At 42.2% G+C, this 57,079-nt stretch overlaps 3 protein-coding genes across 6 annotated transcripts in view; 1 reads left to right on the top strand and 2 right to left on the bottom strand.

Moving 5' to 3' along the window:
* Positions 1-1,579: 1,579 nt before the first annotated feature.
* On the bottom strand, positions 1,580-14,634 carry sltm (SAFB-like, transcription modulator). Of its 3 annotated transcripts, none has more exons than XM_030792170.1 (20): positions 14,500-14,634; positions 13,408-13,495; positions 13,246-13,301; positions 11,876-11,903; positions 10,169-10,640; positions 9,447-9,490; positions 8,603-8,712; positions 8,262-8,411; positions 7,916-8,031; positions 7,631-7,794; positions 7,421-7,515; positions 5,619-5,675; positions 5,284-5,426; positions 4,806-4,986; positions 4,254-4,378; positions 3,884-4,054; positions 3,451-3,777; positions 2,928-3,066; positions 1,974-2,131; positions 1,580-1,754 (listed from the first exon to the last, which is right to left on the bottom strand). In XM_030792170.1, exons 1-20 carry the CDS (start codon positions 14,632-14,634, stop codon positions 1,646-1,648), a joined length of 2,868 nt encoding a protein of 955 aa, XP_030648030.1. In that variant the 3' UTR covers positions 1,580-1,645. The 3 variants fall into 3 exon arrangements, with proteins under 3 accessions (XP_030648030.1, XP_030648023.1, XP_030648038.1); XM_030792163.1 differs by having other exon boundaries at positions 1,580-1,757; XM_030792178.1 differs by having other exon boundaries at positions 8,603-8,702; positions 9,440-9,490.
* Positions 14,635-16,265: 1,631 nt separating this feature from the next.
* On the bottom strand, positions 16,266-42,177 carry rnf111 (ring finger protein 111). 2 transcript variants are annotated; one of them, XM_030792187.1, is made up of 14 exons: positions 41,192-42,177; positions 36,592-36,718; positions 26,989-27,146; positions 25,044-25,259; positions 23,839-24,203; positions 21,691-21,931; positions 20,592-20,955; positions 20,168-20,293; positions 19,622-19,739; positions 19,051-19,131; positions 18,796-18,891; positions 18,399-18,485; positions 17,727-17,830; positions 16,266-16,964 (listed from the first exon to the last, which is right to left on the bottom strand). In XM_030792187.1, the coding sequence occupies exons 1-14, from the start codon at positions 42,096-42,098 to the stop codon at positions 16,847-16,849; spliced, it is 3,108 nt and encodes a 1,035-aa protein (XP_030648047.1). In that variant the 5' UTR covers positions 42,099-42,177; the 3' UTR covers positions 16,266-16,846. The 2 variants fall into 2 exon arrangements, with proteins under 2 accessions (XP_030648047.1, XP_030648052.1); XM_030792192.1 differs by lacking the exon at positions 18,399-18,485.
* Positions 42,178-52,111: 9,934 nt separating this feature from the next.
* dnaja2a (DnaJ heat shock protein family (Hsp40) member A2a) overlaps positions 52,112-57,079 on the top strand; it is a 7,895-nt gene continuing 2,927 nt past the window's right edge. The window contains exons 1-6 of the mRNA XM_030794495.1: positions 52,112-52,226; positions 53,566-53,625; positions 54,043-54,269; positions 54,828-54,908; positions 55,752-55,885; positions 56,277-56,473. Of these exons, the coding sequence (XP_030650355.1) occupies positions 52,149-52,226; positions 53,566-53,625; positions 54,043-54,269; positions 54,828-54,908; positions 55,752-55,885; positions 56,277-56,473 (777 nt within the window). The 5' untranslated portion in view covers positions 52,112-52,148. The remainder of the gene's footprint in view (positions 52,227-53,565; positions 53,626-54,042; positions 54,270-54,827; positions 54,909-55,751; positions 55,886-56,276; positions 56,474-57,079) is intronic.

The raw sequence follows: 57,079 nt of genomic DNA on the forward strand, positions 1-57,079 counted from the left end.
AAGGGTTCTGCAGTTGTCATCACTGAATCCTATAGGGCTACAATGGAAAACAAACAGATGGAGAGTTTTGGGTATCCCAAATATGGAAAACATCCCCCCTCTCCCCCTCCCTTCACGGGAATAGGTTATTAATTAAGGCGACCTTCCACCCCACCCCAGAGAGAAAACAGAGGGGGGCCACACTCCTTCCTCGTAGAATCCCACAGCTCTGGGTGTCATATGCCACTCCCTATTTTAAGACATCTGCTTCAGTTAATCAAGGGCTTGATAATTAGCCTGATATGTAGAGGCAGGTGTGTTAGAGCAGGGAGTTGTCTAAATCACAGAGCTGTGGGCATCCAGGAGAAGGACTGGGAACCACTGATTTATACAGTATCAAATGATGCAGAAGCCATGCTGTAGTGTACACAGAGACTACACGGAGGATATAGAACAGGTTCTGTGGTTTTTTTGCAGTGGTACTTGTATGGACAAAAGTAAACGCAGCGACATCACGCCCATCCAGTGGAAACGACCCTGTCTGTATCGTAGAGATTTGTCGAAATGGAATCCCCCCCTGAAGCACACTGACAGCATAGGCGACGGCGTGCCGCGTTTTGACGAAGTAGAAACAGGAAGGTTTTTCTCTTCATGCATTTTTCTTGGGAGCTGCAATGTAGTATAACAAACCCCGAAAACCCAAATGCTATTTTGTGATGCATGTGTAAGGCTGAATGCAACATCTGAGGCAGTGATCAAATTTAGCAATCGCATTGATACAATTTCTATTTGTACATCCTTTATATATGTCTATATTTACACTAAATATTTTAACTGAGCAAAACAACAACAAAAAAAAATTGTTACAAAACTTTGAATATTAAAAAGGGTCAATCCTCCATTGCATCAAAAGGTTCAACTGTTAATCTATGTTCGTATGACCAAAATATGTATGTAGCCCATCACGGTATGTTGCAAAAAGTAGATGGTCATTTTTTTCTGTATCAAAATGCCTTAGACGAAGGATGTTAAGCCTGATTAAAATGAAAACCTGTTCAGTGAAATGTGTGGTTTTGTTTTTCCTTCACAGCAGAATCAAAAATTGTTCATTCGCATTTATGAAAAAAGGCCTCAGAGATATTTTAGAGTTATGACTCCACCGTAAACAAATGCTTTTATGTTTGGAGCAGCACACTGAAATAACCAGGCAGTGAGACATAAATAACAACCTGTATGATTTAATAACTCTGAAGCACCATAAATGAAAAACCAATGTCATGAGAGAAGGGCAGAAACTACACATATTACAGAAGTGTGTCTGTACAGACTTGGCTAATGAGAGGCAATACTTCAACGAACATGAAAACTTGTTACAAATAACTACAGCTGTACAGCAAAATAACTACAGCAAAAGGTCTTCTACTGTATGAGTAAGATCAAGACATATCTTCACTGAGGATCTGTGTGTGTGTGTGTGTGTGTGTGTGTGAGTCAAAGTTACTTCAGAGCTGTTGAGGTTAACAAGAGACTATACAAAAACAAAACACATTTTTACATCAATTGTTTGGCCGTTATCCAGCCATTTAAAAACAGCAAAATTAAAAAAAAAAAAAAAAAAAATTAAGTTATAAAAAGGTCTTTTCTGCTGGAAAAGCTGATGAAGTTGCTAGAACCTTCGCGGGCCGCCTTTAAAGGGTTTGAATCCCCCTACGCTGCCTCCAGACATGGGTGTGTTGGTTATCTGCACGATTCTGTTCATCCCAGATGATGAATGGCTGCTGAAAGATGGCAATGGGGCAATATTAGTCCAAGTCTCAGAAGAGCAACTCCATGCTTTCCAAACAATGCCAAGCATTCGGTCACTCTGATCCATTTCAATGCACAGTGGACATAGTTCAAACTAGGAGGGGGTAAAAGGGCGGAATATAAAAAGACACTGTCTGGTTGATCAGAGATTAACAGTAAAAATTGATATGGATGAAGAATGCACGTACCTGGAGTGAGGAGCCATCATGCTCCCTCGGCTCTCTCCCATTCGCCGGTTGTCAGGAAAGGCTCCGCCCTGAGACCCCGCCCCTCCATGCCAGTCTTTCCTGGGCCCCTGGTCACGGCCGTGGCGCTCCACCACGACCTGCCGACCCGTACCAAAATGCTGTCGCGACACACAAAGCAAAAGGAGAGGTCACAAAAGGCAACGTATATTTACATCTATTTTCCGCAGGGGTCATAAAGAAACAGGGATAAAATGCATTCATGTGTTGTTCATATCCCACACACAGGGTCCAAAATTAGCACCCGCCACTCACAAAAGGCGAGTAAAAATCTACCCTGACGAATAAAATGAATGAGTTCAGTTGCCATTGGCGACTGAACATCAGTTGATTGACTTTCGCTGACCCTTGCTGTACGCCGTCGCTATAGCTTGACGCAAGAGACGTGATGACGTCATTTTTGGCGCTGGGGTTGAGCTAAACCTAGCTGTAAGTGCTAACCGTTAAGAGAATCTGCAAGTATGTGGCCGCACACTGCTGGACTAGAGCAACCACAAAAAAGAAAAAAAAAAGAGGAGCACAGTGGAAGTATGGCTAAAAGAAAATTTAACGAGAGGTGGCGTTTCACAGATAAAGGGGGTGAGGAGAGATTGGCTTTATGACAGCAACGCTTTTCATTATTATAGCTCCCTTTAAAAAGGTCAATCGATGGGTAATTAGTAATTACATTATTTTTAATGACATCGCAACTTATGTAGTTCTATAGCCAGTTGAAAAAAATTATCCGGCCAAAATATTTTGGTTTGGCAGGCAGACCAAAAACATAATTCTGGACCCTGCCCACACAGCAATCAAATAAATTGCCAAGAAAATGCAGAAAATCCTCAAAAGCACTGGCAGTGATAGATTTATGGGCCTGCCATAGGTAGATACAATAAGACTGTCATCAACCCTTACTTGTTCTCCCATAACCATGGGTCTGCCTCCATCTGTGCCACTGAAACTGGACCTGCCACGGCTGGTCGTGGGAGCTCCTCTCATGGCCGGTCCAGGACCATCTCTGCCCCTCTGCTCTGGACGCATCCGCACAGCTCCCCTTTAACGCCATCACAGACAATTCAGTTACCCGCTCACAGCAGAGCAGCCAAAAATCAGCAATCATCAGACTCATTACATCAAATCACATGGACACAATAATTGGCAGAAACAAATTTCAGGCAAAATCTTCACACACACACACAAAAAAAGCAATGTGCATTAGACTAGGACAAGCAGTTTTTGCCATATTACAAACAGATATGTGCCCTGCTTTGATCTAATCAGTACAGAGAAATGCCAAAATAAAGTCTCATTACAAATATTATTACGTTGCTTCTTTGTAAGATTTGAGTTTTGTGTAAGACTGGGTGTACAGCTGAAAATGCCTGAGGGGAAAACTGTCAGTTCTGCAAACACTACGTCAGTTGTGCTCTGTTCTTACCTGACGTCTCCCTTGCTGGTGTTCATGCCGCTGTCATTCTTCCAGCCGGCGTGGCCAGTTTCTCTGGGCGATCGGCTGTGTGACAGGGCAGGAGGGGGCGCTCTGCCCCCCGTGGGCCGGTCAGGCATGGGCACAGGTCTTCGCTCCTCTCGCTCTCTGATGTCTCGCCGGTCTGTGTCACGTAGCTCGGCGCGAGGAGGCGGCGGGGGCTCCGCTCTCCGGACAGCGTCGAAGCCTTTGGGGTATCGGTCGAACCCGGAACCTTCCCTCCGCGGGCCTTCGTGACGCCCCTTCTTAGCATCTGCGTCGTTCTCGAATCGGTTCCGCCTACAGATGACAACATTCGAATTAAACCGACTTAAATATAACACACTCTGGAACCATTTGTTCTTGTCTTGCGGCAGGAGCGCGAAGAGACCTCCGGGGTAAATACCTGTCAAAGTTGTTGCCGTCCACTGCCGACGACTCAGGAAAGCGAGGTCTGTCTCTGGGGCTGAACTCATTGAAGCGATTCTGCTGGCGGCTGTAGTCAGAGCTCTGAGTAATCCGGCCTTCAGACTCTGTCTGCATCTTTTTGCTGCCGTTCCAATAGGGACCGTCCCTCCTGTGGGTACGCAGAGAGATCAAATCAGATTCGTGTATAATCACCTCGCGTTTCGCAGCCGTCACTTATCTGCCACTTATGCCAGGCTGTCGGTGTGTGTTTGTTACTATGTTTGAAAAAGCAGAAAAAGTAGGAGCATGTGGTGTTCATTATTTCATTTCCACATGGACCTGCCCTCTGAAGGCAGCCAACTGTCTACCTGTGATCTACGTCACGGCCTCTCTTCAGGTTGTTTCGCTTCTGCTGTTCGTAGCGAAGCTGCTCCTGTTGTCTGCGGAGCTCTTCTCTTTCTCGTGCCAGCCGCTCTGCCTCTTTACGCCTTTCCTGTGAGACACACACACACACAGACACACACATGAGACACACACAAACACACAGACACACACATTCACCATTTGTGAAAATGTTTGTTTAACAAACACCGAAACACTGTGTTCACAAGTTTTCACGAATGAGAATGGTCCAAACAAAAACAACTATGTAATTCTACATACAACGTAAAAATCTAGCAAATACGCATGCTTAAGATGTGTGTGTGTTTAATTAGTTCAGTTAAACTCCCAATCATTCCAGTGACAATGACAGGTTTTCTTAATCATTTCAGTGACGTTTCTTACGCCATTCCAGTGAAACCTAACTGGTTACGGTCCACAAACCACTATGTCACCCTGTGTTTTCATACAGTTTGTAACAGCAGAAAACTCAGGTAAACAAGAAATCTCTGCAGCGGACATGCAGAGGTTATTATTACCTGCTCTATGCGGATCCTCTCTCTCTCCAGTCTCTCTCTCTCCATACGCTCCCGTTCCAGCTTCTGTCGTTCCACCTCTAGTCTCTGTCTCTCTCGGAGCAGATTCTCCCTTTCCTCACGCTCACGAAGCAACCGGATCCGCTCCCGTTCCCGCCGCTCACGCTCCGCTATCTCGCGTCGTCTAACGACAAACACACACACAAACGCACATTTGACGACCGCCCTCAGGGATTTCTGATAGATACCGTGGAGTTTCAATGAGCGTGGCTTTATTCCTTCTCACATTAATCACAAGATACTTCATTTATGAGTAACATTCAAATACTGGCGATGATTAGGGGTATTAATGACTTAGAAATATTTCTTGACTTGACTTTGACTTGACTTATCAAACAGCCATTTTTGACTGAGTTTGACAGTTTTAATCGGAGTTGTCTTGGTGCATGCGCTTGTTTTGTTTATTTATTTATTTATTTACCTCCGCAGCTCCATGGCTCTGCGAATGCGTTCCAGCCTGACGAGGCGTTCCCGCATCCTCTGTTCTTTCATTTTTTCAAAGGGCAGGATGTCTTTACTGCCTCCTTTATTTGGGAAAACCCTCCCTTTCTTTGTCATGTCCATCTGGAAAGGTAAACAAGTGAGAAAAAACATTAAATAAGGTTAGTATTTCAAAGGAGCTGTAGTTTGACAATCATTTACTGTTTAAATTCTCTTTAATTATTGATTGTTTTTTATTTTAAATACTCGTTTTAATTTGCCCAGGGCACATTTCACACCACAAAGTAGAAAAAAAAATGTTTTTGTAAGACACACCTCCTCTGTTGGAGGAAAATATCTTTGTCGCCGCTGCATCATATTAGGGACACCAGGCTGCAAAGAGCGAAAGGGAGAGAAGTAAAGTTTTAGTTGTTACTCTGGAACAGGTGCATTTTTGATTGCCCAGGAACCACGAGGGTGGAGCTTGCAGTATTGAACGTCACTGATTGGTCAAACAAGTTTCACAGGATGACTAAACAGACCAATCGCTATTTTTAAATACTGATACTTAGCAAGCGAGCAAGCATAGTAAATACCAGCATTTACTAGAGCAAGCAAACTGTAACAAGGTACCTAGACTTGAAATCTACAACACACAAAGCAATGGAAAAATGGAAAACAAGGGGGCATAAGCCTTAATTAATGCTTATTCTTAGTGTATCAAAAAACCTTCTTTCTTTCAGCCTAACTGGGTACACACCAAACTGTAAAGCAGTGATGGGAACAAGTATTAAAAACTAAATTTAAACCTACGTCCTTATTTATCTAATCTTCACAGCTCTTACAGAGTAGCAGAAAAGCAAAACAAATGCATCCAGGAACTGTGTAGTTCCCGTCCTGGGTAGTTCTCGAACTCTTTAGGCGCTTTCGCACCGAACAGTTCTAGGGTCTAATTCGATAGGAACTACCCCCTGTGGAGCTTCCCCTAGAACTACATTCGTTCTAGGGCCTTTTTTCTGTTTGCTTTCGCACCGCCAGTAGGAACGCTGAAGTGACGTAAGCCGGCCGACGGTATAGCAGCTAAGAGCTGTTGTTTATGACTAACCAGGATAGCTGCACATTTTGAAGTACAAATTTAATGACTTTTAAGACCTTTTAAATACCTCCAAAAGGAAAAAAGAACCATTACTGCGGCAAAAGAAATCGACAAACTAGACTACAGTATACGCAATGAGTTTTATTGAATTTGAATGACAGAAATACTGATTGCACATTAGATAACCTATAACTGCCTTCTCATTAACGAAAATAAAACTGTATGGCGATAGACCCAGTCCAATGGAGAAAATAATTTTCCAATGCATTTATGCATTTACCACCGCAGTAGCAGTGAATGACTTAATGGGCATAGTACTTTTCGGGTGCTAGCATAGCACTTGTGTCTGACCCTTGCTCGCGGCATCGTGTTTTTTTTTTCCCCCGCCGCAGCCCTAAAATCGTAAGCTGGATAAACACATTCTTATTTTAGGTTAAAATGCGGATCACAGCCACACAAGCGGACACACAAGCACCTACCGAAGCGGAGTGTACGCTACCTCTTCAATGTACAAATATACATTGGACGTTGCAAAATGGTCATTGTTGGGGGATATAACATACCGGTAAAATAAAACATAAAAACTATGTGCCCCCTCCTACAATTCCAGACATTTTGAGACATGAATATCAAAAGCTAAATGAAATACGTTCTAAGACTTTATATTTTGCACGGATCTTTAAAAATGGCGGTTGCAATCATCGTATACCTGCGTCTGGACCAATGGCTGTACACCTACGTCACAAGGTTCCTATTGTGCTGCAAAAGTACCTACCCTGGAGTAGGGGCTAAAAAAGCCCCTCAAAACGGCGTTCTTAGAACTAAAATCGTTCTAAGTTCCTGCGGTGCGAACACGCCAAAAAGGGGGTACTTTGTCCAACAGTTCTAAGAACTATGAAAAGTTCCTCCGGTGCGAAAGCGCCTTTTAATTCCTCAAAAAGTTCCTGAACCTCAGTGGAAAAGGGACTAACGAGTAGGTATCCCCACCACCAAGACCAAACAAATACTTCAAAAAATATAATATTATAGCAGTCTTAAGTACCTTGTCAAATCTCCCTCTACGGAAAGGAGGCCTTGCTTTGAATCCAGAGTCTCCTTTAGCATGGTCAATCACTACCATCTTACCCGGACTCTTACCTGGGGAAAAACCATAAACAAACCACCTTAACCCTACTGAGATACCAGTTTAGCAGAGTGTAGAAGACATTAAAAACCGTTAAATAAAAGACATTGAGGAAAGCTCTCAACATACGCCCATGTTTCTTCTCATCTTTCTTGGAGGCGTCAGGACCTGTGCTAGAAGTCGGGGCTTCAGATTTCACGCTTTTGGACTCCTGTTTTTTGGAAGACTCTTTGCCGTCTTTCTCAGATGGCTTGTCTGATTTCTTCTCCTCCTTTTTAGATGAGGCTTGTGTTCTTTACAGATATGTGAGGAAGGAACAAAAACAGACCTTACGTGAATACAAACCTCGGTCTAAATCCACATAAAGCGCCAATTCTTATCTGTAAGCATAGCAAAAAGACAATTAACTCTTACTTGCTGGTTGTCTTTGTCCCAGTAGGGGTGCGTTTATCTCCTGACGTCTTGCTGGAGCTTGTTTTCTCTTCACCTTCTTTCTTTGAAAACTCTTTCTTGAAAGGGTCGCTTTTAACCTTCATTCACCAATAAAAAAAAACAAACAAAAAAAACCTACTGACTACACATTTTCTTGTAAAACTGTATTCACTGCAGGTTACTCAGTGACTGTGCTTTCAACAGCGCAAAAAAGCCCCAAAACAAAACAAGCACTCCAAGAAGCGTATGCTTGGAAAACATATATTCTGTAAGTAACAAAGAATTTCAGTTTTATAAACAAAGAACTAAACCGTGCAGTCAGCCTTACCCTGTCCACTGAGATCTGCTGCCCATGAAGTTCTGTCCGGTCCAGGTGAGAGATACATCTTGCCACCTCTGCACTGGAGGACATGGTCACCAAACCATAGCATCTAGCTCCAGGACTGCGGGCATTTGTCACTACTTTGGCACTGAAAACCTTTCATGAGTTTAAAAAAAAAAAAAAAAAAAAAAAAAAACTTAGGAACATGCGCAGGAATATCAGCATTCAAATAACTGAAACTACTTTATTTGGTCCTCCCCCACAGTAACAAAGTCATTAGCAAACAACTGCTACTATCCTTCAAGCCTCCAAACTGATTGATGGATGACCCCAAAAGAAGCACATACTTTTCCATATTTGCCAAAGAGGTTCTTTAGGTCTGCAGCTTTGGTGTTGGACGACAGGCCGCTCACCCACAGGTTACGACTGGAGCTGCTGGTACTTCCACTAGTGCCTCCTGAGACAGAACAGTCAAACGTTAGGGAACCTCTCTGAATCAGCTCTGCTTTGATATTCTTTTCTAGTCATAGTTTGGAGTATCCACACTGAGATAATAACTCAGTGCAAACCATTCAAAGTTTGACTTCAGGTTTATACATATTCTGTGTGACCATGTAAAATTTCATACATTCAAAAGGCACGGAGTCTTACTCTCTTTTGTATGTATCAGTCATAAAAATGTTCCCACTCACTCTTAACTTACTCCTATTTGCCCAGTTTGAGTAATTTAAAAACCATGTCTTCCAGTCCCACTCTTGGGGCCCACAGTTCTACACATTTCAGATCTCTCTTTACTCTGATTTACTTCAGTCAGTCAAGAGCTTCAAAATTAGCTGATGAGTTCAATCAGGTGTGCTGCACAAGGGAGTGAACTAAAACACATCATAGCTTTGGGCCTCCAAAGAGCAAGACTGGGAAACACTGTTTACAGACATTAGAACTTGTGGACAAAATACGTGATGATCCATTTCTACGGAGCACTTTGGACACTAGTCTTTTAACAAACCAATCACAGCTGAATAACTACTCATCACCCATTGACAACTGACTCTTCAACCAATGAAAATGATGCTCCTTAACCACAAGCCATTGGTGATACACAGCAAACTGCATCAACTAAAACTAATGGAATGTAAGGAGAAAAACTCTAGAGAGTTGTTAAATGAGGAAGCCTGCAGTAGAACCCCTTACCTTTCTCATCTTTTGTAGCCTTTCCATCCTTGTCTTTTGAGGAGCTACAATACAAATATTGTGAGAGCAACAAGAGAAAAAAGTAAATAACTTGGCCAGAGCATAAAACCACCTTTGGACACTGACATACAAAACGAGTCACAAATCTCAATCAAAAGAAAAAAAAACATTTCTTTGGTGCTTTACAAAAAAGAAAGGAAAAAAAAAAACAATTCCCCATTGGCAAGGATTGCACATGGCCAAAACTCCAATAAGGCTTCTTTCATTGCTTTTCCACGGGTGAAAGGAGGGTCGGGTTTTCTGCCAATTTATTCCCTTGACCAATGAAATCCTCAGGAGTGTGTGTTCAACTTCACAGCGAATCACTTCATAGGACTGACAAACCCCTCTGCCATCTCTGGATCTATTGCTCTTTTTAACCCTTTATGTAGGGACTGGAAAAGGCAATAAAAGTGCTGAGAAATGTGAAAGTAACAGATGTGTTTTTCAGCTCCTCGTTAACGGCACAAATTTACCCAACTTCAGACAAAAAAAAACAAAAACAAAAAAGCAATCAAACAAAAGAAACCCAATGGCAGGATTAGGTACACCAATGAACAACTCGTTATGAGGGGGGGAAAAAAAATCTTGAGGCTACCCCACAATGCTGCGTTCTTAGTGAGCTGGAACTTGGTAGTAGTAGTAGTGGTAGTATCTTATAGAACTGACATAGAAAGACAAACCTCTTTGCTTGACCTGTTGCCCCAGTAGATGAGGGGCCTTTCTTCCCAGAATCCTTGTCTTTGTCTCCCGTTTCAGCTTTCTTCAAGGCCTCTCTGCTCTCCTTCTTGCCGGGGTCAACCTTCGCCACTTCATCTTTCTTACCGTCCTTGTGGCCCTCCTTCACTTCAGCGTTCGTGTCCATCTCCTGGGTTGTCTCGGAGGAGGCCTCCGGTTCGTCACAGCCCTTGTCAGCCTCTGAATCTGGAAGTTTCACATGTTTACCTGTGTCCAGGAGGTCATCACCATCAACATCCAACGTGATGGCATCTTCAGCCTGGATAGTGACGGATATGTTATCGTCATCGACTTCTTTAGTGCTGGGGGCTGCTTCGCTTTCCATCCCTGTGACTTCGTCGGCCTCAGCCAGACCGTCCTCACAGGTGAGGGCTTTAGAATTTTCACGATGAGTACCATCATCTGTATCAGTTACATCTGAGGGATTTAATAAGGATAAAAACATGGCAAAAAAAAAGACACAATGTTTAACATTTCACAAATTCTCTGTGCTACGTCACCTAGAAAGTAGAACAGACAGCAAGTTTAAAGCATTAGTGGTCATCGCAGGTGAGAGAAACCACAGGTATACACAAAACACACATTCCTCAGTGGAGAGCAAAATAGTGGTGTTCAACAATCTTCAGCCTCATTTTCTGCCACCATCTCTCTATACAAAGGGTGAACACAGATTCCCAAGTTCGGTCTTGCTCCAGCTTTCGTGATCCAGTGGCGTTCTACCATTAGGATGGAAATGTGCTTGAAACATCTTGCATTTAGAGAAGAAACACGCTTTATCTGAACAAAATGACAATCCTACATCCAAAAGCGAAAGTCCAGATGCAGTCTTCTTGTGAAGATATGCATGGCCAGGTCCTTTATCTTCCTTCATCTGCCTCTCCCCATGAATGTCCATCACATCTTACTGGGGAGGTGACCAAGAAAATTGTGCCCAAACTTCAGATCCTCTGGAAGTGTCCAGTCTGACTTCGGGCACCTTGTCCACGCTCGTCCCAAAAAAACCCACAAAAAAAACCCAGTCCGATCTTCACCACAATGTCGATTTTGCGGTGGAGCTCCAAGCCTGATCAGTTATGGTTCCTTGTCCAAATAGGTCACAGAGGCAACAGTGCAAAAAAGAAAGGACAAGGGTCAGGTGTCCGGCCCAGACCCGCTGGCTCCAGTCATCTTCTGTCAAGTCATCCTTTGCATAAAACCAAATGCTTGGACCGTAGCCCTGATGTTCGTGCCCTCCAGTGCCTGTGAGGAAGAGGAAGCCCGTTGGCCTGTGTGCTCTTCACCTCTTGTTCAGTGGTTAGTGTCATAGCAGGAGCAGTCCTTCAGGGTAAACGCATCCTTTGTCACCCGTTCAAGAGCAGAAACTCGATATGAGTCTTCAGTAATAATGCAAGGGTGACATTGTGTCGAAGATTAATGTAGTTATCCAATCTGACCTCTAGTAGAAGATGTGCTGTATGTGATAAGAACTGTCCGCGAGATAAAAGACCTGTTCTTAGCGAATTGTGATTTTGCTAGTGAGCAGAGGTAGAAATGGAAAAGAATTAAGAACGATGAGGGAGACCGGGGGGTCACGTAAAATCCAAACATCAGATCAGAGTTCCTGTGAAACCTTAAAGAGTTACCTATCCGCCACGAAACGGCAACAAACATACCTTTCTCAGATTCCTCCTCTTCCGTTTCCTGTAAATAGAACAAACAATTAGCCTTGTCAATAAGACAATTTAAACAAAATCACAGGACATCTGACTCAGAACCTCTCTGGCAACATCAAGGACAGATTTTTTTTTGTAAATTTTGTAAATATGTAAATACTAATGTCATGTCATGTGACTGCCTCTGTCTGCCTCTGATGTTTTCTGACAACTGAAGTCTCACAGATGGATATGTCTGAGGTATGGTGTACTAAAGGAAGGAAGAAAGAAGGCGAGAGAGAGAGAGACAGACAGACAGAAAGACAGACCTCACTAAGTTACGGCTCAAACTGAGCAGCTCACAGAACCAACTGGGATAATCTTGGCAACATATCTGCCAGCAACATAAACAACACCACAGTTGCTCTCAAAGGCTTTTTAATAACATGTTGGCACACCAATTTGTCACTACTCAGCAAATGACTCTCTTTGCCCTTGCTGCATTTGACTACATGGAGCTCACTGATAATCACAGCTTGACAACTATTCAGATAAACATTAATTTTTGTCCACTTGCTTCAATGGATGACAAGCGATTTATTTCACGGTGCACACATCACCACCTACTCTGGGGAAAAAAAATGAATAACCATGGAAATAAGTTTTAAAATGCATATTTAAATAAAACTTGAGTAAGTAAATGAATTGCATTCAACTGTGTACTTATGTATTCAATCACACACATGAAGGTTGGAGTTTTACTTCTCAATTAACATATTTACACCTCCATATTTTCAAGCTATCTACTTGCCATCTACATTATTTAAATAACTGGTAGGAAACAGTAAGTTGTTCTATGACAGTTTCCCAAACATCTTCAAAGGCATTGTTAAACTAGGATGATAAGCTCTGAACTGTTGTAACAGCTGACCTAAATTGGTGCCTGAATCAAAGCCATTACGTAAACTGTTAGGTTATATAAAGGTTGTAATACTGGTCCTGTTAGATCAAAGATTGCAAACTGCTATTATCTGAAGACAGGCTGTAAATTATACAGAACTTAATTTGTATGAAAACAGTATGTGACCATAAGTTTACCTAAACATACACATTTTTGTGCCTGTTCACATGTTCATAGATATCTGTTAAGGCTAATCTGCAAATGTAATAATGCATTTCAACCGAAAACCAAAAGTGCCAACGCTTTCTTGTGTTTCACACTTTGTGACTTCCTCTATACACATTTGGCTGTCTCCAGCTAGAAGGGACCATTTTGTAAATTATCAAAGATTTTTTTATTTACTCATACATATCACACACTGAAGTATTTTCCAAAATCCCAAGTATTTTGTTGCAAAGTAAATTTGTCGCAGTCTCAGAGACAAACTCACCTTGGAGAAGGATTCTTCCTCAGCCATGTTTTCATTGTCTGAATCCATCTTCTTTCCTGAACAAATATACCCAAGTTACACCTTATATTTATTACAAGAGCACATTCTTACATGATTCCTCTACGAAGTTGAAATTACGTTGAATTCAGTTGACAGTGTTACCTTTGGGCTTCGCATTTTTTCTGGTAGGCGTGTCAGCAGCAAGAGGGATTTCAATATTGTCTGGATCGCCGCCTTCCTCTTCGATTGCCTTGGATGAAGAACATTAAAATATTTTGAAATGTGCTTATATTTCCTTTCAGATTCTATACACAAAAATGCTATCCACAAACCTGAATGTGACTACACTGGACACAGGAACGAGTTCGTTACAATTCTGATGAGCACGCGAACATGCTTACTTAGGTAAAATCAGCAATATAATCATAAAATGCGCAGACACAACTCAACTAAAAAACGGGGGTAACATGGAAGCAAAAATATTGGTATTGTGCTAAATTAAATTTCTGTTGTCAACAGCCTCCCACACATGACCGCAATGACAGGACCAATTCTTAATCCTTTTTAAAGCGCGGCTAGACTAATAAAAGACGCATTTAAAATGGTATGTTTAAAGACGCCGAATCATTCAGTGCTTCTTTTAAAATAACAGACAGTTTAGCACAAGCGGCTTTGCTTACGTACATTCACGTTAAATACTGCGACCTGGATCTGGCAAAATGATAAACATGGGCTAAAATTCAACTAGCATAACTGAAAATTATACACCTTTAAGTGATTCAGTATATTTAACATAGTGTGTAGTTGCACTTAAGACGTCATGTTTTTGTCAAACGGCACTGTAAATAGCCTAGATATTGAACAATTTGTTAACGTTTGCAAGGCCCGCGTGTCAGCCATATGCAATAACCAAGAGAGCTCAGCTAACTTAAAAACATAACACTTCGCTAGCTGAGTAGCATGGCTAAATTGACTGGCGAACATCGTGCATAATTTGGTTTATAGTATACATAGCATTGTGCCAGAATACTTGTTTTAACAAAATGAACTGGTTACGTCAAGCATACTCTAATTAGTCACATAAGGTAGCTACCAGCTAAACAACGCTTTTATCCAACGTACCACTTAGCTACTACGTTGGCCTAACTGAGAAGGGTTAATCAATGCTATAGAGCACAGCTTCCTCGAGTGCTAGCAACTGCAGCTACTTTCACCGACGATATCAAGGTGAATGCAAACATTCTAACAACATACCTGTTTCAGTCTTGCAATAAGAACATTTTTAACGCCAGTAATATCCAAATTTCTTCGCTTTAGCTCGGTTTTCAAATCTATAACTCGTAAATCTGCAATCTTCTTGGTATCCGCTGAAATGGCACCCGACGCCATTTTACCTCAGTCACAAATCCGCTCGGCTAGGGCGGCTCTGTGAGGGCAAACTGATAACGGCTATATCACATACTGCTGATGGACAGATTCAAGCACAAGGGGGAGGGCGAGCTTGCGAACTGATGGCTATCCAGTCAATATTTCAGGGCACAAACTTATGTATAATTAAATGTATGTGGTAGAGCCAAGCGTCTGGAAGCCGTACTAAACTCTTTTCTGTATAAGGCTTGATATTTTCCATATTACAATACATTTTAACGTGTGGCAACAGGGCTGCACAGCAAAATAATTAAACTTAAATTTTCAAACTACGTATTTGTTCGCGCAAGGCTAGCCTAGCTTGAGCCATGTTTTGTGTGTTATTAGAGGTTAAATTGAATGCAATCTCAAAAATTCAGAATTATGTCTCATCTTTTTGTACTTTACACCAAAGTCATACTTCACATTAATTTGTGGCTGTAGAATGACGTAAGTGCAGGGAAACAAATTAATTGATAAAATGAGCATTGATCTTCTTGCCACAAGATTAGGTTGTTTACTTGAACAGATGGGTGAACTTGACAGCTATGTGATCAAAAATGATCAGGATTCTGGCAGGACCAAATTATGTATACATGTGAAGAAACTGACATTTTATTGGCAAAAGGAGACACAAAAATGGACACAGGAAAGAGTAGCCTAACTTTATTAATATCATTATTTTAAAACTAATATAAATCCCACGGAATATCATCCTGGGGCCATTAAGTCTATGAATGCATGGATACCTGCCATAAGTACTGCATTCCAACACTCCATTCAAAATTATTACAGTTTTTTAGTTCAAAGTTCAGCAATCAGAGTGGAAATACATGGCCTCAGTGCACAATCACTCTCACAGCACTCCTGTCCTTTTTTCTCTCATGTGCAAGTATATGCAAGTTAGCTAGTTGAGAATAATATTAGTGTTACGTTTTCACAGCAGCAAAAAAAAAGAAGTTTGCTGCACAGCTACAGAGAAGGAGGAGAGACGGAGAAAGAGAAGAGACGAGAAAGAGAGAGAGAGAGAGAGAGAGAGAGATGTTAATGACCATATTTGTGAGGGAAGAATAATCTGATGAGAGTTTCGAGTTGAGGTGAAACAACAAACGGAAAGGAGGGAAACCCTGATGAAGTCAATACTTGGTTTCCCCATAAGAAAACAAAAAGCAGACCAACATTCCAACCCCACCAAGTTTGATATACTGAGCTTGTCTGAGGGTTTAGGCAGTTTGGGACAGTCTGTGTACTCTCATCAGTCTCCAAACACAATTATACACTAGAAAAAGACAGTCAGACATAAAGAGGAGACATTCTGGGAATTTTTTTTTCCCTCTTCTGAAAAATACATCGGATGAAGTGAGTTAGACGTGTAGGCAAATCAAGGTGCAGGAAGGAGGGATTAGGATGAATGAGAGACGAGTGTGTGCATTTCCTTGGAGGTGAGGTGAGCTTGAAGCTTGTTCCCACGTTGGGGGACACTGTGTGAAAGGGGAACACTAATACAGCAGCTGATCTCTTAAACCATGATCTTGTTTCCTAATGAAGGAATGTCTTGATTCACTTTTTTTAAAAAAAAAAAAAAACACAAAAAAAAAAAAGTTTTCCTCTAGCAGATCACATTATCTAAACATGAACTAATCAATATATTGATCAATAAAATGAATCCCGCAATGTTCTAAAATGGAGGCTATTCCAGTAAAGCAAGGCATTAGGTATATAAAAATGCTTCTTTACCAGAGCAGCTATCCTTGCCTGCAAGTTATTAGGCCTTTGGGTGGCCTGTATTCATCATATGTGCAAAGAAATGCATTGCAAGGAACCATGCAAAAATAAAATACAATGACACTTATGAGAACATTAGAAGCTACACAAAAAGCTTTATAAATACAACAAAATTAAAAAAAAAAAAAAAAAACCACACATAATGGAGATGTCATTTCTAGCAGTACTGATACTACATGATAGCTGGCACTCTAGGCTCAATGCATTTTTAGATGTTTTCTTCTTTTAAGATTTGTTTGTAGTTGTTTTTTTTTTTTCTTCCCCATATTGTATTTGCGCAGGTAATTCATGCCATCTTTGGTTGAATGCGTTACTGAAGAAAAAGAAAAACAAAAAAAAAAAAAACAAAAAAAAAACAAAACAAGAAATAAAAAGTCTGACGAAAAAACAGCTGCTGGAAAAAACAGCATCAACTCTCGGGGGACAGCTGTGCCTCGATGTCCACCCTACAGATGGGGCACTTTTTATTGGTGAGGAGCCACTGGTCCACACACAGCTGGTGGAAGAGGTGCATACAAGGCAGACGTCTGGGAAAGACAAAGAAGGAAAAGATGATGAGGCTGTTTATGGGAGTCACAAAGTTATGTCATATGCTGGGGGGGGGGGGGGGGGGGGGAGGGCAGACACCTTCTAAATGAATTATGCCTCATTTTTATTACTCTTTACATATGATGATTGGAGTTGGACTTCAGGAGGCATTATCAGAAATGTAAACTTTTTGTGCCAATAGTTGCTGACTGAATGTCATACATGCGAAATTTCATTTTTAAGTCTCATTCTGTAAAACTTCGACTCTGCTCTTCGGGTTGCTATAATGCAGAAGAAAAAGTCCCGTTCCTCCTGTATAATTATGTATGTTACTAATAAGAAATGTAAATTTGATCCCTCGGTCAATATCAGAGAGTGATTTTTGTTTCATCACTACAGAAGGTAAATGCCATTGAGAAATGAGAATGTAGTGCAATTCTCCAACAGCAGAGGGCAGAAGAGTGTACGTGTGTGACAAGACAGTGAGGCTGTGGCACTACTACGAAATCTGAGGCCGACCTCTGGGGATATTTACAAACTAAAAAAAAACCCCAAAAACAACAACAACAACAACAAAAATAAATCAATAAATAAAAGGTTCTCTCACAGAGTTCTTATATACATCGTGTACATAGACAGACAGCGGCTCTCACTCTCCAGCCTTAGTGCTAAACACAAAATGTGCACAGACATTTATACACACACACACACACACACACACACACACACACACACACACACACATTAATGTAGGGGTATACCTGACATCCTCCCCTTCCTCCAGTATAGAGAGACAGATGGTACATTTCTCCTCTGTATCTTCCTCTGCCCCCTCATCTTCATCCTGCTTGCCATGCAGCTTTCTCTGTTCATGCAAAAGACAAGACAAGCCATGACGCATTATACTGCATCAAAAATATTCACTTCAGTTGGGGGGTGGGAAACAAAACTAGTAAATCAGTTTCTGAAAGCACATGGACGGTCCTGGGACTATTTTCTGCTCTTTTTCTTCTACCTAGCTCTTCGTCTGTTAAATGTTTTATTCGTTTCAGTTGAATTTGCATAGTGTTATTCCACCAGGAACAGTAAAGGGTTTAAACAAGGCCCCTTATGTTGAGTGGTAAAATCCTGCGCAAACTCAAACAACCAAAACTTACACAGCAAACCACCAAATTAAAAACAAACAAACAACAACAACAACAAAAAAAAACACTCATTAAGAAAATAACATGTCAAGCCATAACACCCCACACTAAAAAATGTAACACATGACAAAACAGCAATTTAGGCAAAAAAAAAAAAAAAATCTTAAATGTATTCCTTCCCTGTCTCTGCTTCAGCCAATTCACACTACTGCCCCCAAAACACTATCATCTACAACAGATGTGAGCAGAAACAAGATTTGCCAATGAGTTTGTTCACTTGTTTCTCACCGAGGTTGAGGTTGCGTGCATATTTTTCCCAATAGCTGACCATGCCTCAGGGGTTAACTGTTCGTCAATGTCTTTCTCCACCACCTTCTGTATTGGGCGGCAGGGTTTAGGTCACTGTTACTCAGATACTTAACGCACGTTGTAATCTATATGGAACTTTTTGCCTCCAATATCAGTGATATTCAGTGTTGTTTGTAAACTGTGTGGAATCCTTAGTTTCTGCCGTACTACCTGACTACTTTTGGCTCAGTTAAACAAGTTTTTTCAGCTGTCTAGGCCTTGGCTGAGCATTCAGTGCTACAGAGAGCCTCAGTTCCCTCTTAAAATGCAAACATACATGATTTTGTGTTACCAGCGGACTGGATAAAACACACGTCATGTTTGCATGCACACTCACCTTTTTGTATTTGTGTGGATAAGTGCACCTCTCTATAGTTCCCTGAGAGGCTCCTCGATTCACGGTCCCCAACCTCTCCTCTAAATGCAGCAGATCCTGCAAAGCAAAGAAACAAACAAATAAACAAACTAACAACAACAACAACAACAACAGAAAAGGTTGAACTGATCAGCTGCATTGATATTACTATTTACTGATACAGCCCAATTAAGATACATCGAGTATTATTCTCGGAGTGTCCAAGGCAAGGCGCACCTCATAAGTTCGTCCAAATCCAGTAATTCTGGATGAGATATAGCGTATGTGCGGATACGTAACTTCAGACATGCCAGTGTGCTGTGTGAGAGAGAGAGAGAGAGAGAGAGAGTTCAGTCATTGAAAACTGAATTATCATTGTAAATAGTCACATTAATGTTTATTCCATTTGTTGCAACAGGCCCTGAAGTCTGATATCAGTGAATATTATCACTCATGTACAGCACCTAGTGTTTACTGAACCATTTTCAACAACGGAAAAAAACCCCCGAAAAAATGGTTACAGACTGTTCAATGCCAACATGCAGTCTCTCTGATATGTGCAATTCACACTTGAAATGGCTGATGGAAACATTATTAATCGACTACGCATAATTTATGGGGCCCAACAAGCCACCCCTGAAATAACAGCTGTTGTAAAAACAGAAAAAAAAGGTGCCTAGGGCATCTGTCGTTAATTTGTGCAATAGCTGAAATCAGTTCTTCTTAATTTATGCAAATGTATGCACACTCCTGTTCAGGATGTGCATTGGATTGTGTTGGTACAGGAAGATGAGGGGAGGGGCCTCACCATCAGCTGGATGGGGAAGTGGTGTAGTCTGGGTGGAGGGTGGTAGTGAGGCAGGTGAGGGTGGATATGGCTTGAAGGGTAGGGGGCTACAGTCACCCCTGCCTCGATCCCCAGTTCCCTACACAGAAACAACAGCAGTCAGCACAACGTCAGCACCCAAACTGAGATGAGGCTTTTACAAACACAACAACTTCACTAAAAAAACAAACAAAAACAAAAACAAAACAGTCCATACACTTACTATTTCTCTTAGGTATTTTTTTTAGCATTTACTCAACCAGGTAATATGATAGGGATACATTAACGTGTATGATTTGATGTGTGTGTGTGTGTGTGTGTGTGTGTGTTCGGCACCAGAATCGTAAACTTGAGGTCTTCTGGATACCAGTTCTTTTCTTTTTGGTTTTTTTTTCCCCCTTAATTCCATAGCTTGAACTGAGTTCATGACCTCTTTGATAAGACCTTATCTGTGACTCATGTGAGCAGTGAACACTGTTCTGCTGTGGGTCTAATGAACATCAGGTCTTCTGTCCTGCGAGTGTTTACCATGTGGTCCTCTGGTCAGGCTGGCGCGGGTGGGATGACATGGTCTGTGGGACATGGATGTGGTGCCCGTGGCCGTAGTTCGGGTGCATTCTGTGGGGGTGGGGAGGGGGGCGTTCATGTGCTCGCCTGCCACAGAAACGACAGCAAGACAGAGAGAGAGAGAGAGAGAGAGAGAGAGAGACAGAAAGAGAGACAGAGAGAGAGAGAGGGAGAGAGAGAGAGACAGAGAGAACGCGTGAGCGTGGAGAGGGCGAACGAGAGATTAAAGACGTGGAACAAAAGAGAAAGAAAGAGAGAATGAGTTAGGTCTGAAGAGTTCTGAAGAGTTCCGCGTATCCTAAATCTTCACACAGCGTGTAGTGAACAGGTCTTGCTTTTTCAGTGTTTAATAAAGCAGAGAGAGATGTAAAGAGTTCAGACTCACGTTGGGTGCTGCATCAGCCTGCGTCTCTGGACCTCCATCCTCTGGAACACGTCGTGCTGGTGGAGCCTCTGTACAGGGGCCCCCAGCACAGGAAGGTGGTGCTGCAGGGCTTGGTGCTCTGGTGGAAGGTGTTGAGGGAGAGGGGCACTGGTGCCAGTGAGGTGGTGGGTTGGAAGGGACGGTGGAGGGGCAGGGGGCACGGCGTGGGTGGGGGCATGAGAAGGCAGGGGCGTATGAAAGGGCAGAACGGGGTGAGGGATGACGTATTCACCTTGCGGAGGGGGCTGAGGGGGGGGCGGGTTGCCATGGGAATGAGGACAGGAGGATGAGGTTTGATGATGCAGAGAGCGTGCCAGAGGGCCGTCTATCGGAGTGGGAGAGACAGGAAAAGAGAGAGAGAGAGAGAGAGAGAGAGAGAGAGGGAATGAGAGAACACAAGTTAAAGAAACACAAAACCTAATCATCATCTAGGCAAATGTTGGTGATGAAATCTAATTTGGTCACATTCTAAGTGAACGTTCCATTTTGTCTGCGATTGTTGAGTAAGGCGAGCAAGCGATTTAAAAACAGCACAGTAACGACAACAGACAAAGAAGAGAAGAGTCAGTGCGCGTCACACACGTCTTTTTTTGGTGACTAGCTAATCTTATCTAAAATGAAACAGAAAACCCTCTGCCTCTGTTAGTGAAAGCTTAACCATATTGGTTAACATGCCCAAAAGCATACCACACATATACACTACTACATCAAATAGACGCAATTCTGCAAATCTGTACGCAGACAGTCCTGTGTGTTGTCTGTGCAGTTTGTACAGTCTGTTACAGTGGCTGTCATTATTCTGACTGAACTGATGAAGGCAAATGGCAGTAATTATATCAGCAAATGCAGCCTCACCAGTTAACAGTGTTTTCATTCAAACACTGAAAGAGATTATAAAAAAAAAACAGGACTAAAATTAAACCTTTGCTGGGTTTACAATCAAACCATTTCTGGCAATCTATAACAGTTTCAAACCTGATGAAAATATCTATCATATAAATGTTATTTAAGAGTAATTTAAATGGCCAGTTGTGGTGCTGAATACAGAAGAGTGTCTTACAGGAGGGGTGCATGTAGTGTCTGCAGGAGGACTGAGGTTGTGGCTGGGCCACCATGGCAGGGTTGAATGATTCCACTACATTGGGCTGACTGGGCCCTGGTGCAGGCTGGGAAACGTAGGGCGGAGGCCGAGAGGCGGAGCCAGGGCAACAAGGGTCAAAGGCTGATGTGCCATGGAAGCCTGTCCCTCCTGTCGCACTGCTACGCACAGCACTGCTACTCAAATCCACTGGCAGAGTCTGCTGAGAGTGAGAGAGGGAGAGAGAGAGACAGAGAGAGAGAGAGAGAGAGAGAGAGAGAGAGAGAAAGGGGGTTTACAGCCAGGTAAGTGCAGCAAACTACGTTGTGACAAAGCACAGATAAAAACCCATCATATCCCATTTTCAGTTTCCACTTTGATAAAATGATTTCCATACCATGCATTCATGTGCGGCACAGTGAAATGTGTCATGGCCTGTAAGTCTTAGATCTCTAATTTTAGATGCAAAACAAGTGTGTCTGTCTCCCCAACAAACTGTACACTTTAGCTAAGAGGGTATTCAGGGTTTGTGTTTCACATTTCACATTTCACATGATCACAGCGCCGTAGAGAAATCTTCTTAAGTGGATTGTGGACTGACTGAAAAACACGTTGATGAGATGCCTTGAAGCCCTTTCATTCTTGATTAAGTACAAACGACCAAAATCTTTGACTAAGCGCCCTGTTTAAAGAAAACACAGCAGTCTCATGTGCACCGTCATTTAAAAATCATACTAAAAAGCAAAACACAAACGGTAAACTATGAACCAGCCCTTTCTGCTAAATCATTAAGCCTTAAAATCAGGACTGCAGGTTCATACTTTATGCTCTGAGGTCTTTGATGTATAAAACATGCCTGATTCACAGTCTCCTATCTGCACATATTGGATAGCTGGCGGAGGGCACTTTCTCATTGCTACCTAAAGGCGCTACCAGTTCGGTAGCTGAGGGCATTCATAGCTCATGGCCTTATCATCAAAGGGCACTGGCTTTTTACGCCTGATGCATTCATCATGTAAACAACTTCCTTTCCATGCTAAAGCCCCTGAAAACCTGTTCCAGAGCGCACGGCCCCAAACGTCCCATGCATTATTGAGTAATGCGCACATTTACACAAAGTCAAAAAAGAGAGAGAGAGAGAGAGAGAGAGAGAGAGAGAGACCTAAACTGAACTGGCCTCCAGCTCCGTGAGCTCTGCCACATCCACACAGCCCTTTACCCTCACCGTCTGCCACCACAGCCTTGCTTTGATGGTAAAGAATAAAATTCAGCTGCAGCTGCAATTAGCGCCATGTGAATTATTCACGCCATGACAATACGGTGAGGACGCTTTTAAATTACACTTCTGTGACATTTTCTCTCTTCCCCCCTCTCTCTCTCTCTCTCTCTCTCTCTCTCTCTCTCTCTCTCTCTTTTTAATTTGTCTGAAAGGATGCACTATTTTTTCCTTTTTCCTTTTCATTATCCTGATGTCTGGGGGTGCTGTATTTTCTTCATATGAATGAGGCATTCTCTTTAATAATTCCAAATGATGGCATATGGTATGAGTTCCCATAAACCATCTGTCCAAGAAAAAATAAAAACCACCACAAACACCACACAGGCATACAAAATATGTCTGTCCTTTCAGTAGGAGAAAAAAAAAAAGGAAAAGAATTTCATTTTTACCCCCAAAGTGATTTGAACTGTTCTAGCCTAGCATGCTTAAGATAAAAGGAGAAACCATATTAAACTAATTTACTTATCTAAATATAGAGATATTTTCATAAATACAGCAAATATTTGATGAATAAAAAGCACTGTGGACTACATCTTCAAAGGCTTGTATCGTACTGCATACACCAAGAGCTGCAGTAACTCACATGGCAATTTACATTTTGCTCTTTGCCTCACTGAAACCAATCAAGCTATCAGAGCTAATTGTTTTAATTAATTTTGAGTAAAAAAAAAAAAAAAACATGGCAAAATAGGCTTCTTGCAAGGAAATCAAAAGAGTATTAGGTGAGGTCTACATAGCACTTAGACTAAGGCGGTGTAAGATCTGGTAATACTCTTACAAGAGTCCGCTGTCCTACACCCTTATGCTGTTTATACACCATTACAGTTGTCTGTATCCTGTGTGAGCCTTACCTGGTCATGGTACTGGCTGCTGTTGCTGCTAACCCCCCCGCATGGAGCGGGGACAGCCGTCGGTCTTTCCAGTGGGCAGCTAGGCTCTGGGAAAGCCAATGAGGAGGGGGCAGGGGGTGGATGGTGATGATGATGATGAAAATGGTGTGAGTGTGCGTGGCCATGCTGGGAGCCCGGCTGCGCAGACGAAGACTGCTGAGACGATGCTCCCTGCAGGCAGCTGGAGTGGGTGTGGCCTAAGGTCAGGTGACCTGAGGATGGCCCACTGCATGGGGAGTGCTGAGGGCAGCAGGAGGGCAGGCGGGGCATGGCCACACCCCCATTCTCGCCTGACACACCCACAGAGGAGCCTCTTCTGCTTTCATCTGATATGAGGAAAACATTTTAAAAAATAAGTAACAGTAATCCATACGCAAATAACAACCTAAAATTATGCGACAATCAGTTTTATAACATTACAATACAACTAACTTAAAACAAGCTTACAATCAGATTAAGATTGTCTAATATGCATAGAAAATAAAATCACATGAAGATAAGTGGTAAAGTCTTCAAGAGGTACAGAGCAGAATGTATAATATCCATTAAGACAAATACTTCCTAAAACCCTACCTGAGTTAGGACATGCACGAACACAGAATTTCCTGTCTAAGAGACTGCTGTTAGCCTCAGTAAAATTAGATTTACAAACGTACAACCATGTTTAGGTAAAATCTTTTATATGAGAACTCAGGGACTCACAGACTCCTTTATATGTGAGGTAAACCACAAAGGCCCCTATTCTTAACAGTCCTTTGGAAGTTTAACTAAGCGGCGAGGATTCTAAAGGTAACAATGTCCGGTTTTGTTAGGAAATTTATTTTCCGCCATAATTATTTCAGGGATTTTTTTCTGAAAGATTTTGTCAGGCCACACCCAACAAACAAACCAGTAAGGAGTGACACCATTTTTGGGAGATGCTGTTCGACAGTACATTCTGCAGACCATCCATGAAAACACATGCTTCTCAAAGCTCTAAATAACTCAGGCCAACCCGGTGACCCTGTCAGAGAGGCCCCTGCTTACACTCACACAATTTAATATGAGTGCAATCACATGTCACTGAGAGTTATACTCCTCATGGACTGTATTCTGTAGACTGTCTGTGAAGACAGGGGTATAAATGTAGATAAATCCAAAGACCCAACTTGAAAGACCCTGCTTACCTTCAGTGGGGTTGTTTGCTGTGCTGGGACCAGGGCCCCCAGTGTGGTGTTGTGATCCCAGCATGCCGTCTGGGGCAGCAACAGGGCAGCTACTGGAGGGGCCTGGGATATCGTGTGGCGTCTCTGAGGTAGAGGCATTGTGGGAAGAGGAAGAGGAGGAAGAGCTGACAGTCTGGGGAATCGCGATGTCAGAAGTGGTTGGCACGACGGACAGATCTGAGGTAAAAGAAGCACACACAGAGAAAAGAGAAACAAACAAGGTGAGAAAACGTGTGGTGTGTCCACTGAACCAGATGTCTGTCTTTGTTTCTCTGCTTTTGTGTGTGTGTGTGTGCATGTGTGTGTGTGTGTGCGCGCGCGTGTGTGTGTGTCCGCACGCGCGCGCTTTAGTGACTGAGCAGCCCAGAAGGATCGTTCCTCATTAGAATTCCAGAGTATTCCATCTGCTTTTCATAGTGGCAAATTAATTTCTCCCCTCAAAAGAAATGCAAATGTAATCATATCTCAGACTGCTGTGCCAGTTTGCTGGGAGCTCCAGACTAGCGTTTAAAAAAAGGCTAGCTATATTTTAAAAGGTTTTTCTTTATTTCTACTGTATGTCAAAATGATACAATGAGCGTCCACTATAAACACTGTTCTTAAAACACATTTCTGCGTAACAAGATAACAAATCCACTCCATCAAAAATCACCCACGCTTTTGAATCAGTTTCAATACAGCTTTACATAGCTAGTCAGAGAACACGTAGTCCACACTGCACTAAACTGCCTCCGACACGCGGCAGGTTGAAACCCTTTTTGTTCCACTCTAGCTGCTTGCATAACGGCTAGACTTCATTATGCGATAAATTAAATTAAAATTATACTCTGAAACGTGAAGCTTTGAGATCCCTTCACTATCTCTGGCACAAGCATGAGATGCCTTTGCTATTTTCACCCCTCCCTCCAATGAAAATGCGCACACACTGATCATTATTAACTATGTTTGCATGCAGTGAGAGATGGTCAAGAGAGGATGATGTTAATTGCATTTTCCGAGACCAACACCTTTGTGCCCTGGGACCGTCTACATCCATAATCCATAGCCTCTCACTGAGAGGTGAGGGAACGTTTTGTGTGGTAAATGAGTGTATTTGGCATGGCATTGGATATTACAAAAATCTACACGGTGTTCGGCTAGACGACTGCAAGAGAATTCTGTCTTCTCCATATCAAAGACCTGGAGGCTTTCACAATGCACTGCAGCACAGCTCAGTGTCTACAGCTCTGTACACTAACATTTTCACACAACACTTACTTATTTATTCGTTTATCTATTTATTTAAGCATACCTTTTAAAATCTCTTTTTCCATCTAAACTATAAATGCCATTTGGAAAGACAGCTTCAGCCTGTCCTTAAATAATGTGAGTCTGCCAGCTGAAATAAAGTTCAAATAAATAAACTGACTACATAAATAAATAGACATATAAAAAATGAAAAAAGATTCACTTTCCAATAAGCACAGTCATATAATTTCTGTGAGGTAGAGGAGGTAAGTCAATGTTGTTCTTAAATATATTTAGAATCCAAATCAACAGATTATGATACAACATATAACACACCATCCACATGCTGCCTGATAACATGGAGTAACAGCTCATTCAGCATTCAACACAGTTGAACCAGGCCAAGAGATGAGCGGGGTGTGTGTGTGTGTGTGACAGAGAGAGAGAGGAAGAGAGAGAGAGGAAGAGAGAGAGAGAAAGAGAGAGATAGAAAGGGAAAAGGAGAGAACAAACAACGGACAGTCAGACAGACAGGCAGACAGACAGACAGAATACCTGAGTCAGAGAGGTGAGTGACTAATTTAGTGAGTGCTGAACTGAGTGTGAGTGGGTGGGTGCATGAGAGAGAAAGAGAAGAAATGAGTGGGTGAACAGGCAAAGAAAGAGTGTCAAGTCTCACCGTCTTCATCCACTGTGAGGTCCACAACCTCTCCAGCGCTCTGCCGCAGCGGCTGGATCACCGTGGACAGACGATGCCGACCACGCCCATCCTGGGTCCGGTTTTGGGAGCAGCTCGGACCCCAGTGCATCCTGCCATGACCCCCCACTGAACGAGGCCTGTGGAAACAAACACACACACTCCAGACATGAGTCAAGGGCCACAAACATATCTAAGATCTTTTATACAGAAATCAAACAGGCAACTGTTTTCGGTTCTGTGCTCTCTAGCTGTAAGTCAGACATGTGAATGAGGGAAGGAGAAAATGAGAGGAGAGCATGAGGGGAGAACATGAGGGGAGAGCATGAGGGGAGAACATGAGAGGAGAACATGAGGGGAGAACATGAGCGAGCTCAGAAAATGGACAAAGGAGAGTGGGAGATTTTCATCAAAAGAGCAAAGGAGATATGAAAAAAAAAAACAGAAAGTTAAAAAAAGACAGGCCCTAAAGAGGAAATTAACTCTGCTTTTTCTCCACAGATATTAATTAATTCCGCTTTAGATCTGTGCATCTTAGTGAAGACTAAGCAGACACTATGTCAGATACATGGCTGCTACACAGATACATGGCTGCTCAACTTTCTTTGAGTTGCTGGAGTGATCTAAATGTGCCTAAAGTGATCTAAATGTGTCTAAATGAGCCTAAATGTGACAATTCACGCAAATATTCACAATCACTCTTGCACACACAATACATTTAACAATGCAATCTCTCACACCCTCACATTTAGCAATATAATGTTTCCTGCATACTCACATTCAGGCAGACAAGTCCTCTCTCAATAGAGGAAGACATACATGCTCGCCTACATACATACACACTCAGGCATCTACTCTCACACCCAACAAGCAACATGTGCTCTTCACTGATCAACATCAGAGCATACAAAAAAAACCCACACCCATCTCTCTCACTCACACACACTCACATGCTCAGTATCAGTAAATTCACAAACATAATGCTCTACAACACCAAAATTACATACTGAAGTTAAAAAAAAAGTGTGTGTGGGGGGGTAGGGTGGTTACATTAATCCATAAAAATGAATTTATACACCAGGGCAAAAGAGAACAGAAAAAGAAATCTAAATACACACAGCGACAGTACTGCATCTACAGAGAGCCAGCTGCAGTAACACGGCACACCAAAACCCTCGCGTGCCATTCTGTGTAACTGAAAGTGAAAACAGTGAACCTCTATCAGACAGAATGCCTACACATACCCTAAACCCACAAATGGTTAAGATATTTCCACTCCAGAAGGGAGCTTTTAATGTAAACACATGGAGGCGTGGGGATATGAGAGTAGGAGGGTCCATGAGCAGTCATCTAACCTCATATCTCTGGGTGTGAGTCATATGACTACAGGAGGCCTTTTTCCACTCCTAGGTGTGTACGCTGCTGTGTCAAACCTCAAACTAACACCCTGAGACCTGAGCCCATACCAAAAGCAGACAGAAGAGAAAGGAGAGGCTTTCTAAATAATATTCAGCTAATATTTTATCTAACACCATCTGCATGAGCAGTGCCATGTCCATGCTTTTTTTCATGTTGTGTGTGTGTTTGTTTTTTTGAACCCCCCCCCCCAAAAAAAAGAAACCCAAAACAAAAACAAAGGTGTGGGGGGAAAGAAAAATGTAAATGACGTGTCATCTAACTTCAGTGTTTCATTTCTTTCAAACAAAAGGCATATTCATGCTGTAAATAAGAACTGTGGTCATAAAATGCCTTCACAAGACTTTGAGACCTGTTTTACTGGCCCATATAAAACCCACCGATTAGAGCAGCTATCAGCGCACTGTCTGAAATGAGCAGTCTAAGAGCAAGGGAAGTGAGGGGGCGGTCTGCCGGCCCTGGCTGCCGTAAAGCGCGTTTCCATGGATACATTAAGCCAGGCTGAGGGAGCTGAGCTATTACATAGGCTGGGCTTTCAGGGGTCTATCGGGAGAACAGGAGAAGCCTCCTGTCTCCCAACTCTGAGCCACACAAAACCCCTTAACCACAGATTGCATCATTAATACATCAAAACAAAATGACTACCAACAAGTGTGAAGGGGCTCGAAGGGAGACAGTCTTCAGATACCCTGAGGGATACAGGGAGAGAGAGAGAGAGAGAGAGGGAGAGAGAGAGAGGGAGAGAGAACCTAAATGCATGCTATGTTATTTTTGGGAGGAGGGTAGAAAATATGTTAAAAGTTTAGCACTGAGTGCTTACACAACGAGAGTAGCAGAAGATATGCTATGTTTTTTTCCATAACAATTTTTTAAAGATGCAAGCAAAACATTTGTTAAGTGTCGTGCGATATGAAAGGTGGTACCACCTCACAATCTGATACACAGACAGGAGCCATTTGAGAATAGATCTCAATTGACAAGCAACAGGTAGCAAACAAATGTAGTGCCTGAGTGCTTTATAGAGTACAGATTAAAACACGATGAAACTCTGAGAGGCCCTTTCACCTCAGTAAACAACACACACCAAACATGAGGCCTGAGAACAAACAGAATCACATACACACGCGCACACACACACACACACACACACACACACACACACACAAACACACACACACACACAGACCACAGATTAAAGCATGCGTCACTCATATCTGAACACTGTTAATAAACATGTTGGACCAACAGCCAGAAAGAATTTGTTTAGCCATTACAGACAAAAAATCTAGCCAAATCCGTTGCTCGTTTTAAAGTTGCAGACAGTTCAAACATGATAAGATACATAAACATAACGAGGTGCAAAAGTTGAACATTCTGAACCCTTGTATCTGCAGTCTGTGCCTCAACACAAATGCCTTACAGCCCTGGCAGCACTAGGCTCTTAGGAATGTTCTGACAAATTAAATACGAGAAAATGAGGGTTCATTTTAAAACACAAGAGGTAATTATGCAATTTATTAATTTATAAATAGGTTATATTTATGAAGTCAAAAATAGCCCCAGTGGAGTAAGAACTCTAAATTATTTTAACTCACCTAATTCAAATTAATTCAAATTTAACAAGGTGCCTGAACATGAGATCAACAAATAACAGAGAGTTCAACTTCTCCCATCACATGAAAGTAATGTGAGGCATCTTTTATGCTTTCAGTCCAATATACACCCTGTCTGAGCACAGACAATTTGTAGAAACACTATATTAAACCCTTAGTAACCATGTACCAAGCCTAGAACAGAGAGGATGAGAAGAGCAGAGGTACCTGGGCCTACTGCTCTCTAATTGGCTAATGCTTATATCTCCCACGGTAACGTTACCAAGCACCGAGGGAGGGGTTCAACTCCCACACCTGGGAGGAGCTCCTAATTACCCACAAGTAGGTGTGGGATTATTTTGTAAATACCTGTTTACCACTATGCCCTTTAGAGGTTATGGTGAGGGTTAAGAATCTGTAAACACAAGCACCTTTGGGAGGAGTTACTTGGCAAAGGTTTCGGTTCAGTTATTCACATGTCAAATGCCCAAAGATGTTCTCAAAAGGCCTCGTCAGTAAGGGCATTGTGTGTGTGTGTGTGTGTGTGTGTGTTTGAGTGAGAGAGAGAGAAGGAGAGAGAGAATGAGAGAGAGTGCACAGGGACACAAGACTGCATTTATGGATCCAGAGAGGCAGGGGGAGGGGCATTACACACTCGAGGTGGCAGAGGAAGTAGTCTACTGTGCACTGACTGTAAACAGTATACGACATTCAGAATTACAAAACAACACAAGCACGAGACCAGCTACCACACTGAGAACTGCAGTTCATCCCTAACCTATGGAGAGAAATGACCACTGATGTTGACTGAACATGAAGCAGACCCAACTCTTTCCGTCTTCCTTTCTTTCTCCATCTCCCCTTCACACACGTAAACAAGCAGATATACATGCCATGCCTAGTCTTACTAACATACACATGTAGTCCTACATATCCGACGAGTATGTTATCAACGCCCTCATACACGTTATTACACACTATAACAACAGTTCAGTCAAGGTTCCAGGGATATTGTTTGGGGAAAATGACACCTTCCATGGATCGGGCCGGGTCACGCGATGCGATGTGTTTTAAAGGCAGACGCTTCAGTACAGGAGTGGTTCCTGAGTTAATTAGAAAATTAAGATTCCATCATGCTTAGGGACATGAAAATGATGAGCAGGTCCTGACATCCATTATTTTGGCTGCTATGGGTAGACAGAGAGATCTCAATGACTGTTGAGGAAAATCTGGCATGTGTTTCACGGATGAGGACTGGCAACCTTTCTGATGTTGCATTAAGATTCCTTGAACGTGATGCCTGTGCATTGGTTCACGACACATGGCAGAGCAGACAACCGCATGTGAATCAACTGACACCAATTATCTGTCTAGAGCTGGAGAGGATGGTGTTCAGGCAGTTTCATGAAGAACAGTCCATTGAAGACTTCACAAAGAAGGATCCCATGCTTGGACCGCAGGGCACACCCCTCACGACACCTTAAACTCGCATGTTTGTGAGTGACACAGGCCTGGGTGCTGGTGTCTCATGAAAACGGGTGGTCTGGTGGATCTGCTATAGCATGGAGTGCACTTTCCTGGTATGGTTTACACTTAACTAGATAGAAAGCGCCAGTAAATACAAAGCCACTCAGAGCGGTCGTCCGCAGCTACGCTATCCTGATGGAAAGGGTCTCATCAAGGACGATAAAGTTCAGATCCACTCGGGACAAGCGGTCAGGAGATGGTCTGATGAGCATGAAACCATGTAAATCTTACGTCATAACAATCTCAGTGCCAAGAAAACAAACAGATTGAACGCTGATGGGACATTGTGGAGAGCATTTTCCACCAGCATCCACAAAACACCAAACAATGGAATTCCTCTTCGAAAATGCTGTCTCACCCCTCCACTCAGAGATCCACTCTACTTGTGGAGTCGACGCCAGTGCTCACAGGCACCGTTCTGACCAATCATGGAGATCCAGCACCTTATTAATAGCCCACTTGATGTTCCCCATTTCCTTTATTTTGTCACTTTCTCGTATTTTAATATGGGGTAATATCTAAGCTGGGTCCAACCATGAGAAATAAAGAGCACTACAAACAGTATGAAATAGCACAAGGTCTATATAACTGCCCTCAGTATGTGTGCATAGACAGAGCCGGATCCCCTCCCTGAATGTACACATACATAGCAGTTCGCTCTGGTTCTCTCATTGGTTGTTTCTCACTGTAAACAAAGGATCTTTCAGTGGAAAACCTTCATTGCTCATCCTGCTGACCTCTGACATCCACACCCACAATTCCCTCTTGCCCCTCCCCCCTCTGCGATGCATTTAAAATGGCTGCATTCTCTAGCAAGCTGAGGCACCTCGGAAAGATATAAAGGGAGTTCTCTCGCTCACCATCTCAACATAGCACACATTCATTTCCCGGAAATGCATTCCACAAGAGTATGTTAAAGCAAGCAGAGACAGAAGGGAGAGAGAGACAGAGAGAGAGAGAGCGAGAGAGACAGAGATAGATAGAGAGAGAGAGAGAGAGGGGGAGGAAGAAGAGAGAGACAGAGAGCAAACAGAGAGGGAGAGAAGGAGTGTGTGAGAGAGAAGACATGTGGGGGAGGGGTTAGTCAGGAAAGGAAAAGGGAGAGATACAGAGGAAGAGGTTTACAGAAGCGACATAAAGAGAGAGAGAGGGAAAGAGAGAAATCTTGGAGCAAGAGGGTGAAAATACAAAGTAGGCGTTAGTGGGAGTGAGCATGAACATGGAGGAGAGATGTAAATAATCAGAATGAGAGATACTGTGAACCGTGAGAGAGAGTGAGAGAGAGACCAGAGTCATAAAAAAGCAAAGGATGGGGAGGAGGAACTCAATGAACCCAATGGTACCACACTCCAGATACTCAACTGAGGAGAGAAAAACTCTTATCTTACACAGAGCCTCACATCAACTACCTTTTCTAAACGTTTCCGAGAACGCGCGTTCCTGTGAAGTAATCACCCTACATTCCCGATACACAGTTCTAAAACAAACTGATTAACAGGGCAGAACAAAAGCTAACCTTTGTTTCATACATCTCAGCTCGTTTGAGCTACGAACGGTTCTGTGAAGTAGCAGCACCTGTTCCAGGGGAAAAGGGAGGAGAATAGAGGTGCATGGTCTGTAATGAGATTTGTTCATTAGCTGCGCAGATTCACAGCTGGTGTGCACGAGGGTTCATATGAGTGCTGATGTATTGATGGGGACAGAGAGAGGCAGTGCAGTATGGCAGTCAGAGCTAAAAGCAATCTGACATCCAGTTCCCACAGAACAGGCCTGGCTTGACTGAACCTGCCTCTGACAGGCCACAGCATGACCACCTTTCCCTCTCTCTCTCTCTCCTTCTCTCTCTGCTAATACACACCCTTCCCTCAACCACCACTGCTCACCAGCCTGTCATTACTGCTTTTCCTATTAAGGTTGTCTTGTCTGATCCTTCAGCGCCCATGCACACACACACACACACACACACACACGCACACACGCACACACACACACACACACACACACATAGAGCACACATAACAATCCCCCTTGACAGTGCATATACAACACACACATGCCCTCCCTCATCTTTCTCACTCTCCAACACACAAACAGTTTTTCATCTGACCTTGATCACAGGTCATGAGTTATCCTGGGCAGATGCGAATACTTGAGGTAACTAACCCCCACCTTCAATCGCACTTACACACACACACTTACACACACACACACACACACTCCTCTCCCTGCCTGTCACACCCCAGCCCAGTCCAGTGAGAGACAGATCAGCACTCTGCGCCCCCTCAAAGCCCCTCCTATGCCCCTACCAGCAAACACACGCCTCTGCCCCACCGTACTACACGACAAACAACCTACACAATAACACGACCACAGCCACACAGGCCGCCATGTGATAAACTATCACAGCTCTACCGATCTTGGCTGAGATGGAAATACTGTTTTCTTTTTGCAGAATGTAAACAAGAGAGGACGAACTGTAAATAAGTGTCACTGCATTCCGGTCATGAGCAGCTGTCTGTTCTGACATGGCTGTTCTCTGGGCCGGAGCTTGGGCGGTGGTGTTTGCAGTTCAGACTTCCAAAATGCCTCCGTAACTGCCGACCACCATAAAGCCACAACGCCATCCAAACGACAGAAAATAGCAATCTCCCAATGTGGTCTGATGCTTGAACACGAGAATCAGACCATAGCATAACAAGGACACGGTGGCAGATTTCACATGCACAGGAGGAAGCATGTGTGGGTAATTATACATTCCAAATTGTGTGTGGGGGGGGGGGGGGGAGTTGGAATGGGGAAAATAGCAATTAATATTACCAATCAAATATTGTGTGAATCAGGCTACTAATACATCCTTTTCTTCAAAGACCTTCACCTACATTTCTTCATGTGAAGACTTTATTCCCAAGGCTGACAGAGTAAAACCTGTTAAAATGGGGACATCATGGCAGGCGTTCTTCAATGTTTATCCTTCTCATGTTTGGGAGCTTAGCTTGTTCCTGCCATTAGGACGAAGCTTTGAGCACAGCTCTTCCTCATGAATGAACCTGTACCCTTCAGTGGTTTAGGACTAAAACCTGAGGACGGACAAGGTTAGACATCCACATAAACACTCAATACTGGTGGTGGCGACGACATCACTACCGCTGTGGATGGGGTTCTTCTCACATATTAATCATAAAATAATATAGTTAAGTAAGCACTTTTGTCATACGGACTAGTGACATCCACTGAATTCCTCTGACAACCGGATGAATTCTTCATTTTCTCACTTCTGAGATACTACAAAGTTGATATTGAGTTAGTGGCAATCTTGAAGACGTCCACAATTTGCTTTTCAAGCGAATCGTTTTATGGCCTCCCACTCATGTTTCTAAACACACAAAACTTCGTTGGCCAGTAATTGCGGATCCACACTACATTCACAAACCAATAGAATGATACTAGCCGGCTCTGCTGATTGGCCAAATTATATCACGTGTCTCTATCATAGCACATCTTTCATGCGTGATGTATTTGAAAAACAGTTCAACTTGAGCTAGCAGCATAGCGGATGAGGAGCTGGTGCCAGAGAAGTACTCGCCGTCAGTGCTGTGGCAGTGGTTTGGCTATGCACAGCCAGATATTTCTCAAAGTCATATGTAAACTTTGTCGGGCAGTGGTTTGCACTTCCGGAGGTAACACGACAAATCTTCTCAACCACCTTAAAAGGAAGCACCCTAAGGACCATGCCGAGGGTGTTTCACCCAGGTCGGTACGACTGCACTCATCTGTATCACACGAGGTCCCAGAAACATAAACAGTTGTCATTGACCGACGCAGTAGAGCAATCGAAAAAGAGAGGTGACTAAAGCGGTCATATTCTGTCTAGCTGGGGCTAAGGTGCTGCTCAAGGCTGTGGACAACGTCGGATTTAAGACACTGATGCACGCTTCAGATGCACGGTATGATCTGCCAAGTCGGAAATATTTTTCAGATACCGCCATTACCCATATGTGTAGCGAATACAGACAGAGGATTGCTGCACACATAAAGCACGGCGATTCAGATCGTGGATCGTGATTGTGTCTTAAAAAAGATCGTGATATGATTTTTTTGGAAAGATCGCCCACGCTTACATGGAGTGGCTCGATCCATATTTCAGAAACTTTGAAAATTCGCGACAAAGAGTAGTGGAAACTTATCTCATGATTCTGAAGGGCAAAGGTGTTTCTGTGCACACATTAGTAGCATTACTAACAAGTCCATTCCGGTTAGAGCAGGTGCCATGACTGACAATGTGTCTTATTAATTCAGGAGAAAACTCTCCTTTCATTTCTATGGAAACGGCTCAAAGCGACTGTTGTACAACTGAAAAATGAGAAACAGAGCTTCTAATGTTTAGGTCTGATGAAAGTAGTATCTGTTTCATGTTTAAGTAATTGTATCTGCTCTTGAGAACAAGCAGTGATACAAAGAAAATACTACTGGATTCAAAGTCCATCCTGCCAAAAATGATATGACATTAAATGAGGGGCAATTTACCATCATATTTTTTCAAACAACAGGTATAAGACTGACCTTAGGGTCAAATGACATTGGCCTTGGAGAGTTTGTTTGATCTTTTTTTTTCTGCAGAGAGGCCTTGTACATTAGCTCTGACATGGAGCTTTGTCCTTGAAGAGTTAGCAACAGCTGTGAACGCTGTGGAATTCCTGCACAACCCTGCACTCTGCCAGCTTTATGTCAAATCCCAGATGTGTAATCTCCACCAAACCCAGAGATATCAGCAGCCTCTCCACAGAGGCTCTGACTCATTCTCCACCACACAACAGCAACAAACAGATACTGTTTTCAGCAGAACACCAAAAAAAAACAAAAAAAAAAAACCCCAAAAAAGTACACAAGTAAGGTGGTGTTTGATGAAACTGCTGAGGTTGGACAAATAATGTTAGCTTGCTCTAACTGTTTGGGCTTTTTTTTTTTCCCCCCTTCTATATCACATCACCACAACCTGTCCGACATATTATTGACACAATCACATGCTTAAAACCCACAGTGACTCACTCACCTGAAGCCATCTCCCACAGTAACAATCTCCACCTCGCTGTCTGTGGATGTGACATTGATCTCCTCGCTGGCTGGTACTGCAGGGGCAGGAGTGGCTTCAATCACCACCACGTCTTCATCCAGGACACCTAAACAACGATAACATTAGAGTTAAGAGCCAGTGAGAAATTTGTATAAAGACAGAAGTGTACCATAATGGCGTCAGGATAGTCTCGCTTTCAGTCAGGTGGGTTTATGAAAAGAGATGTTTCATGGGAGAAGCATATTAGAAGATGGACTGGCACGCGAGGAGAAAATTGCCTCTATGTTTTTCAGGCCATGGCCTCTCCCTCATCATAATGCAGTCACATCTGATAAAAACTGACACCCACATCAGTGGGAAAAAAAAAAAATTGACAAGATTGACATAGCTGTATTTCTGAGTTAATATGATAGCAAATGTTGTGCAGTTACAGACACAAGGCGTGGCAAACAAAGTCCAAAAGAATCCATCAGAGAGTCAGGACCACCGAGGGGGGAAAAAAACAGTCACACACAGAACACCATAGGGAATGAGGTGATCTTCTTACACTGTAATTTTCCTACATCTCCCCGCCTTACAAGTACACACACACAAATCTCTAGCCCTGCCATTAACTCCTGCTTAAGGTCATTGTGATGCATCTGTCATACATACACAAAGGGATGCCTGGACAGAGAGCCAGCAGAGAGAGTCGCTTAATTATATGGAAGGTTTTTTTTTTTTTTTAAAGTCAGTGGTTTTGGGACCGTGTGTAAATGTAGGTCAGCCAAAGCTATGCTTCACTGTTTGCAGAGTCAGGGTTTTTGTAATGTCATCGCCCCATCTGGCTTCTGATTGGTCAGTTTCCACCTGACAGTCCATCCTTGTTTGGCTTTGGTGCCATGAGGAGGCCCACACTGTATTCAATAAGTGTAAACGTTCACAAACATGCTTCATTTATAGCTCAGGTGAATGTCCCAGTGATCTGAGGTTGCTTTTTTCATTCATTTAGCAATGTCTCATATATTCTGTTCTTTTTGATTATAAAGAAAAAAAAATCCTTTATATGCTGGAAGAACAGGTGGATCTGAGACTGCTTTGAATACACCTGTTATTTGAGTCAAAGGTGCTCAATAGCATAACGGCGTCTTGTTTAGTATCATGCTGGTGTATGGCTCTGTATTATTTGCATTGGTGTGTGTGTGCGTGAATTCATTTAGGAACATGTAGCTCTAGTGAGTAGTACCCTCCTGGGTGTGTGTTGTTAAGGTAACACACTGAGCTTTGTTGCTTAGCACTATGAGTATCTCCTCCTACTCTCAAACATTAAAGGAGAAGAAGAAGAAGAAGTAAACTGCTAATCACTGAATATATCGGTGAAAATTTGTCATACTGTGAACAAATCCTAACCTGAATCTTTTAACATTTTACCCTTGATTTGTTTAGTGTGTATACCTAGATAATCTACAGAGACTAAGATGAATTTTGCTTCACTTGAGCTTTTAACACTTGCAGGCAAATGTAATGTCCAAAAAGCAATGGAGTACAATAGTAGAACCTTTTTCATTCACCAGAAAAAAAAAATTACTCAACAGAGAAAGTCCTGGAAGGGAGAAATAATAGTATTTGCTTTATTGGACATGACTACTGAAATGAAAAATATCAGACACACACACACACTGTCTGACTCTTCTTTTCTAGTGTTTAAATCTTCATGGGCTTTGAGCCACTGGATTAGGTTGGTCTGCATTACTGCCAAATCCATCCCGAACCCTCCTCTGTCCACAGGAGAGCTTGTCGAGCAGGCCTGCTTCTTCTCCTCCATCTTCTTCCTCAGTAAAACGAGGGCAAGGCTTTGGGGAAAGCCCCTGGTTCCTCTGGAGGCTTCAGTGCTGCTCTGCCAAGCTCCAGTCCTCTCCTCCCACCTACTTCCCAAGGCAAAGACATTGCCTCTCAGTCTCCCTCTCTCCCCCTCTCAGACTGTCCTCTCCCTATCTTCTTTCAAAAACCCACCCAAATGGAAACGAAACTGCTCCTACACATCAAAGTGGACAGGAGGGATTTGAGTACTGGGAGATAAACAGACAAAGCAAAACAATGACGATTTATATCTGTACTCTGACAGCTGCACTCTTCTCATATCACACAACTGGGGCTGTGGTTGACTTGTCCTGGAACTCTCTCTCTTTCCCTGACGGCAGGAGAGAAGTTTTGAATGTGTGCCTCTTCGCATGCGACTGCACAAGCCAAGAGTGATTTTAGAACTCGGACACCTGCTTCTAGTGAGCATTAGATGCACAGAGAGTACTGTCAGGTGAAGATTAATGCTCGCGGAGAGAAGATGGTGGAGAGGGAAAGACACTGAGATGCAGAGAGAGAGAACGGCAAAAGAACGGTGCAGAACACCCAAAGACGACATAGACAGAGGGGGCAACAGAAAGAATGGTGAGGGAGAGAACGACAAAATATAAGATGAGAGGACATAGAGACCGTCAGAGAGAGGGAGAGAGCATACTGAAAGAGGCCAGTGGCAGCCCTCCCAGTTTATTTAGTCCTCTATCGTCGATGTAGCAGGTTTGCACATGTCTGAATGAGTCTAATGAGTGATGTGTGAGCAGTGAACTCAGACCTTAGTGTGAGAGGCATGTGTTGGGTAACACAGCTTAATGTGGAACGGGCTGTGCAACTAGGAGAGCCGACTGGGGAGAGAGAGGAGGTACTATTGCTTAACAGGAAACTCATACACGTACACACGATCCGTAGTGCGTGACATGCACAGAGAGACTTTGCTGATGAAGTTTTATTTCATTTTTTGGTTCCTCCTCTTCTGTGGGCCTTCATTTAAAAGTTTCAAAGTAAAGCCATACATTAAAGGGCTATTAAAAATGTGCATTTTAATTGGCCTTCAATTAGGCTTCACTGGCTTCAGACATTCATAAGAGAGTATGCAATGGCAAATCAAGCAAAACAAAATATGGAGAAGACTTTCGAACAGAGTGCCTTTTGTTTGGGGCATTTTCTCTCATGCATGCTTATAAAAACCATAACAGGCTTGGCCCTGAACCCAAGAGCTGCACAGTGCAGGCAGCCTCTGCACTAAAGTGAGAGTGAGAGCGAGAGTGAGTGAGTGTGTGCGTGCATGTGTGTGTGTGAGAGAGAGAGAGAGTGAGAGAGAGAGAGAGAGATGTGAAAAATAGGCCATGTGATCGAGGGAGGGGAGGCAGAGTGGGGTATTTGTAAGAGGGCCAGAATGTAAAAGACAGAGGGGGTGCGAATGTGGGGGCAAACATATCTATGCAAATCACTGGCTGTCTGTGTGTGTGTGTTGTACAGCACTGGAACACTGTCAACAGAATGGAAAATGCTGGCCTTTTCGCCAGCCGCAGTACCCAGGGTCTGAAAAGCTGCAGGGAAAACAACACTAAAATGGTGGGCGCATACTGCAATTTCTCCCCAGTGCCATGTGCCTCTATATTACCACCTATACCAAAGCCATGGTCTTACGACTCACCCAAAAAATAAATAAATAAAAACAAACAAACAAGCATCACCCAGAAAGACTACGTGCAGAGGCGCGAATCTATAAAACTCTTGGTCTGAGGGCATGGACCAAATTCACACTCAACACCAAACAAAGCCACATCTAAAACCTAAAACCAGTTAAAGGAGAACCGTCAAAATGAAGCAAAGCAACATACCTACTCTTATAGGAATTTTTAGATGCATACATTTTTGGCACCTTCTTACTGCCTGCTTTCACTTCGCCCTCACACATCTGAAATATATGTGCCCCAAAGACTACCAAAGCATCACAAATATATGAATTAAGATAAGAGGAACAAGTTAATTTGCTTTTTTTTTTAAGATGTTGAGAAATTTACCATGAGAAGCTGATTCTGGGAAGGTGGAAAAATAACTCTTTTTTTTTTTTTTTTTGGACTAACATTTTCCATGTGAGGGATTTGGTTCAGCTGTCAAACGTCAGAAAGTTTTGGACTATGTTCTTTCCCCCTCCACTGCTTTATAGGCTCAGCAAACAGCTGGTCAGAACTGCACCATGTCAATGAAAAGTCCTTTCTAACCCAGAGCTACACTGAGTCAGTCAGAGTCCTCTAAAACCATGCTGACTACAGCAGATCATTTTCCTACCCACAGAATCACATCTGAATTATTAGTGTTTGTGCCATATGCCTGACAGCATTCTGAGTAATGTGTGTGATTAAGTTAAACATACACCACTCTGGCTCCATTCCTGTCCATGTGATTCTAACTTGGGACAAAGTGAGACTGAAAGTGTGTAAAAGAATGTAACTGTGGACGTGACCAAATGACTCTATGAGGCATTCAGTTATGTGACATGTCTTAAGAACTGCCTCATAGTTTGGTCCCATTATCTTTAACATAAAAAAACAACACCGGGAAAAGGAGCCGGGTAAGAACACTGGAAAAGGACCGATCGTTCAAATACATATGCCATCATAGTTTGATGTGTTTCTAAACCCACACCCTGTGAGGGGAAAAAAAAAACGAAATAAAAAAAAACATGCGTTAGTGTTGGTGGTGGTTGTAGTAGGAAAACAAAAACACAGTGTGTTTTTACCTGAGGCCACCGCAGTGCCGCTGGCCTGGCTGCTACCGCTGCTCACATCCACGTAGAGCTCTTCCTCCCCTTCAGTGGAGGAAGGAGAGGAGGAGTCGCTAGTAAGCTCCTCACTGGAGCTGCTAGTGCTGTGCAGGAGAGCATACTTCCTTCGAGCAATCACCTCCCTCTTTTTCCTCTGCAGCAGCAGCCTCTCCTTCTGCTTCGGAGTCCGCTGGGTGCCACCCGTCCCGCCTTTCACAAATCTCCTCCTGTGGAGGAGCCGGCGGGAGCCCAGACACGGCCGTTTCTGATGGCTCGTTTCCGGTTCGACCCGCGGCCACTTATGGGACCTGCTCGCCCGAGTCCGACTCAACAACGGCCGCACGCCTACCGCCGCGCCTGTCCCAGGACCTCCTCCCGTGGCTGAAGTTGCCCCAGAGGTTTTGTGCTGCTGTTGCCCAGCTCCCCCATCAGGTGACCCTCCCTCCTCCTCTGAGCTAAGAGTGTCCGAATCGCCGAAACGCAGGCTGGAGGACGGCGAGGAGACGCAGTCGCTGAAAGAAGATTCCGGGTTCCTCTCGTCCTCGCTGCGAGCGTCCAGCAGTCCCGGCCTAGGGCGTGGAGGGGTCAGAGCAGGTTCGCTCATTCGCCCCTCCTTCAGAGTGCAGTCTGAGGGCCCAGCCTGTTGGCTTTTGCGCTTTTTGCGACCCGAGAGGCCCCGCTCTGAGTCTCTGCGGCCCCCAGACTCACGCAGGGGTCTGTGCCTTGCCTCTGCACACAATGGGGTGAACTCACTGCCTGCTTTGCCAATCACCTCCATTTCAGCAGGGAAGCTCTTGGCAGTGTCCATAGGCTCAGGGTTTCCAAGGGGCCCCTTAAGGGGCTCCTGTTTGCGTCGTGCGTCAGATGGGACTTCACTCTTCATCGTGGCAGGTCTGACACAGGAGTGACATGGAACAGCAATAAACGCCGTCAGGTCCTAGGGTTCCATTGGAGGCACAGAGATCCACCCACAACTACAAGAACAAAAAAGAGAAAACTGAATTGTTAAAATCACACAAAGATTAACTCAAGTGCGTAAAAAGACACTAGCACATAAACGCGCAACGCGCAGATAAACCCTCGATACAAGCATTCTAACATATGCGGATACTATAAAACAATGTAAGTAGTGTGACCGCCACTGTGTTCTAACAGATACAACTATCATATTCAAACAAACATGAGAGACGTAACAAGCCACAAAGATAAACAGGGTCTCATAAACTGTGACCTATTTGATATCCAGCCTAAACAAACACAGAGAACCCATATGAACAAGCAGTGTTTGGTTTATTAGCCATTCCCGTTTGCTGGCAGCATGCGAGTCAGGCTAAAGAGTAATCCTGGCCTCTGAACGCCTGCTTTCACTGTAACCAGAGCAGAGGCAGGCTGAATAAAGCTAAGGTCATTCCTGCCAGTCTCAGCACAGACAGAAACGAATAAGCCAGCACCTCGGCAGAGCTCCCAGATCCCTCCTGCACACTGCTGCCTGTGTATTGTAATAAATCTTCCAAATGCAAAATAATGGAGCTAGGCCCATTATGCTCATATTTTGCCCATTTCCTATTATTCTTATGATAACAGCAAAAAGGACTAGAGTGCAAGGTGCCCTCATCCTTAACAAATAGAGGGACATAATGAACAAAAGGGAGCAAGCTGTACAAGAGAAAGAACAGCACTGCATTGGTGCTGAGGGAAGCTTTCCCGTAATGTATTTGCTTAGGTTTAGGTTGAGAAACAGGAAGTACAAAGACCTGTTGACTGGAGAGCAGGCTAATTATAAAAAAAAAAAGGCTGTATAAAGGACACATAAGCAATTAGCTGAGGTGTCAATAACTGGGAAATTGCTCTCATGCCCTCCCCCTTTTCTTGCCATCACCATCTTGACTCCCCCCCCAACTTCACTGTTGACCACCTCCATTTCATAAGGCGCTTTTCCATTGTAGGGACTTTCTCAGGATCCAAAAAACTGACCTCCCTTTCCACCACAAGAGTATTCTGGTTCTTAAACCACAGTACTTGATCTGTTTTTAGCACCTGCTCCAGAGCAGAAACTTTTTTGAAGGTTAAGGAACTACTGAGGTGGAACTTGTAGTGCAACATCACTGAGTGGTGAAATGCAAGCTTCAAGGAGACCAAAGACACAGCCATTTTTAAATACATGTCTTTACCAAGTGAGCAGTATCTTTACATATCAGTTTTTTTTAGAAGTCAACCTTTACAAAATGGAAAACCAGACTAGTGATGATGCTTAAGCTTTACTTAGCATCTTATGTACGATGAGATTCAGAGACTGTTTCAGTCGTCGACTCGTAACGAAGAGGTGAATAAGAAAGTCTAACTGCATTTAGCTGAGCTGGGCACACAATACTACAAAGCCGTGCTGGGAAAACATTAACAAAAAAAGAAACAGGATTACAAGAAAAAAAAACAGACCACAATATCCAAAGTGGCTGAGACAGACTCATACTTTTTACGTCACTTACTCCTAATTTACATAGCCTCCGTGGTTGTTGCGATGCGGTGGGAAAGCAAACACAAAAGCATTCAGGAAGTGAGCAGCTCTCGTTCTGGATAATTCCCAAACACTTAACTTCCAGAAAAAGTTCCTGAACCTTGGTGGGAATGCATCTATATTCTTCCTTCTCCCTCATCAGCACATTTTGCTATTGCCATGATGCATTTTATTCCCTTCTCCAGCCACTCCCTTATGAGAATCCTAAAATCCTCAAAGCATCTCCTTACATTCCCATCACACCTCACTCCTCCTTCACTAAATGTGGGACGGTTCCTAATCACTTCTGCTTCAATGCAGCTACCTCAATACCCAGTGTTACTTGTTTGCCTGCCTGCCTGCCTGCCTGCCTTTAAATTATGAAAGCCGCCATCTGTCTGAAGAGCCATATCACCCCTCATCATCAGCCTGCTTCTTCCTCTGGTGGAGTAATGCCCACACACAGATGTGGCATTTGCCCATAGAAATCAGAGCTGTCCAATCACACTCCACGGCAAGACGAAGGGGGAGGAGCTCACGTATCACTCGTCAACGAGGGTTCTCAGGAAAACAGAGCGTGTTCACCTTGCTGAGCGCCTCGCCATAGGGAAAAACACAGGATGAAAATTTCTCTCTCTGGCAGCTCAGGCCTCAATAATGGGACAAAGACTAACTAACATAGAATTTTAACAGCGTGCACAGCAAGAAACCAATTCAGAAGTCTATTACTTCTTTCCTACTCAGAACACAAATATGAATGGTTTGAAAAAAAGGAAGTACAAGATGAGATATCAGAAGCAGAGGACATTTAACTGTAATCTTCAGTGTGCTAAAAAGTGAAGCACTGCTGTAATATGGCACCAAGAATCTCATGTGTAATGCACTGATATTCAGACTGCATCCTGAAAGGTTTTGTACCAGATCTGAGTCTTACATAGGCCCGCCTGGTCCCAACCATAAGATGCTACTAAATACTGTACCTCGCCAAATCAGGGGTCAAAGACCACAGGAAAAAATCCTACAACAGATGGTAGAGAATTGGGTACCGCTGCTAATGAGTGGTCCCCAACACCACACCCTCTCTCACTGTTCTTTACAATATTCATCCATGCTAAGAGCTTGAATGGTTTCACACAGATTTCCCACTACAACTAAAAAAGGCCTTCACTGAACCTTCAGCACATACTCTACTTCATTGAAAAACATGTTTTAATGTGATTCTCTACGTTAGTGCAATTCACTTGTACAACAGCAAGTCAATCATAATCATACTTCTCCTTCATAATTTCCCAGCCTACATCCATTAAAAATTCAAATATGCCAATATGCCTATTTTCATACTTCATCTTCATAACCACCACAAATATTCAAATGGCCAGGGAACAATACACAAAGTAGGATTTGCGTACATGCTGGTATTGCTGCAGACCACATCTAGGCCCTGTGGTAGTAAACAGTCCTGAAGACTTGCTCTTCCAGTGTTTGGATTTGCAGTGACCTGTGAGTAGGTCCAAGCCTGCCAGAGAGTAATGTGACTCCCCCATTCTGACCAAATTCTCTGTTTAAGAAAGCTGCAGAGAGCAGTGAGAATCCCATCCTCTGTCCAGACTTGCATCAGATTGCAATCCTTTGGTTTGTGATAAACCTCTTCTATAGCTTGACTTGGGAATTATTTTCAGATCTGCCAATGATCTGACAGTGAACCGTCTCACTCCGGCTTGACTGTGTTTATAAAGAATGTGAAAACAGACTGTTTTGCGTCGATCTGTAATGTGAAAGACATTGTAAAATGAAAACATATGTTTCATTTCAACCAAATTTTGGACAAGGAGGTGCTTAAGGCTGCAAAAAACACAACACAAATAAATCTTCTACTCATGATACTTGACCAGTCACAGAGACAAAATGATGGCATACTGAACAAAATCAGTCATATCAAATTTGAACATATTTTATGAATTACACATGTCAACAGCCTGCAAAAACACATTTACCAACTTAGGAATGTATTTGACGCTGCTCTTCTTTTACGACCATTGAAATTGAAAAGTTGTGAAATTTCATTACTGACAAGGCTGCTAAAAGAAATCAACCATCAAAAGAATAAGAAACTGTTTTCTACCTATAAGTACTGATTCACCCTCTTCAGAAAAAAAAAATTAAAATCTTCAGAGGCAAATAAATAGGCACAAATGAATAGATAAAGTTTGAGTCAAATAAATAGGCACACATGAACAGATAAAGCAAGAAAAGGAAGTCGATCTGCAAATTTATAGAGCATTTATTCAAAGCACCTTTGGTGAAAAAAGAATGCCACAGGTGTCCGTGCGAGTGTGTGTGTGTGTTTGTGCACGTGCAAGTAAATGTGAATCGATGCAGGGTTGCACACCGCCGCAGAGCCGAAACACAGGGCTCGGATCCTACGGGACCAAACCTGTGAGTCCCCGACGAGAGACTCTATCCCACAAAGCAAAGTGCACCACAGCACATTCATATGAGATCTTCCTCAGGGGAAAGTGCAGCAGAGATGCCTCCCGGCACCAAGGTAGATACAGATTCCAGAGAGTGGGGAATTTAAGAGGGGAGCAGGAGGGGTCTGCTTTAATTCCCTCCCCAAGGACCACTGCGCTGATCTAGTGTATGCAGCTCAGTAAGTAACAGCTTCATGCTAGAGTCTGATCAAGATAGCAAAAGGAAAATGTGATGGGTAGGAATGAATACTCATTTAAGAAAACGGAGTTTAAAATAATAACATAAATAGCGCACTACTCTTCTGAGAGGAAAGGAATGATTAACCAAAGGCTGTTGTCATTGGGAGTTCTTACAGTAAACAATCACACATTCAAAGTGAGATGTGAGGACACTGGATCGTTGCACAAATTTGGATTCACGCATTCTGGAATCTCCACCTTTATGTGTTGTTTTAGCCAGAGCTGTACCACACTCATCCAAGGCAGCAATCGATAATTGTACACACTAATCAATGATTATGCTCTTAAACGTGTAGCATGTCGCATTTGTCAAGTCCAGCTAGCTTTATAACACTGACAAACCACCATATTCAGAGGACTTTTCATGGTTGCAAGTGGGCTCCTTGAAATCAATGGGACAGAATGTACTGCAGGGAATATTTTTAAATTCAAACACTATCTATAAAAGCACTGCCACATTTGTATGCTCTTCTGGAGTCAACTGACACAAAAAGCAAGTGAATAAAACGTGGTTTGGTTGTGTCACATGAGATAAACAGTATCTATAAAGCTTGAATCAGGGTTTGCGTTTTTTGGATCCAGGCTGTGCATGCAATTATAATGAGATTCGGTATCCATAAATACATTATTATGCTAAAATTGTATGACAGAACCTAACAATGTGGCACAACACTGGGACCTTAGCGTTGCCATAGCTACAAATGTAAGTATGACAGTTTCTATTTCTGTCTCTCCACATTCTAGTCAATAAGTTCCTTAAATCAATGACTATAACTTACACAACCAATATGTTTGAATGAAGATATTTCATTAGGCAACAGCAAATGAAAAACTGCAAAACAGCTTTCTAGAAAAGACACAGAGCCTGCCCACATCACTTTGCGTCTCATCAAAGCATGTCTCAATTATCTTTACTGGTATCTTTACTAATAACTACCATTAAGCAAAACGAGGCTAAAATGAATAAAATAAAATCCTCTAATATGTTCTTAATCATTATTTAATTAAGAGAAAACTGTCAGATTATGTACTTTTCATTGCTTCTGGAGAAGATGAGTGAGTGTACAGCAAACATCTGGAACATCAGTCTAAAACATTTGTTTGAGAGACAATCTACTAAAGGTATCCTAATCTTACATGCTCAGTATGGATATATTAATGACTGGCTTGTTCCTGATAAGCGTTTGACTCACGATGACAGACGTTTGAAGTGAAAAGTTTGTCATTTCATGAGGCAGCCTGGTTTGTCGTAGCATAACTGATTTACTACACCATTATGTCACATCATGTAGACCACTCTTTCAGAGTATATCAAGAAGACTGTTGGTGTGTGCATGTGCATAGGACTGGAGAGAGTCAAATTAGTGGGGGTTTTTTTCCCAAATTGTGGCAAAGCACAGAGCCCTAACAAACTAACACTTTGTTCAAATCTAGTGTAAAGCACTTATGTAAGTGGATAGTACTACACAATAGCCTCTAACGGTAAATGTTTCTGCCTAACTCACCAAAAGTAAAGTTTAATAGTGGTAAGTGAACATATATGACTTTGTGTAAGAGTGAACTGTGTGACTTGACAAATTCGCCAGAAACATAGAAAAGGCAGTATAAACCACTCCTGGATCGTCCAGCTCGAAGTCTTTTGCTCTAAATAGCCTTTTTTTTTTTACATTTTCTTACCAAGTGTTCCAGTTCCACTATGACGACCGGGTTGTCATCAAAGACAAGACAATATACTGTATATTCTATATAGATGTGTCAAGATTTCGAGTATGACTTAAAATTTGAAGGACAACAAACACTGGTAATGAGGAAAAATAAAGCAATACGATTTTGACAACATTCTGCAGGACAGAAGAACACAAACTGACATGCGACTGAAAAAAGAACGTGGTATAAACAAAAAACAACATAATACATGGCATGTACGATAGAGGTTTGATAAAGGTACATACTGAATAGCACGACAGAGGCTTGAATGAGGTACCTACACTGCCACTGTCGGCCCGAGTACGGCTCTCAAGAGGTCTTGTCAGTTTTTCGTGTTGGGGTCGTATAATTCAATTCCAGAACCGACAATGTTTTCTGGCCGCATGACATAGTCACACACTGGACTAGTTGATTGGTTTTCACTTTCTAATTTCTCATTTAGGGTTTACAATGCCCTGGTACATTGCTTGCTAGCTAGTCAAGACGATGAGCATAGGCTAACATTAGGTTAGCTCAAAACGGCTAGCATAGCATAGCCAGACAGTCGGGTTAGTTCGCAACACCAAACAATAGCTCCTTCACATACTGTTACAAAAGACAGAAATGTATTTCATCGTATCACTTACCTCTATTCAGGCTCGAATGTTTTACGGCGATTTCCCGCTGCTCCTTTTACTGACATATGTGTAAAAAAGGCCAGAGTACGGGGACAAAAAGTGGAAACGCGAGTAACGTCAGCGGGCTGTGAAACTGACAAGTCTCAGAAAAACGTAAAGGCCTCGTTCGACGCCGCTACTTGGATCCGCAAAGAGGACTAAATCTCTTTCACCTTATCTATCTGAAACTATATGCCACAGCTAAATGTTCATCAAAGCAGACCCTCTGGCTTAAGATTTCACGTAGACTTTCGAGATAAAGAAAATTTCACCATGTTTGCCATCGGGCCTGAGATGAAGTCCCCATTCCTGCCTCTTCGAGGCGTCCATTCCACTGTTGTTTATGAAGGCAGCCGACACTCGCGCACTTCATTTCTATGCAAATTCCCAGCCAACAATACGCCAGGACAAACGGCCCGACACTTTACGTCATTGTTGTATCCTTTACGCTCCCCCATAGAAACCCACTAAAAGCAAACAAATTCGTTTTGGGGGAAAAAAAACTTTCAATAGTCCACAGGTCACATCTCCATAAAGCTTCATAAAGACGGTTTGCCACATTAGATATCAATATCTATCTATCTATCTATCTATCTATCTATCTATCTATCTATCTATCTATCTATCTGTAGATAGATAGATAGATGTGATAAAGATATATGTGTGTGTGTGTTATACAAATATTTGTTTGATTTATATATTTGTATGTTTTTTTTTTACATCATGATTATAATTTTATATATTGCGACGACATATAATCTATAAAATTTATATATATATATACACACACACACACACACACACACATACATATATATACACACACACACACACACACACACACACACGAATTTTAACTTTTAATGCCAATGTTTGTTTAAAACGACTCTCTATTGAGTAAAGATTGTTAATTTATTCTAAAACCAGTCACAATATGCCCACTAGTGGAAAACGTTTTGAACGCACCCTTCACAGCAGCAATGGTGGAAATAATACTGGTCCTCATTACAAAATGTCAAAGTACCATTCTCCACTTGTTTTCTATACTCCATGAGCAATTTACACAGGACGTTCTGTTACTGATTTTAGTTTACTAGTGTAGTCCCATATGTTTACAACTTTTATTGTTAACAATGTCCTCAAGGGAAGTCCCTTCAGTTGTTTTCTGTTTCCCCAGTGTATAGTAGGAGAGGTGAAGGTAGAATCTAGGGGTTTAATATAACCTACATTATATTTTGATATTCAAATCAAACTAAATCACTGTTCTTTCCTAACACAACTGGAATCAATTTTATCATTATGGCACTCTCATATCAAGACAGAGAATTCTTGATTACAGCCTAGTATTTCATAGTTTTTTGTCTGCTTGTTTGTTGTTGTTTTTTTTAAGAGTTATTTTGCTCACTTAGTATGCAACGAATAATACAATTCACAAATTGTATAAGAGGTCATATTCATTTCCAGAAACACTCTCTAGGCTGCCTAAACAAGGAAATACACTATATTATTATCACAGATTTATTAAATGAATACAAAGTTTTGAAGCCTAACAATAGCTTCTTGTCCAGTTATAATAATTCAAGCAGTCCAAGTCCCTTGATACATGGTTTATGTAGTCTTGCAGGATGTGCACCATGGTTTGCAGCATTCCACAGTCACAAAGAGAGTGTGCACTGATTGTACAGTAAGACCAGCCTTAAAAATATTCAGAGTGGACTTTTTTCTTTAGAGGCGAAAACTGGAGAGTTGTTGGGTGTGCCTTGTGAAGAAATAAATGTTGGCCTAGGCCAGTAATCTCCATTTGTTTGCCCATTTAGAGTCTGATCTGAAAATCACACATTCCACATTTCACATAGCACACTGACTTTCTCAAATGGAAGCATATCTTTGGTGAGTTACAGCTGTCCTTGCACAGCGGAAGGTGAGGTCGAGACTTTCGGGCTTTTTAATGAATTTAGTGGGATATTGCAAATGGTTTGAAATATAGAGGTGTAATGCTTCCTTCACATGCAGTCTTCATGTAATAATCATACATAGGCATGGTATTCTACTGTCAAGAAAGAAAGGAGATTTGAAGTAGTTATGCTTATTATATTTGTATACAGTCATATGATAAGAAATTAAATTAATGTAATTCTGTGGAAGTACCTTATATAATGTATATTAAGCCTTATTTTTAACGAGAATGACGGACCATGAAGTTACTTGATCTCCAGTTTTCGATTCCAGCCAAGTAGTCAAAGACCTTTGATCATAGCATCACACATCAAGACACTTACAGAATCATTCTACAGTACAAAAGCCTAGTAACTACTGAAATAGTGTGATATATCCTTAGGGGGATCCTTGTCATGGATTAGAGTAAGAGGACAAATAAAGTAGGCCTACTAAAAGATTGAGGAAATGATGAGTTTCAGTCCTGCTCTTCATTGTTCTGTTGTGAAATGATTAAAAAAGTTCTTTTGGATCACACCAATTCACACCAAAAAAACAGAGAATAACAAAACCAAACAGGAAATCAAAAAACAAGCAAACAAACAACAACAACAACAACAAAAACAACAAAAACATGGCAACCCAGCACAGATGAAATAATGTCCTGGTCCAGAATTTACACCACAGTTAGAAAGAAGAAAAAAAACTCTGTTGGTGAGAATGAATGAGGACCTTTCAAGTCAGTTTTACATGTTTGTCTCCATGTTTCAAAGGAGAGCAGTTTCACTTACACAGTGAGATACACAGAATATGTGCACAGCTAAGCTGACATGAGACAACATATAGCTGTAGAAAGCAAATGCTGGAGTCGTAAGTGATGTCATATAACCGTGACTCCCAAACAGCAATGCAGAAAACCCAGAAACCAGAGGCAAAGTGTACAGTGTTGATCAGAATATGATTCATATAGGAAGGATCTAACTAATCATGGCTACTTGATAATTACTAATCATTATTATTAACTGTAATCATTAATAATTATTATAGCGTGCTTCAGCCACTGAAACCATGATCTTAATCTCACCTGCGATCATGACCCACTTAATACACACAATGTCAACTATTTCTGTACCGTCTTTAGCGTTTTAGACGCGTGTTGATACACATTTAGATTGTCAGCATCAGTTTGTGGTTGTGACAAACTATTCTCCAACTGATCGTTAAAACAGTACTTCAATGAATAGTTTAATTAGGCCACACCAGTCAATCAGGATTGCCTCATCGATTTAAAAATCTTCCCTCAACTCCGCCTTTTCCAGTTTCACCGAAAGGTTAAAGTTGATGCATTTCCCGTATGAAGTGTGGGACCGGTATCCTCTGCCTCTTCTGTTCTGCACTTCCCCTCAGAAGGTCTTTCACCCAGCTTCGCTATGGCCAACGTCGCTGACACCAAACTATACGACATTCTTGGAGTATCGCCCTCCGCCTCCGAAAATGAACTGAAAAAGGTTATTCTTTTGATCAATCTATTATGTACCTGTTACATGTTTCGACTAATTATAATAACGAAATTATTGCTACTTTTTCCGGTGAGTTAAGAAGAGAAGGATTAGCTCTTTTGCTAGCTAGCAGTGGGTTGTGGCCTAGTTGTAGCTTTGCTAGTTGGCTGAGTTAACGTAACGTTGGTCAGCTGGTTTTTCAACAACTAATTCCTCTAGCCTTGGCGACTTGGTTGACTGGTGGTTTAGCTAGTTTGTAACCTGCGAATGTAGGATGGAAGATGCGAATTATCAGTAATGGAAGTTATTTTTGAGTTCTGTGATAATTAGGCCTAGCTGATTCAGTCAGCTAGCTCACAATTAGCATCATGGCTGGTTATGCTATGCTAAATGAAACGTTGTCAGTCGTAGTGGTCGAAACGTGTTTTCATAGTTTTCTTAGCATGTTCGTCACATTTTCATTGTTATCCATATTTAACTAGCTTGATGATGAGCTACTCTCGGATGATTGTACGACAGTGAAATTGGTCACTGTCAACCAAATATGTCGTTTTTAGGCTAACGTTATAAGGAAGCTGGATTGGCGTCGCCATGTGAACCGGAGATAATGGACGAAAGGTTGCTAGTCAGTAATGGGCTCATACAACGCTAGCTGTTTTTTTCTATGTGTGTTAAAGATGACCTTGTTCGTGATTTTAACTGTTTGTTTAAATTCGGTGTCGTTGTCTCGTTATTTATCTCGTGTACCACTTTCTCGATCAGTTGTGAATATGTTACGAAATTGTTAGGCAAACCTGCAGTAGGAAAGTTACCGGTTAGCAAACCAGCTAATGCGGTTCGCTTGTTTACAATTCCTGTTTTACTGAACCATTAGCCTGTTAGCTCCGTCGGAAAGTGCGTGACAAAGTAGCGAGATAGTTGTCATGATAATACACACATTTCCGGGCGGTCTTGTTAGTTGACTGTTTTAATGAAATAAGATTGCTTGTTGAGACATACCTTAGATAATGTGTAATTGATATCAATTTGTATTGTGAACTAAAATAGCTGGTGTATAGACAAAGCCGGTCCTTAATCTTGCTGTCCTGATTTGAGACAAAAACCGTCTGTCTGAAAACAAGTTTATGTAGAACGCGTAATTTCGCTATTATCTCTTGCTTTTATTCATGTTTCATACCCCATTTAACGTGTTTATCATTCGAACGCAGATCTGTTTTCCTTGGCGTATTTGGTTACTTTGACTTAAAATACGTTTGTTTGAATATGTTACTCGTTAATGCCGGTTTATTTTAAAGGCTGTTCTAACGACTTTACGGTGTAATTATTGTGACACCTGTGTTTATTTCAGGCTTATCGGAAGCTTGCAAAAGAATATCATCCTGATAAGAACCCAAATGCTGGAGACAAGGTAAGGAACTGGGTTCTTGACAGATCATAGGGAAGAGGAGTAATACCTATATATATGTACTGTTTTTACCAATGATATGGCTTTTATGAGCTATTAATGTTACAAGTAGTTTGTGCTGTTGTGTTTGTACAGATTTTATTGATATAAAGCCTGAAACATCTCAAGTAGTTAATATAAAAAATAGCTTGGGTTGTTTTCTATGGTTTCAAATTGGAGATGGATAATAGGGAAAATAGCTAAATAGTTGTTTCGTCTCCATTTCTGTACATGACACTGGTCTCATAAATTAAAATTTTCAGCTTAAAAATGAGTGTTGCATTTCTGGTCAAGAACGTTCATGTGTTACTTTTTACAAACCCACGTTGTGGTAATTTGATGAAATTAGACTCTAATCCACATTCTTTCCCCTACTTTTAGTTCAAGGAGATCAGCTTTGCATATGAAGTGCTGACTAACCCAGAGAAAAAAGAGCTTTATGATCGCTATGGAGAGCAGGGTCTGCGAGAGGGTGGTGGCGGAGGTCCTGGAATGGATGATATCTTCTCTCACATTTTTGGTGGAGGACTCTTTGGGTTCATGGGGGGTCAAGGTCGCAGCCGAAACGGCGGTAGGAGGAGAGGGGAGGACATGGTCCACCCACTCAAGTGAGTAAAAGCACCATGGCAACTGTGTGACAGAGAAACTAAGTGTGGGCATCTGGGATGTACTTCAGAAATTAATGAGCAGCCAAGACAGCAGACAGAATTGTGCTTTGTGGCTTCAAAGATGACTTAACATTCAAAATAACAATGTGCACTGAAATAACTATGTTCAGAGTTATTGATCTTTTCTGTGATTACTTGTCCTTGAGCTATGGTAATTGGTCTGTCCTATATTCTGAGAACTTCCCAACATTTGAAACCTGCTACAGCGCCCAGTGGCTTCAACCATTAACTATCTGCATCAAGTTTGTCACTGTTGGTTAAGCTATTTCCAACTCCTGTTGGTTTGTTTTCTGTTCTGTTTTGTACTACTCTGCTCTTAGAAAGGCAAAATGACATTTGATGTCAATGGAAGAGTTTGCAGGTATCAAAGTGTAGATTAAGGGTTAAACTATAAAGTAATATATGTTGATTGGACAAGGCCTCTGTTTTTGGTCTCAAGAACATGCTTTTTAGGTACCATTTAGCATTATGTATTTACTTACGTAACTGCCTTTGCAGGGTGTCACTTGAAGACCTGTACAATGGAAAAACGACCAAATTACAACTAAGCAAGAATGTTCTTTGTAGTACTTGCAATGGGTAAGTTCCTACATTCTTAGGAAAATTTGTATTTACTGGTAATTGTCAAAAGCTTGTTTGGTTCCATGTGTCTGTCAGGTCCACCTTTGGGTCATGTCTACTTGTGTAATCAGATGTGTTCTCTGCACAGCTGTCTTTGACTCTGCGCTTTTCCCCCATGGGCTAAGTCACCCCCCTCTAGCTACATTCTTTGTACTGGTGTCAGATTAAATTTTCAGTCTTGGATTTTTGAACCCTTGGAGCTGTAAACCTCTTAAGACGTAATTGTAGAGCTGTGTGCGTTTGGCCCATAATTGAGGAAACTGATCACATTAGCCAATAGGAGTTTTTCATTTAACTGTTATTCCTTTAACTGGATGTGTGGCAGTTTTTCTTTAACTGCCACTCATCCAACTCATAAACAACAGCTGTGTCTTGAACAAAGCCGAACAGCAGCCGGCTCTAACGTCAGCAGAGGCGTTCAATACAAACCAGAAGTAATTTCATCTCTGTCTCTGGTATCACCTGTAAATATGCTGATGGTTACCTGTTTTTCTTCCACTGGTATTTTAAGTATATCTACACAAAACAGACACGTCGGCCATGGGCTCTTTTTCTCTCATGTTATCGTTTGTGTGAAGTACTTCAGTGAATACAGGAGCAAAATGGCAAGGATTTTAGATTGTGTGGAACACCGGGGCGATGTTTTTAAATCGTTCATATCGATCTTAACAGATTCGGTGACTGCTTTTAAAATACTGCCCAAGGACTAACTGACTCATCATTTTTCTTGTACAATGCTGTTTAACTTGTCATGTCCTTGATTTACTTCTTTGTTGGATTGACTGGTTTATCCACTTCCAGCCAAGGCGGGAAGACCGGTGCAGTGCAGAAATGCAGTGCCTGTAGGGGGCGTGGCATGCGTATTATGATCAGGCAGCTGGCTCCCGGTATGGTCCAACAGATGCAGTCTGTCTGCACTGACTGTAATGGCGAAGGTAAGACACTGGCTTAAATTTTAGCCTGTGCTGCATAGATCATCCCATCTTCGTAATTAGGCCAGTGGCACATAAAAGAATAGATGTATATCTTGATCCTTGTTAACTATGACAGCTCTCTTGTGTAGGCATTTGGGCTGTGCAATTAATCGAATTTTATTTTCCAAAGTCAATGAGTAATTGTTTTCTCAATATTCATCAAAATAATCATGATTATGATTTTTTTTACCATAATCGAACAGCCCTAACAGGCATAGGGTGTGTCTTTAAGACTGGGATTGGCCCCAGACATAGGGTTGTAAATAATAACAGGCGTAAGCATCTGTAGCAGAATAAAGCCTTACAGGATTAGCTGCTGAGAGAACATTGAGAACTGTGTGTGTGTGTGTAGGTGAAGTGATCAGCGAGAAGGACCGCTGTAAAAAGTGTGAAGGTAAGAAGGTGGTGAAGGATGTGAAAATTTTGGAGGTGCACGTGGACAAAGGCATGAAGCACGGCCAAAAGATTACCTTCGGTGGAGAGGCTGACCAGGCTCCTGGTGTGGAACCTGGAGACATCGTCCTCGTCCTGCAGGAGAAAGAGCACGAGGTACACACACACACACCATATTTGACACTACTACTGTGTCTCAAATTCTTACAAATTTGACAAAGACAATAACAAAAACAAGTTTCATGTCGGGAATACATAAGCTGATTTGGGGAAAGAATTCAAATGTTGTTGAACACCTGTTGCTCTGTGAAATGTGTGATCCAATCAGCAAGTGCTCTCTCCCATTTTCTTTTATATTCATAACTGTCTGATTATTTTTGCTGACCTACAGACAGATTTTGCTCTGTATAATATGAGCATGTATCTCTGATTCTTTTGAGCCGTGCTAGTGCACAGTTTTGCAAATGACTTGCTGTTTGTTTATTCATATTTGCTTCAACATCTGCACATGGAGTGTGAATGCAGTGGTCTACTACAATAATTCAGAGTTGGTAGGTATAAAGACCATTAAACAACACCAGCTGGTTGGATTTTTGGGCCTCTTGTCCTCTTGACGGTTTTCCTCCTCAAGGGAAAAGGAAGCAGATTGTAGTGACAGTGTGTCACGAACATACTGTGGTTCAGTTTCCAAACCTACGCGATCCCCATCCCCATCTAACTAGTGACTCCGTTTTAACTCAGTGATTTTTCTTTTTTTACTCA

The sequence above is a fragment of the Chanos chanos genome, chromosome 2, assembly GCF_902362185.1.
Source record: "Chanos chanos chromosome 2, fChaCha1.1, whole genome shotgun sequence".
In the NCBI taxonomy this organism is placed as follows: Eukaryota; Metazoa; Chordata; class Actinopteri; order Gonorynchiformes; family Chanidae; genus Chanos; species Chanos chanos.

What these genes read in the sequence shown, in the direction of transcription:
- rnf111 (XM_030792187.1), bottom strand. Translation starts at nt 42,098, where the DNA reads ATGAAGAGTGAAGTCCCATCTGACGCACGACGCAAACAGGAGCCCCTT. An exon ending in GCAGCCAGTACCATGACCAG is followed by an intron (nt 21,932 to 23,838) that starts GTAAGGCTCACA and finishes TCTCACTCTCAG; the next exon opens with CAGACTCTGCCAGTGGATTT. An exon ending in GATTTGGACGAACTTATGAG is followed by an intron (nt 18,892 to 19,050) that starts GTGCGCCTTGCC and finishes TTTGCTTTGCAG; the next exon opens with GATCTGCTGCATTTAGAGGA.
- sltm (XM_030792163.1), bottom strand. Translation starts at nt 14,634, where the DNA reads ATGGCGTCGGGTGCCATTTCAGCGGATACCAAGAAGATTGCAGATTTA. An exon ending in TTATTGCAAGACTGAAACAG is followed by an intron (nt 13,496 to 14,499) that starts GTATGTTGTTAG and finishes TCTTCATCCAAG; the next exon opens with GCAATCGAAGAGGAAGGCGG. An exon ending in ACCAGCAAGGGAGACGTCAG is followed by an intron (nt 3,067 to 3,450) that starts GTAAGAACAGAG and finishes ATGGCGTTAAAG; the next exon opens with GGGAGCTGTGCGGATGCGTC.